The 72,089-nt window shown below is 40.8% G+C and overlaps 5 protein-coding genes across 5 annotated transcripts; 1 reads left to right on the plus strand and 4 right to left on the minus strand.

The window, feature by feature from the left end:
- Positions 1-3,453: 3,453 nt before the first annotated feature.
- On the minus strand, positions 3,454-16,349 carry LOC149298446 (terminal nucleotidyltransferase 4B-like). The gene is made up of 12 exons (XM_089487433.1): positions 16,216-16,349; positions 10,018-10,141; positions 9,460-9,506; positions 8,846-8,966; positions 8,046-8,153; positions 7,639-7,767; positions 7,324-7,537; positions 6,678-6,804; positions 5,907-6,010; positions 5,171-5,355; positions 4,687-4,851; positions 3,454-3,630 (listed from the first exon to the last, which is right to left on the minus strand). The coding sequence occupies exons 2-12, from the start codon at positions 10,105-10,107 to the stop codon at positions 3,454-3,456; spliced, it is 1,467 nt and encodes a 488-aa protein (XP_089343559.1). The 5' UTR covers positions 10,108-10,141; positions 16,216-16,349.
- A 2,754-nt stretch (positions 16,350-19,103) lies between these two features.
- Positions 19,104-27,090, minus strand: LOC149298447 (HEAT repeat-containing protein 3-like). Its single transcript, XM_089487432.1, has 15 exons — positions 26,962-27,090; positions 26,036-26,208; positions 25,871-25,958; positions 25,126-25,238; positions 24,627-24,736; positions 23,882-24,022; positions 23,337-23,617; positions 22,873-22,963; positions 22,401-22,558; positions 22,108-22,190; positions 21,514-21,650; positions 20,563-20,651; positions 20,269-20,412; positions 19,749-19,925; positions 19,104-19,220 (listed from the first exon to the last, which is right to left on the minus strand). Exons 1-15 carry the CDS (start codon positions 27,088-27,090, stop codon positions 19,104-19,106), a joined length of 2,031 nt encoding a protein of 676 aa, XP_089343558.1.
- Positions 27,091-38,875: 11,785 nt separating this feature from the next.
- LOC149298448 (THAP domain-containing protein 11-like) lies at positions 38,876-39,799 on the plus strand. Its single transcript, XM_089487282.1, has one exon. The coding sequence runs from the start codon at positions 38,876-38,878 to the stop codon at positions 39,797-39,799; it is 924 nt and encodes a 307-aa protein (XP_089343408.1).
- A 4,179-nt stretch (positions 39,800-43,978) lies between these two features.
- Positions 43,979-61,407, minus strand: LOC149298449 (enhancer of mRNA-decapping protein 4-like). The gene is made up of 29 exons (XM_089487426.1): positions 61,332-61,407; positions 58,582-58,735; positions 57,893-58,004; positions 57,473-57,572; positions 56,389-56,575; positions 55,939-56,086; positions 55,517-55,621; positions 54,866-54,975; positions 54,101-54,184; positions 53,631-53,726; positions 53,176-53,275; positions 52,529-52,709; positions 52,316-52,388; positions 51,746-51,834; positions 51,356-51,537; positions 51,102-51,193; positions 50,500-50,659; positions 49,891-50,351; positions 49,071-49,169; positions 48,623-48,775; positions 48,336-48,372; positions 47,598-47,778; positions 47,003-47,158; positions 46,729-46,844; positions 46,295-46,460; positions 45,936-46,122; positions 45,536-45,755; positions 44,716-44,879; positions 43,979-44,171 (listed from the first exon to the last, which is right to left on the minus strand). Exons 1-29 carry the CDS (start codon positions 61,405-61,407, stop codon positions 43,979-43,981), a joined length of 4,182 nt encoding a protein of 1,393 aa, XP_089343552.1.
- A 2,992-nt stretch (positions 61,408-64,399) lies between these two features.
- On the minus strand, positions 64,400-66,149 carry LOC149298450 (nuclear transport factor 2-like). The gene is made up of 4 exons (XM_089487434.1): positions 66,051-66,149; positions 65,323-65,394; positions 65,049-65,147; positions 64,400-64,513 (listed from the first exon to the last, which is right to left on the minus strand). The coding sequence occupies exons 1-4, from the start codon at positions 66,147-66,149 to the stop codon at positions 64,400-64,402; spliced, it is 384 nt and encodes a 127-aa protein (XP_089343560.1).
- Positions 66,150-72,089: the final 5,940 nt, after the last annotated feature.

A 72,089-nucleotide genomic window follows, 5' to 3' on the forward strand; every position in this document is an offset into this window, starting at 1 on the left:
TTAAAGAAATAAAATGTTACCACCTCTAAACGTATTTATAGATATATATATAGTATATAATGTATATATTTTTTTTCTCACCAGAGTTCACCTCCGTGATTTTATGTTATCCAGGAAAATCTATTTCTCCTGCTAAATTTATGAAAACCATAACATACGAGGCGATCTGGAGATCCCAATGGAATCAAGATAATCTCCCGACAAATACCACTGCCCAAACAGAAACAAGATGGTTGACTTTTTTTTTTTTCTGTGCAATAAAAACAATACAATTTAGTAGGAGGGGCAATCCAACAAAACTATATTTAGAATGCTATTTTTTTTTTAATTTTTTTTTTTTTTTTTATTTGGTGGTGTGTGGGGGGGGATAATAAATAAAAAAATATATATAAAGCAAAATTTTAACCTGGCCAGCTTGAACAGAAAAGGTTATATTGCAATATAAAAAGGTTACTCAAGGTAAAGTGGGACTATTATATATAATATCCTTTTCCCACAAAAAACCCCCCCCCAAAAAAAAAAAAACAGACATCGCAGCTAACACCGATTGATCTAAAAGCAGTAAATCTGCGCATACTGTTAAGATAAACAGAGCGTCTGTTACTAATCGACACCGAGATAAATCGTTTATTTCCCACTTAATGGCAACAGTTTTCCTTGCCTCAAAGCCCCGAGATTTTGTCTAAAATGTTAACCATTCCCCAGAATGCCTGAGGAGACAGAAAAGGTCATATCTGTATCTCGTGTTAGATGGGATCAGTAACATTTCCTTGCATATTAATGATTTCACAGATAATACATTTCATTTACCCCCAAGACTGGCCGTTAAGGAAATCCTAAAGCCAGGTATAATGGTGGTTTACACAGTACGGAGATTCCTTGCCGTTATTTTATTTTTTTGCCAGGATAATGTAAGTTATGCACGGAGATCAAATTTGGTGCGAAGTGGTAGGCAGAGAGTAAATCGGCAAGATGCCATCGGTTGCTATGGTGACTGCATCATTTGATCCACTTCGCATCAGATCTCTTTATACACAGTCCTAAAACGTGTACAATTTTCTGTATTTGAGGCCCCGTTAATAAAATAAGCTGTTGACACTACAAATTTACAGTGCCAATAAACGTGTTTGTGTACAACAGGCATAATGCTAGACACATTTTATTAACAAAATGTGATCGTATTTAAGCCTGCCTATGAACAATTGATTTGGGTTTTTAAGGGGAACCATTACAGCGTAATGTCCTGATGCTAAAAGGTTAACCTTGGTGATCCCAGTATGTAAAACATCACTTCCAAACCATTAAGAAATAGGCTCTGGTACCCCGTAAAGTACATCACATAGCCTTATCCACTTACTGGGTTTAGGCAATACATATCCCACTTGGATTAGTTCCTACCTATAACACAGTAGGCCACGAGTATCATTTTGGCTGTATGTCTATAAAAAAAAAAAAATTATAAAAGATACAAAAAGGCACGGAAAACCTACAAAGGATTTAATAGAGGTATACAAAAAGGCAGCCAATGCTCAGTGTTTAAAAAAATGAAATACAAATTGAGATGCCAGTGTCAGAGCAACATACTTGTAGGTCTTCGGATTGCGAAATAAATTAAAAAAATTAAACGTTCTTAAAAACAAGATAATGTACATATAGATGCTTTACAATCTGTTCCCGGGTTGGTTAAAAAAGAAAGATACCTGGTAGAGGCGTTTTATATCTTGCTCTTATACGACCAATAAGGATTGATTATAAGGGGTCCTAGATTAGAGTGTATAACACAGCAAAATAAACAAAACAGTTGCAATGACATATGTATACGCAGCAGAAAAAAAATTACAATTTCTGGCAAAAGGGAAACTACACCTTTAATACAAATCTACTGCTTTCTAGAAACTACATTTCCTGCTTAGTTACAAAAAATATAGTAAACCATGTTGTAAGTCTAGAAGCAAAACGTAAATCTGGAGTTGCTAAAGCAGATCGTAAAATATCTATATGTACACGGCCCCTAGAGAGTTCTACCGCCACTTTAAAAACAGATCGGTTCTTAGAGGACGCAAAAGAGGGAGGCAGCCAATTCTCGAACACGGAAAGCTAAAAGTTTCAAGTCATAAGTCAGACTTTTGGGGTGAAAAACCAAAAGCAAATAAAAATATTTACATGGAAGACCAGGGGTGTCCTATCCAGAGAGAGGTGAACGGTGAGTAAATTACTGCCCTGGTAACAGCAATAAAAGAGAAACAGCCAATGGTAACTACAAAATTACACGGGGGTATAAAACACCATACACGGGGGTGGGGGCAATTACTTGGCCACTGAATGGGGCACATCAGTGGCCTGTTGGTACTTAGATATGAGCTGGCTTAACGTGATGGAATTTGTAGAACCACACAGTTGTCACATGGTGGTCAATACTTTTTTTTTTTTTTTATAAAAATATTTTTTTTGCATTTTTGTAGTTTATATTTTCAGAGATACATCTTCACCGGCTATTTATCAAAGCTGTATGGCTGGAAGCGGATATTTCTGATGTGTCCTGCCTCTTAAATTGAACGTTGACATTGATAACAGGAGTGTGACCGTCCATAATATTACCCAAGATGTTAATCGGAAGAAAGCACTCCCTCTTTTGCTGCCCAACTATGGATTCCACGTGAATGTTTTTAAACACATGTGCAGCCGTGGTATTTCACACGTGTACACATTCATGTACCGTCCATAAATGCATGTTAACGCAAGCTGTTAGATCTTTAATATTCGTCACATTAAATGACAAATTTGTCATAAAAAAGTAGGTTTCTATTGCAACAGCTCGTATAGGACGTGGCAAACTCTTCCATTAGGGCCTACAACTAATTGCTTTAACAAGGAAGGGGTTAATACACAAACTCCAAAGTCCAATTACAATTTTTTTTTTTTACCGTTTGTAGATGTAAAAAGCAAATGCACTGTTAGAAAAGTGCAGTTTCATCTTTCGTTGAATGCACAATAAAATAGAATATTGAAACATTAAAAAAAAAAAAACACAAAAAAAAAATGCAGAAAAGTTTCCATGAAATCTTGGCGATTTTCTGCAAATTGCACCACCTTTCAATTTTTTTTCAATTTTTTTTTTTTCTGTTTTTGATTGAAAGTTCAACACATCAGCTTCCGGAAGCTGGTCAAGAAGTGCAAATATTTAACTTTCCTATATATGTTTTTTTTGTTTTTTTGTTTTTAATCAAAATGAGCAGCTTTTTTTTTTTATTTATTTAGATTTTTTTGTAAATTTTTTTTTTTTCTTGTGGTTGCAAATCTTCATGATCCATTCCATGGCCAGCTGGGAAAATGAAAAGAAAAAAAACCAGCAAGTTCCGATGCTTTTGGGAGAGTTAAAACCCTGCTTTTGGCTCTGGAAGTGTTCGGTTGCAAAACGCAACGCAGGGAGAGTCCCAGCGAGTCCCGGATCAGCTATCGGCACAAGTCCGTCTCCCGCTTGTGCTTCCGTTTCTTGCTGTGGTAGTGCTGGTGTTGTGCTTTGCCAGCCTGCGGATGCCTGCTCGGGACAGACGCGCCTTGACTCGTGTTGGGCTGACTCTGAAAGTTTTTGCTGGCGGAGGAGGAACGGAATAATCTGGGGGTACCGTACTGCAGGGAAGAACAGAAACACACATTGACGGCGATATTAATGTAGAAGACCACCCTTTATGACCTCGGCACACAATTCACTGGTAAACGTGCGTACAGATACGGTTATGTGGGTTGCCTACTTTACCTATATTAAAAATTAAGCAGACATTTACAAATCTCAAAATGCATGAAACAACCTCTCCATATGCTGGTGTCAAACTACAAAGTCAAATTACAAAAACAGTGCTGACTGAGTTTTTTTTTTTTATTAAAACATTTCAACATTCTGTCCTACAAATATCTCAAATAGTGTGCCATTGATGAGAAGGTCTTAGACATATATGTCAGGTTTTTTTTTCCCTTTTTTGTGCCCTGAAACCCCCAAGTGTTGTAATCACTTCAAAGCACTTATATCACATTACTTCTATTTTAACATAACATTTACCAAAAGCTAGGGTTCACATTTTTTAGCGTGTGGCATATGGAGACTTCACTTCTGATTGCTGTAAATTGGCTTTAACGAAAGGGTATGTATGTAGTGTCTCCTTTCTAATATCTTGCTCTACCTCGTGAATATTTGTAGCTTTGTAATTGTCACCTTCTAAAAAAAAAATGATAGCATTTATTAAAGGATAACTATTTTACAGCCTATTTACCAACCAGCACTCACAGAATAAAGATACTTCACAAATATGGCTGTTGCGTGGTAGATGGGCACATGCAGACCACTCACCTACAGACAAGCACTATTTGGCTAAATAGACTGATAGTGCCAATCTATGGCACGCAATGAGGGTCATTTGTTTTCACTGAACACTAATCATGCGATTACGTCACTGAAAACGGGGGCCAGGCAGGTGGGGGGGGCAGTATGTAGGTGAGAAAGAACTTACGAGCAGGCCATCCCACAGTCTTCAATAGTATAAAAAAAAAAAAAGATCTTACGCATGGATCCCTGCACAATGCTTTTTTTCTTTTTATTAGAACAAAGAAGCTTTGTGCCTAGGGAAGCCTGCAGTTAAAAAGCAGCCCTGGTGAGATGGTTTTGTTTCCAGAAGAGCAAAGTCTCCTTACCTGGGCTTTGTTGCCACTGTTTGAAGAACTGATGCTCTGGCCGACTTGCAGTTTGCCGCCGGGCTGCGACGAGTTGACGCAGGGCTCCTGAGAACACGTTCGGCTATCGCTGGTTTGCCTGAAGCTCGGCTGCTTCGGGGTCTTGACCGGAGTTCCGTCTGAGTCCTGAATGCACAGACGTTTAATGACTTTCTTCTACGGGGAGACACGTTCCATGCAAGATAAGCGGTCACCGCTGGCTGCACAGCGGCAGGCACACAATACACATACAAAAACCTACCGTGACATGCCTTTTAATTATCGTACAAATATAAAGTCACAGTTACTCAAAACGATAATTAAAAGGCATTGCGGATTACAGCTGATCTTAAGGTGCAAACAATATAAAACTTATGGTAATTGAAGTGGTAGTAGAGAAAGTGATGCCAACGTAATCAAAAAGGATCTATAGCATTTCTTAATAGCTGGATGGAAGTGGACTCACCGCGTCACTGGAGCTGGAAAGGGTGGAGGAGCAGGAGGAGAGCGGACCAGATGAATTGGAGTGTTTGCTGAGGGTTTCGGAGCTCTTATTTTTGGCTTGTCCTACAGAAGCGCTCTGTTGGGACACATTATTGTTACACTTGTCCAAATGGTGGTGAACATCCACGATAAACGTCACTTCGTTTCCTGGCAGGAGAGAATAAGCAAATCAAACTCTACAAATCCACCAAAGACCAAGCTTTAATAGAACAGAAATCAATCTTTGAGTGCTACCGTCTCCCTTTCCAGACTGCCTGTGAGAATCAGCCTTTAGAGAATGCTAATATAGGAATCTTAACAGAAGCTTTGGATCTGTTTAGAGGTTTGAATAGTTCTTTACAAGCAGGTGTAGGTCTTACACCTCCTAGTGGTCAAGGAGGAATGGTGGGGTCCAGCAATAAAAGGGACTTCTAAAAACAAGACTTAGAACAAAAACTGTACCACTTACAGCGCTAGGAAATAAGGTGTCGCTGAGCAGATGGGGCACTTCGCAGAGCATGGTGAAGCCTAGGGTTTCTAGCGCCCCCCAGGCATGCATTTGCTTGCCATCAAATAAGAAAACTGCATATGTCCGCACTGCTTTCTAAGATAACTGGCATCAAACCCACGAGTAGACTTGGCAACGTATATCGGCTTCCATAACCAGGGAAGCCAACAAGTGGTTTTCACAAACGTTTAGTGTGTAAGAGGATTCTTACCGTTATATGCTGGCTCAGACCGATTGTGTTGTCCCCACTGTTTGGATATCCAGTCTCTGTAAGCGACCACTTCCTGCGTCACTCGAATAATCCGTCCCAAGATGCTGTAAGAAACAAAATGAAGCATTCATTACCGTCACCATCTGAACAGACAATGGTTACAAGATGGGAAGCAGCCGTTCACAACTAAGAGTAAAATTAAGAAATCACAGCCGCGAGCACCGTACTGCGAAGACCCAATGAGTTACTATTTCAAAATAAGCCCAATACTAAAAATAACTCACTAAATTCACCTTTTTTAGTTTCATAATCTTTCTATATAGAATGTCAGCTCTCTTTAGGATACTGCATTGTCGGAGTTCACAGAATTCTATATTTTACCAGCAAAAGTAAACACGGAGCACAGTACCGCCCGGTATTACTATACTGATCACACAACCTGCAATTCTGCAAACCCTTAGAAAGCATTAGTTATGCACGCTGAGCACGCAGTTACCGGCACCCAGACAAGCAGTTACTGTAATATGGACACAGGAAAATGCTGCGTTCGCAGGCAGCTTACCATAGGACTGGCAATAACTTATTACCATTTCCACTGAACACACATATCAAATAAAAGAGCAAGTGGATTTTGTGAAATGTGCAGAACATAGGGACCCATTAAAGCCATGTGCTCAAGTGCCACGGCAGCGGCAATCGCAATGTACGGGACAGCTATCGGGCCATTAATATGTTAAAGGCTCCTTATCAAAGCGAAAAGAGTTTGCTTACCTTTCGGACTCGTTGTTGGGATAGTACTTGGCAATGGGTGAAACAGCATGGCTTAAAACAACATAAGCGTAGTCAAAGGCCTGCTTCACTTGCATGGCTCCATACGAGCTCCGGCCCACATCATTGCCTGAAAGACAAAACGGAAAAGCCATTTAGTTCCAGACTCCATGCATAATGCGATTAAACTATACGATTTGTACTATTGACACCTGCATCAGAACTAGAAAAAGCCGCGGTGGACGGTGAAACAATATTAAGACAGGTTTATTAACTGAAAAGGGAGCTTGCAGAAGAATTGTCACCGTCACTATACATTATGAAGGGCCACGGCTGGCAAGTGTATCCTGCAAGATGGGCTAAGCTGGTCCTGTATAATGCATGAGAACTACGAGCGAGGAGACTTGAAATTTAACTATGCATTATACAGGGCCAAGCAAGATTTTCCTGGAAACGAAGCTCACCGATTAGCTGGTTGATGTAATGCGGACGGTGAGAAGAAAGAAAAAAAACTCACTAGTGAGGATATCCTTGTCGTATGAATTATTTTGGTTTGAAAGCAAAACAAATCATGTGGTTTTGCAATAAAAAAAAGCCAAATAAATAGAACAAATAACAGAAAATGAATAACTTTCTTCACGCAACATACCAGGCTGCAGAGGATCTTCGATGTACAGCATGGACGGCCTGTAACCATCCAACATGCTCTTCTGAACTTCATCCTTGGCTACGTAAGATCCCCCGTCTTTTATTCGTATGCCAGTTTTCAGATAGTTAAAATGCCTTCCGTACAACTCAAAGAACTCTATGAGCAAGACTCCGTAGTTGGCATCAGGACTACAGGCATCCTCTCGTGGGTGCAACTGCAGAAGAGCAAGGCAAACGGGTTATTGCCATAAAAGCAACCAAAGCAACCAGCCCACCCTAAATTATTTGAAATAGCCGCAAGGAAAGCTCGTCTCACCTGTAGGAAGCTGACAGCCATTAAAAAGAGACTGTAAGAACCTATTCCACCAGTAAACACTTCATTGAGATCTCTCTGTAACAAGAACTGCTTTAAAACCAGTACCAAGTAAGGAAGGACCGGATATTTCTGCAACAAAGGCAAGAACAAACGTTTTAGTAGGAGTATTCTACAGGCGCAGATTCGGATAAGGCAAAGCCCCCTTACTATTTTACCACTTCACAATCGGAACCGACAGCCTCCACGAACAAGAAGCCAAACGGATTGCTTTAGTTCCATGATATAAACGATGGCAGCGACATCTCTCAAAATGATTCATGATGATAAACACATAATGTGAAAACATAAAACGCCATAATCCACGGACTATACTGCGTGATAAAGAAATTGGATTGGAGATTACCAACCTTGATAAAATCCCTGATGAGCTGAGCTGCTTTAACTCCATTCTGCACATTAAAACTGATGTCTACTTTAACTTCGGTGAAGGAATCCGTCAGCTTAATGATCGGCACCTAAAGCAAAAGACATTTTTAGGTTACATTTTTTTTTTTTTTACTTCAGATTGCGTAGCGCTATTACCGCCCGAAACGGGGTTAATCCTATCTAATCTCATTAATTTCCCCACATTAAGACATGCTGGTGCAGGAAGAGAAAAGGACCCTGGTCTAAAGGAAAATGCACCCCGTGATAGTAGATAGCGGCACACAATAGTGCCGAGAGCTCAGCCTGCGGGATGTATGCATGTACCTTGAGCCCTCTGGTGACTGCTCTGCGTAAACCATTGATATAATATACCAGCTCTCTTTTCTGTTCAGCATTGCGAGAGAGCATGCGACAGATACGTGCCAGAGAAGCTCTCACTGGTGGCACCTGGAGGCTGTTTGTGCCCCAAGGGCAGGGAGCACATCTGCATGCCCGTACATGAAACGATAGGACTTATTTGGATGAACAGCTGTTAATAACTGAATCCAACGCGAGAACCTATATGCTCAGGTACTTAATCTCTGCAATGGCATTAATGTGGATTCCGGGCTTTGCTTTGTAAGTTCTTAATGAAGTTTGGAAACCAGAATTTGGATTTTATGAAAAACAGTGTGGTTCCCAACACTGCACATTTCTAATAGCAACTGATCAAGAGCAAGATTTTACTAAATAAATCTAAATATCCAGAAGCGCTCAATAAACACACAATAATTAAACTCACGGTGGCTTTGTCAAGAACTTTAACTGTGTTCTCATCCGCTACTTTGTGCTTCCGAAGCGCTTCTTCCAGAGTCCAAAGGGGTAAATTTTCCCACTTCCCAAAAACCACAAGGTCGATATCACTACAAAAAAAAAAAAAAAATATATATAGGAAATCCATAACATGGAGAATAAAACTGCTTTGATAATAGAACTATTTTCGTTTTTTCCTTACAAGGTAAAGGAGCATAGAGCAAGTAGGAAAACGAGGGACTGGACTGACAGCTCTGAACAAAGTTCATACCAATAAATAAAGTGTGTGTGTATACACACACACACACACACACACACACACACACCTCTATGTATACATATACACACACCTTCTTGCTTATTGATGCTATCTAGGCAACTTTCAACACATGCTACCGCATTACACCCTTAATTAAAACCAGTCTGATTTGAGGAGTATGCTAACCTCCACATTTAATTTGGCCCAACATGCCTCGTGATGAAGAGGTTGGTTCTTCACCCGAGTGTCACTCACCGATACAAGCAGTAACTCAGCTGGGGGGGGGGGGGCACAATGTCATCCCAAAAGTACAGTAATACAGAGGAGATCCATTAAATCCTTACCTAGTAGGAAGATAAAGTCCTGTTTTGAAGCTTCCAAATATTTGCACCTACAAATAAATCAAGAAAGCTGTTAGAGTAATCCAAGGGCGCTCGTACCTATTTTCACGCCGTTTAGCGGATAAAGTTTTGTGCACTGGAAAGTTTATTTGTTGCTTGCAATCAATATACAGATAAGATTCTTCCACCGAGTGCCAACCAGGCATCCAAGTAGTGGCAGTAAAGCCAATTCACCCCAGCTCACCCTTTAAGCTCAGGGGTTACCTTTTTGGAAAGCCAAAATACAAAGTCTTCCAGAGACAGACAAGCAGTTTGGGTTGTTGCATTAAAGGCCAAATAAAATGGAAGTCATCCGACCTTTACTTTACACATTGGAGCTTCTACCCTGAAATAAATGCTCCCGGCTTGCTATGATGAACCGATATGACCCCTTAGAAATAACCCCCACAAACAGAGAGATACCCAACTTGAAGCCGACACACCATGGATGATGTATGAAAGTTATGACGTTACTGCAAGCAATACACACGTTACCCGGGGACGCGCCCAGACGATACCTACATCTGCATTAGGCCACAGCTCCTTGATGACACTTTCGATTCGATTCACAACCTCCATCCGCATCTTCTCTTCTTCCGGCCGAGGGGACATGTACTTGTAAAAATCGATGATCTCTTCATGAAGGCTAAAAAGACAGAACACACAAAGTAATCTTTGAGGTGGGAGGATCACGCGGTTTCATTAAGATATTCAGACACGCAGTTTTTGGGGTACGAGGCGTACACACCTCACGTGGACTGCCACGGATGTTCAGCTAATGCATTATGACCGCAATAATAAACAGACATACCTATGATCACCTTTACACTACTACTCCGCGCTCAATGCTATTTACATAGAACAATACGATCTGGACCATGGTTGACTATGTATTTACTACCGTACCCTCTTGCCACAAGCGGGCTCTACAAAGGGTAAAAATAACCCAATAAACTTGCGGTGACATAACGGAGCCGACAGCTGTTCCACGCAGAGGAATTCCCAAGCGTGCAGCAGACTATTTTTAAAACGGATCCTTCAGCAGAACGGCTGACCTGGTCCAAAGAATCGCAGCAGGTGGATAGGTGGGAGAGAGCATTTTCTCTCATGCATACACACACGCTTATAGATATCCACATGTATAAATGAAATCTGATTGCAAGCTTTGCCGGGGAGAAAGCGCTCTCTGCTCCGTCCAGACGCTGCGGGGGATCCTGCTCGTCCTAACGCGTGGAACGTACACTAGCGAGTCACCCAAATACCGACGGCGTGAGTCACGCGTGCCGTTTGAAGAATCACAGCAGTTTCCTTTTTGCAGGAATCGAAAGCTATTTTTTTTTTCCACGCCTGTGGACTTTGAGAGGGCAGCACTAGAGAGATTTACAAATATTTACAAGACCCGCCTCAAAAAGCAGCCTGGATTTGTAGGACATGAGAAGCTACAAGCAGGAAGAGTATATAAATAGGCAGCCACCAAATATATAACTGTAGTAAGGTTTCCATAGGTACCAAAGACAGCCTTCTTCCGCTGGCCAAGCTCTGCTGTAGGGGGATTTATTATAATAGACCTTAATGGGGGCACTCGAGACCTACCTCTTGTGTGGAGGGAAGATTTAAGTTGAGACAACTTGGGTGACAAGGTCTGCTTTCTGCTACTTTTGCCCTAGTAAGTTGACTAGGGGCGCCAGAACCCTATTGAAATATTTTCTAAAATTTTCATTCATGCGCTATTCCCTGCCTTTTAAAGAAATGCCCATAAATATATTTGGCTTTTAGATTGAGCTTCTTTCCACCGTTTGAGAACTACCGACACATCACATATTAAGTTACGCGATGAAACTTCTCGCCCAGTTGGTAGACCTCCAAGCTCTCAATAAGTTACATATCCACTGATCCGCGGTCCACCATCGAGCAGACCGAAGTTGTGTCTACCTAGGGATCAGGAGACGCAACAGAAAGAAATACACCTTTGAGGTTTAAGATATCAACACATACTACCGGCACACATTTTACAAACCAATTTAGGAATGTAAGACTAGAGACGTCGTGAGTAAAATCAGAACACACGCGTCTTCGAATGGCATGCACCTTCTTGCTGAACTTTGTTTTGGCAGGAGCCCAAGGGGTGGTGTGAAGACATGGAAGGAAAGCAGCATCCGCGTCTATAAATCCAACCCCATGCCAGACAGCTAGATTCATTCATGGTGATCTAGCCTGAAAGAAGACTGAACTGGAACTTTAATTGAACCGCTTTCCCAAAGCAAAGACAAATTGCTAACCTAACATTCTGTACAAGGGAGCGGGATGGGTTGGAAACATCACACAATCCCATTAAAGTTGTACCGCGTTACCCATAGAAAGCAAGTATGGTAAAGATTGGCTTTACCGGCTAACTGACGTATAACAGATTGCAACTTTCGAGACTATTTAGGTCTCTTCTTCATGCATATTAACCTCAATAATGCACCGATTCGGTAGCAGGACGCAAAGTGTCTCATGATCTTAATAAAGGTTTTGTTGGGGGGGCGGAAGCCAATACCTAGCAACATCCATGATGTAGACACGGTAAGTGGTCACGCTATGGAGTTTTACCTTAAAGCTGCTTTTGGAGGCAAGTCACTGACCACACATTTAATAAAAGCTAATTTAAGGGAGAAGCCCACAGCTCAAAGACCGCGTCTTGGCCCAACGTCAGCATATTAGCCTTCATCCCAAGACATAATAGAATAAGGTGCAGTCACATTCGTCATTTTCATGCCATTGTTCTTGCAGATTTGTTTCTTTGCCATCTCAGCTACAACGTCGCCAGTAATCACAACTTCTCAAAATGATTGTTCTCCGGTAGCCCAGAGGACCTGTAGGTTCGAGGCCGAGAGCAAATTCCAGAAGATATTTACGTACGAAACAATCCTTGACATATGGCCTAGACCATCGAGAAGAGTCACCCAGATTATACCGTTCTGCTATTTAGCATGTTAGAGGCTTTTTGGAACAATCAAGTTACCAAATATTTAAACAAACGGCTAAACTCTTCCTAAAGCAAACACTTATGATCAAACAGTACCCTAGTACAATGACATTGTGTTTAAAGGGACATGAGCGCCCATAAAGCAACGCATGTCAAAGTACTCTGTAGATACCTTTAGGAGACCCCTCTGTCTGTGGTCCCATCTTTTGCACCACTGAATTAACGCCAAAAATAAAAATTAACAGCAGATGCGTTCAACTGAACACAGCCTAGTATTTGGGGGGCACAAAGATATGGAGGGGGGTCTGCAGAAGCCATCTAAGATTTACAAGGAGGACATATGAACATTTAAGGGAGACACAGCTATATGCATTGCATAGGACTGCTTCACGGTCCCTTTGATTATAATACAGGGATGCCCCGGACATTAAAAAATACTGTATGTGTTACGGCCTCATCTAGATCAATAGGGATGGGGGGGCAGGCATGAAACATACAAGCCAGTTATCCATCTGTCTATTGTAACCTTGTCTGTTCAGCTGACACTACAGAATGCCGTGTGCCCAAACATGTGCACACGCTACAATAAGCCGCATCACACTGCATTGAACTTCAGTGAGGACTGCAATCCAACAGCCATAGATGCAGGACAAAATAAAAAAATAAAAAATAGTGATTTAGGAGTCTTAAACTAGACAAATTAAATATACTGTAAACGATGTCTCTCTCTCTCTCTCCAATGGCAGAGGTCACGAGCCCAGATGTCTCATTCAGAGGCTGAAGCCCGTCAAGGCTTTAATCCATCAGGATAAACTGCTAGGAAACTTTTTCTTCTCTTGCTTATAAAATAGATGCTTTGTAGGCAGCGAAATCACAGAATTGCCAGTCTATGGAGCAAATACCTTTCCATATAAAGAGCTTTTAATCACCACACTGCGGTTACGTGTGGATTTCTAGGCTTCACTCAAGTTGACGTTTGGCTGGATAAAGGAAAAATCTTTGCCACTATGTTGTTGTGGAGGTTGAAAAGTACTGTCGCGTAATTACTTAAAGGGAAAGTAATGCCTGAGAATCTTCTTATATACAAGTGGGACAGCGTGCAAATTTAAAAGGACCTCGCAGCTAACATAAGCATTAATCTGTATATAGTGACGGAGCTCCCCTTTAATATACAGACTTCTGATCAGAAATTGTCCCGGCGGATGTAGACCTCTTACAGCTGAATTAAATATTTGCCAAGTAATAAGAACGGCGAGTGACAGACGGCGGCCCCCGGCGTTCCTGATGCTGCAGAGTATGATGGAGGGTGAGTCAGTCTATCGTAAGCACCGATGCCAGCGAGCAACACATACGTGCCACGCGACGCGCTAGTTAAAGAGGAATTCCCACTTATGGAAGCAGAAAAACTTCCATTGGGTATCCAAATTTGGTTTGGATCTAGGAGCCAGCTTTTTTTTTACCCCATCCATGCCAACAAACGCTAACATGTTGACATTCTACGCTCACGTACACACATGCTAACACCATACACTAATAAACACTCATGCTAATGCCATACACATTAGCACCATGCTCGTACACAAGCACACACCGACTCTACTCTCCCCTCTCCAGCTCGTGGAAATCAGCTATGCCGTTGACCATCTTCTGCCATTGTGAATCCGGCACCCTTTCCTTCCCTGCCGGGGGGGGGCTGTGAGGCGAGAGCCATGAGGCATCCAGAAGGGTCACAACGCGACAGATTGATGGTGGCAGCACTGCGGAAATCCAGGCGCCATGAAGTGGCCCGGGCGGACTAGAAGTAGGCGCATTTTGCTACAATATGTGGCTTGCTTAAAGGCATTTGGCGCCGTTTATGGCCAATTTCTTTCATAACAAGGGTCAACATTTAAAATGATCACCATTGAGTGCCGCTTTCCAACCTACAAGAGGCCAACAGGTCAAAGGAGAGGATCCTGGGCAGGCGAGTACTTGATATATGCGATATATAGAAACCTATTAGAAAGTGACTATTTTGTGTGTGACTTTTTGCCACACAGTTATACTATTTCTTATAACTGCAGGACGATAGCAAAAAGAAACCAGTATGGCGGAGTTCAAGTGTCTCAACTCTTATTCGCAAAAAAAAAAGATTGGTCAATTTGTTTAAAGCATCTCAAGCCTCGTCATTCAAAACCTACTTTATAGATTTCTACACAAAGTCAGCGTCCTGTGCTTCCAAAAACTACGAGACCGAAGCACAAATGCCTCTTAATTTGCTCCCTAAAGCCCAAGGCGCCCAAATATACCACAACAAGCAACTTCACCATAGGCTCTGTTCTACTAAGACAACAATTGTGCTTTCTGACATGCCAACGGGGAGGAATAACCATGCAGATCCAGGGGAAAAGAAAGTAAAGACGGATAGCTTCCATGATATACGCACGCATACAACTTAATAGCTGAAAGAATAAGGATAGGCTTGGCTTAGAGTCCAGTGATACAGCCTGTCAGCGGCCTTCATGCGCAAGTTACTTACGAGCATATGAGGAAGTTCGTAACAGTTATTTCTCCCAGTTTTATGGGATTTCATAGTGTATAAAAAAAAGTAATCATTATTTTAATACCCGTTACCATATGTATAAGCTATATAAAATATTCATTTCTCATATAGAGCGGCCCACTACCTTCAGGGGACGCTCCACCTGATCTTTTCACGCAGCAATATTTTCAGGCCCGTTAACTCCTAGTTGTGACTCCTAAAACGTGAGCGGCCGGTACTGATAACGTTCCGTGTCTCAAGCAGCGACACATATGTCTATGATGAAAGCCAACGTTCTGCCGCCTGCGATGAGACTGCGCGCTGTTACAATAGAATACACACGGGCAACGTGCTGCCATTTCCAGACCCCCGGCGCGTCCGCTTACTATATATCAACGTTCACAGCAGCCATAGTTACATTACAACGGGCCATACGCTCTCACTTTTCCCCGACGTCTCCATGACGTGCCTAAGATGAAAACCATCTGTGTAAATAATGCGTGGGGGGGGGGGCACATTTGCAGTTGTACATCTCTCTCCAGAGACAGGAAGTTCAACAGGCAGGACTAAAATGTGCAAATATAAAATGCTTCCCCCACCATAAATATCATAGGCTTTTATATATCTTAAGCAGGGTCTATATATATATATATATATATATATACATACATACATACACACACACACACACACATATATATTTACGGGGTACAAGAGGTATGAATACATCTGGGAAAAAAAATGTACCTGCCCTATGGTTCTTACTGTGTAACCGTTACCTCCTTATACTGTAAAGTGCTAAGTAAATCTGTCAGCGCTTTACACATTCTTGAAAAGCTGGCTTTCCAAGCACTTAAAAGACCAACTCTCTACATTAACATATAATATATCTATATTCGCTACAGTAACATATATGTAGGTTGTCTCTGAATGTAACATTTTGTAGACATTTTGCGTTGTTGCCGTGATGAATCTGATCTGACGTTGACAGAAGGTCAGGTCACAGCTGTTTGATGAAGCGAAAGTTACTTTATTGGGAGAAAAACGGTTCCAACGAGTTCCTCGAAACCATAGCTTGTGCACCTGTCCTACCTGAAAAGCAACCGACACATGGAAGACACCGTAGGCGTTCGATAAGGATTGCATAACGTGGACAAGAACACAAAATGGTTAATATTACTTAAGCCCACCAAACGTGACCCTGATGAGGTCCGCTCGCGATGCTACTCACCCAACGACCTCGTCGCTGTAGTTCCTGGTCTTCCACGGGGTCCCGCTGTACAAGCCCCCGGCTACATTGTTGCCACCTGGACCTTGCAGGAGGCTGTAATTGAGTCCAAACGTGCTGGCCTTGTCCCGTTTCCTCTTATTCCGGTTGATGTGATCGTGTCCCTTCCGCCACCTCCCTGGGCTTTGGCTCAGCAACTGGTTATTGTTGTTGTTGGTGGTCTCCAAGGGTAGGAAGTCCCCCTGTTGTGCCAGCGACTGAGCGGTGTTGATGAAGGAGGCCTGAGCTGATGCACCGTCCCGGTACATGGTGGCCTCACACCCCAAAGAGCTATTGGAAGATCCGCTGTGCGCGGGGGAGGCCGGGCTGTTTTGGTTGCCTTGTGCGGTCTGCCAGATCTGCATCCACAGGCTGTTAGAGGGGCCGAGCTGCTCTGGCTGAAACCAGGCGATCCTTGGATCCATCAAACGGAGCCTGGGCTCCCTGTGCTAACCCCCCCTCCCCCGGGGCTGCCCACCGTGCAGCTAATACTCACTGGTTTTATTATACTAATTGCCCCCAACCCTAACCCAGTGGCAGTTACCCCACTCTGAACGTCTAATAACCCCTATGCCTGGCCTGCATAACACAGAAGACTTCAAACGGATTTAGCCCTTCTTCTGAGGCGGTGAGCACGTTAGCAAAGCCCTTGGCTGTTCCCTGCCGACTCTTACCCGCTGCCCTTGCAATAATCAAGCTCAACGACACCAGGTTAGCGCGTTATCTAACGTGAAGGCCCTCCCTTAAGCTCTACCTCCCAATTAAATATCCCTGCTAGACCTCCCACACCCCTCTTCCCCTTATCTTCCCTCACCCACTCTCATTCGCTAGGTGACCCGCCACCTTTTCTCGGCCGTCCGTGTTCACCCCTCCGATAGATTAAAAACGATTAGAAAGCGGTTACTCCCGCAGCTTCCAAGTCTCGCGACAGCACTCCTGGCACCGTAAGTTAAAGGCCGATCGTGTGTAGCGGTCCCATGCCCGCCCTCATCCCTGTCACACCGGCCAAAGTAAAGGCGGTTCCTCCCTCCTTCGCGCTGACTGCGCATGCTCTGCCGGCCCAGCTGAGCTCCACCCAAAAGGGGAGTTACCCGAACGGAGCCGTGTGAAGGACATGGACGTTTATGCGTGCGCCCAGCCAATAACAGAGCGAGCGAGCCGGAAAGCCAATGGCAGCGCGCGTTGCAGGGGCTCGCAATCTCAAAGGGCAAAGGTCGCCGCATCCCAGCACGTCGTAAAGCTGCCCGCATAGCACCTCCATGGAGACCATATAACGAAACGCTTGCAGACCGATCGCTGATAATCTATCTACCTCTCTATCTATATATACCTCTTCACACTATATATATATATATGCAGTAGATGTTGTGCATGGAGCTGGTGACAGATACTTCAGCCAATGCATCTGATACATAAGACAATGAACACGAAACAACAAAAGCCATCGGACAGTACGCGACATCCTCATCCAATCTGTTAATGTAACATACATGGCGATACCCCCTCTGCTAGCACATGTACAGGTAAATAGGATATTTAAATTTATTATTGATAGGGATGGTGGAAATGCTCCAGCATGCACGAGCTGGGGAGGCCAGGGCAAAAAGTAGTAATCTGTACGTTTTCATGTAGAGGTTTTTTTTCTCATGAAACGGATAGAATGAGGCAAAACCCTAAACTATTACCTTATTGGCTGCCGGCACCCACTTGGATATGAACAGTTTTAGACTCGTATCTGGTATCATTTGTGCTCTGATGGGATAATAAAGGCACCTGATGTGACGGATCTCACGTAGAAACGGGTTCATAATTCAGGATGCTTAGGATTTCCTTCTCGGTAGAGAGAGCCAAGTCCCTGCAGCTACATATGGAACCAGAGAGCATTTTCTAGTAGACTGTTAATGGCGACGCAGGATAATCGCACTCCTTCAGCAGCATATCCGCCTTTAATAAACGGACCAGAAAGCTCTATTGGTAATGAATTGACGCAATCCTTCTGCATAGAAACGCACTCACAACCTCTTACACTTTAACAAATATAACTAATAGGGGATGCTGCACGCCGAACCCCACATACTCTTAAACTCGGGTACATGCATGAAATATTCATATCGTAACACCCTGGGAAGGCTCTTACCCTGCAGGACACCATATATTCTCCCCTCTGTTGGAGGTTGACATTCAGCTGACCTATTCACTAACAGACGAATCATCAAACGGTAACCAGTTTCATATCCGGGTTTCTGGAAGCCGGGACTAATTTTGGGGTTTGTTTTTTTTTTTTTTTACAAACTTCGCCCTATCAGATAGCATCCCGACCTCAGACTCTTGTGTACCTGCGACAATTCAGACCCTCGTAACATCAAACTGCAAATAAAACGTTTATTTCATATTAGGTTTTCATGGTCTTTTTTTCTTATTATTCATATTGCAACAACCCTAATATTTCAGAAACACACCTGAAAAGGTCTGGCAAGTCAAATACATTCTTCCTGCTGAATATCAAGTTGCTTCTAGGTAACCCGCTGCTTGCTCCGTTGCCAGTACAGTGCAAGCAATTTCAAAGCACCGATTCCCCTATTCTGTCCTTTTCATTTTTGAATGATGGTTATAAGAGCATGATTTAAATTTGTGCTCATTGACCTGGGACACCCTTTAATAATTGGAAATGCAGATTTGTCCAAAGATTGATAGTGCAGTTCTCTTCAACGGATCAGTGGCTTCCTTCAAACAGATAGAGAGCTAAACTGGTTGCCATAACAAAATAGTGTTCTGGGGCCTCACAACTGAAATAAGTTGGAATACTGTGAAAAAATATATTAATAGGAAGAATTATCAGCCTACTTCAGGACTTATTTCTTTTTCTCCACGCTTTCCAAGTAAGATATAAAGCGCCTGAGATTTGTCCTCACGTTGTCCAGGACACACAGCTGGTCCGTGCTATATTTTTCTTTTCCTTCTTTTCGTATCTGTTGAAGAGAGAAGTAAGAACTAAAAAATAAGAAGTATGATCAAGGTGTAGGCAATGAGACTACGAGTTTACTGGTGAATCTGAAGACGGGTCATCGCTCTATGACAAACACCTAGAAACATCTTCTATATGAGTTATAACAATGATGGCTCCTCGAGAGGTGGGGAGGACCCACAATAAATAAACAGTATTCTTCTAGAATTATACTGCAACTCCTAGCATGCTCAACCTGGAGCTAGGCAGAGGTTGTTACTACCTGCAAGGCACACCACTAGGGAGTCTTCATATAAGCGTTTAAATCATCCGTGCAGATCGTTATTTTGTCGCTCATAAAAAAGCAAACGATACATAAAGCAGTTACAAGAGACAGCGAACGTCATGACAGAATCACAGCACGGACTGCTATTATAAGAGGAACGGGGCTGCTGATGAAGGTGTAATGGGAACTTCAATTAGAACGCTAGCGCAGGCAGAGGGGACAATCTCTAGCATAAGGATAGAATCCGTGTAGAAGTGGAGAGGGTACCTTTGTTTTAAAGGCTGGTTGTATTTTCTTCAGATGCTGTAGCAATTTGACTTCTAACGCAGCCTTCTCTGCTTCTTCACCATCAGCGAACACATCAAAAACAGCATCCAGCGCAGCACCGGACACAACCAGAGACGGGTCATTGGTGGCAACTCCGAGGAGGAAGGTTCCGATTAACTGAAGGAAACAGAAGCCTCTTTGTTTATGCAAATCTTTCAGAATGAAACGTTGATCTTGCTTTATAAGGAACATAAAAGCTCTTTAAAAATGAATGTACTATCAAACAATCTTTCAAAAGAATGTATAGAGTAATGGAGACTTATGTAATGCAGTAGCTTTTACGCGATTTGGTTCGTTGCTCCGTAATACAAACTGCAAACCAATATCTTTTTATCTATGAGATTAGTGCTGTTTATAAGAATATGTATTGCCAATATAAGCATTCAGGGTTTGCATTAGCAGAATATTCATACATGCCATCCAGTTTTGTGTCCAGCATTCAGAAGCAGCGTTGATTTACCTTCAGCGTGTCCGCGGTGTTCTCAGCCTTTGCCAGCACACTACCGGTGATACCAATAATACTGACAGCGTTCACCCTTGCGCTTATGTTACTACTTTGGGCACAAGCTTCACCAAGGCTCATTATCTGTTCTGGCGTCATACACTAGAGTTAATTAAGGAAAACAGCGTAATCAGTGCGTGCCTGGCCAGACACAGACAGACGTTCAGATTGTTACAGCAAAACTCAATCTATTGTTAGCCTCTTAGAGAGTGGACTTATTTAATATTAACCCCAAATGAAATTCACGTTTACCTGTGGTATTCCTTTGGATGCCATAGTCTGCAGGAACGCCCGAACAGCGCTGCTTGCTGCCTCTAAAAATTCATCCCTTTTTGGAACATCTAAAACAAACGGAAACAGACTTAAAAAGTATGCTAAATTCATACTCAAAGAATTAACTCCTCGAAGGCTAGGGTCATAGTTTATTATTATGCCTGAAGTTATAAGGGCGTTAGTCTCCTAAAGATTTAGAAAAAAAAATACATCAAGTATACACTATTATACTTGACCCATAAGCTATTTTATAGAGGAATTAACCTTAAGTGACGTGAAAAAGATACCATGGTTGTGTTTAAGTCTAATTCCTTTCATATGATTTAAATTATAAAAATCACTTTTTAATAACTATTATAACTGTGCTTATAACTGTGCTCTTACCGCTCACAACTGGATACATTGAAAGTTTGGGGGGGTTTTGACAGCAGAGCAACGAGCAATGGTTGGATCAGATCACTGGAACTCAGAAGTTTAAACCAATGTTCTATAACCTACTTTGTTATCCAGTTTTATTAAAGCCTAAAAGAGCTTGGCCAAAGCTTGAGATTTTGGGACACCTGAACAGCTGCTGAGCGTAACGCGACCTTGCGGTTTTTTTTTGCTGGTTTGTTTTTCTATGAATCGCTTAATGTTCCAGGCAGAAAGAAGAGACAGCCAGTGCGTATTTCTACGAGCACAGAATACGTCCAACACAGAACATATGATGCGATTAAAACTTTGATTCAGATTTGTATTTCTGAAATGTACCTAAATCGATAAAGTTCTACATTTTTCTATAATAAAAAAAAATAACCCGTAGAGAAGGAAAGAATAAATTATTAAAAATAATTATCGACACAAACTAAAGGACCTCGGGGTTGTGTTACCCAATTTAGGGACTAGTAATAGTAGTATTTACAGTCCCTGAAACCAAGAGAAGCCACTTACCTGTCTGCGGAAATACTATGTTGGAGAGGTGCTGGGCCAGCTCTTGCAATGCAGCGGTTCCTCCCAGGTCCTCGATGTCCAGCACAGACAGAATGTTGTGAAGGCAGGTTAGAGCTCGATACTGGACAGTGTACATCCTGAAAAACAATAATATATGCCTTTAGTTTTTAGTAAGAACTGCCTAAGCAGTGCCACCAGAATCTCCTATTCAGTCTACGCCATTCCGTTTATTCTCCTTGGAAGAAATAAAAAAAAATTATATATATATATATATATATATATATATATCAACTTACTATAACTTTATAATTAAAACAATATTGAATGCAAGTTGGAGCCGCAGCGCTTTGCGAAGCACCTAATTCATGATAGATTTAATAGAGATCAGTTTTAAATAATCATGATAAATGCATATTTAGCATAAGCTACCCAGTCCACAGCCTGATAAAACAGTAATACCAGCTCTATGACATATAAATTTGTCTTTTTTTTTTTTACATGTGTCTGGACAGCCATATATAAAACATACATAATGAAGATAAATGGAAATGAAGGTGTATTAAATAAAATGTTTTAAGTAAAATCAATTATTACTTTACTATTAATGTTTTCCACGCCAAAGCTTGTTTGCAGATCTCCAACACGGAACTACTGGGGAAGTTTGTCTTTTCAAAAACCTAGAACACAAAAATATATTTAATTTTACACATAAGTATATCTTATTGAACTGTGTGTTTATGATTTAGGCAAATCAGTCCACTTCAAACCCCCAAAACCTAAACAGCTCTGTTTTTCATTGTATAGTATGTGGCCGACAGGTAACCATAGCTTAGGGCTATATTTACTAACTGGCACAGAGGGCAGGATGTTTATCCCTGAGACAGTACCTTCTTCGGAATGAGATGGTTTTGAAGAGCAGTCTGAACTTCAGCAGACAGACATAATGGTGTTAGCAGCTGTCCTCCCCCGTTGCCCACTGACTTTTCTAAGCACATCTCACTCTCGTCACTGCTTGATAGTTCTTCCCATTCATCATCTGATGGATCTAAATGTAATACAACAACAAAATTCATGACTCCCTTAACAATATAGTCCCTCCTGTGCCTTTGATGCAATATTTAGTTTACAAACAGTACACAAACATCATTCTGTACTTCAGACGAGTGCATATTTAAGCACCGTGCGGAAGCTCTGTATGTTCTTTCCGACATATGAATTGTCTGCTTTAGACCCAAGTCAACAGTCCCAAAGATATTGCAATATGCTTCCCCCCCTCATCAAAAGTTGCCATTTTACTCATATTTACTGAATTATTGAATATCATCATCAAAAGGCAGTCTGGTTTAGCTTTATACACACCATCGCTACAGCATAGGTTGACAATGAGTTCCAAGGCAGTCTTCTGTGCCACCAGCAACGCAGCTGCCTGTCTCAACTCTTCATTAGAAGCCTTAAATAAATATAAATGAAAGAGGAGGAAGGGTGAGCGTTCCTAACACTAATTAACCACATTCAATGATGTGCAGGAGTCATCGCTCACATCAATGCCCATCTACGGCTATCGTATGCAGGATTGAAAGTATGATTTTCTGACAACAGATTTTGATACGCTGCATGCAGATGGCAAGACTATATTTGTAATAACATTTTTTATTTCATAATAAAAAAAATCAAACATTTGTTTTGTGAAACGCAGAAAAAGTAACTGAACAGTAAACATATAAATCGGTATGGATACAATGGGCTTGTGACTAAAAGGAAAGCATACATTTTTGGTTTCAAACAATATACAGTGCCTCACAAAAAGACCACCCCCTACTCACCGGAATAAAGTCGGAAATATCTTTAACTTTCTTTTCTTTGGGTACACCATCTACCATTCCATTTTCTTCATTTAGTGTAGCTTCTTCCAAGATCTCCACAGCTTCTTCTGTTTCGGCCTCAGATGCAGCTGCTTTTAAACGCTGGGTTTCTGCATCTTTCATTTGAGCTATGAATTGTCCCGCATCCACAGACAGAACCTCAGCAAGGATCCGTAAAATGGCATTTATTGTGTTAGCCTGACTGGAGGACGGAATCCTCTCCTTTAGGTTCCACAGGGCACCTAGTAAAACAAAATATGGTTACCAAGACCTACCCTCTTCCACTGTATGAAAGCAATATTCAACGAAGGCAAAAGAGGAACTAGCCTCGGAGTGCACTGATGTGAGCAAATAGCAGGGCTGCAAACAATGGCCCTAGTTTGCATTGGTGGTGTAATATCTGGCTGGTGGTTACTATCTGAACTTACAAGTGCTAGAAACAACAGCCATCATTGGAGCGATTAACTATAAACACACACATCGTACCAACAACTTTGGATGCTTACCTGCTACCAATGTCTGTAAGTGTCTGGTTTCCATGCTGGTAGCAGGGGCCATTATCACAGACTCCAGCGCCTGCAGACAAGAAGCGTCCAAAGAGGCCAGCAGATCTGGGTTATCCTCTGTGACTGTTTGCAGACAGTATGCTGTGGAATAAAACACAAAGTTAAAGTGATCAAAGAAAAAAGGCAGGCATCCCCGACAACCTCCATATAAACCAATCAATATATTTTTGGGTATGCAACATTCAATCGCAAGACATGATGGAAGGATAACAGTACAAAAATACTTTGTTGATTATTTATAATTTACATAGTTCTACTGGGTTTCACAGGTCTATACAGGAGAACATTGTTAAAAGCCTCTGATTAAGTTGAAGTGGGATGTAATTTGCATGTATGTGTATGTCAAGGTCTAACAGTGTATGTCAAGGTCTAACAGTTTATAGATACAATGCACAAACTAAATCACGGACCGGTGTATATACAGGAAATTCTGGGCACTAAATAGAGGATTGTGGCAAGCAGAGCCAACCCAGTAACCAATGTGCCATGTTTGATTCACGTTAGATGTTTATATTGTGTGGTGCTAGGAAAAGCGACGAAGATGCAGAGAAACACCATATATTTTACGATTTACCTATTCCTTCAATTTTTATGCACGCTTAGTCCCTCTTTTAACAATACATGTAACTATTTAACAAACGAGGTCACGTGGTTGTCTTTTTGTTCTGTTGCAATAATAGCTCACCTGCTGAAATGGCCAGTTCTATGTTTTTTGAAAACATGTTCAGGCACCGCAGAACGATGTCCACACAGCTTTCTTTGTTGAAGATCGACAATGCTTTACTACTGCTTTCACTACACAAAATCAAAACAGGGGTCCAATCAACACATGGCTAAAGAATATCACAAACACAAATTTGTGGTGTATAGCAGACAGCAGATGCTGCCTAAAGCAACACACTTTTATTTACTCTATGGGTAAGCATGCATGGATTTTCATAAGGTTTTTAGAACATGGAATGTCATATTCAATAAAATGCGACTAGGAGCACAAACAAGACTCCTAGGGTACATTGAACTATCTTTGGTTTTAAGCCGTTGCTAAGAACCTAAAACAAAAAAAAAATATTTTGATCTACTTACCCTTCCATAGATAATATTGTACAGCGGGTTTTAAACTAAGCTTGTTACTCTTTGTTAAAGGTCAGCACTCACTTTAATGGGGACAAACGGTTAACCCTTACCATACATTCCACAGCACATTAATGGCCTGGTTAGCAATATCTTCTACGCAATTCTTTGCCAATTTATTGTCCACCATTGACGGCTCCATATTTGCATCCAGCCCTGTGGTACACTGCAGTTAGGATGATAAAACATTATTAATCTTCTTTTGTGATCATTCACATGCACCCAACAAAATCAGTATGACAAGCGAAATATCATTTAACAAATGCCATATTCTTAAGCTAAACACACATCACTAATTTCATATTTCAATAAAAGCAAAGTGTATATTTAAAAGTATTTGCACTGCATCAGTATCGCCAATAAATTGGAAGAAATCCCTAGCATGTAGCAGTTAATGTGTCAAATGTTTTAGGTTTTGTTTTTTATTTTGTAATGCAATGGTTCCTTGGGTAAATTTAAGGGAAATCTATTACTTTGCCTCACCATTAATCCTAGATCGCTAATTGTTCCTTTTTTTTGTAAATTCATAAATGTTCAAATGACAGCTGAACTATACCATCAGCATAAACTCTATCATAATGAATTTTGGGATACTAAAGAACAAGGTCATTTAAAATTTCAGCTGAACAATATGGAGGGAGTTGCCTTCTTAAGTAAATAATTGGTTATGTGTACAATTGTTGTAAAATGGGCCAATATTAGATCTAAACATACTAAAGCACCCATGTGATTTGTTTTCTAAGAACTGAAGGAACTTGACATATAGGGTTAAAAACCCTGAACAAAAACATTACAAACCTCTCTTAATAAAGCCACCAACGGTGTCATGATATCTCTTGTTACCATGTCATCACACACTTCAAACCCTCCACAGGTGCTCAGGTTCCTGAAAAAGAAATGCAGATGCAGACTCCGTAAACTTGCAGGTTAACAGAGCAGACCTTCCCAAAGGGTAACATTTACCGTAAGGCACCGGCGGCTGTTTCACGGACAGACAGGCATTTATCAAGCAGCAGCGGTCCGAGGCAACGGACAGCATCTTTCTGCAGGAAGGATGGGATAACCTGTTTCTGCTGGACGAGCGTAGAGATGCTGGCACAGGCAAATTCCCTTACTTCCGGGCATGGACTTTGGAGCTGAGCAAAAAGAACAAGTCCGACAGATATCATTGAGCATGGTCAACATCTATTTTTTTTGCTTATTTGCGTAACATTTTACCACAGGATAACTTTTGACAGGCGACTTGGTTATCTGACCTGCGGCACTTGAGCAGACTGCAGCTTATTACATTTATTTATATAGCACCAGCAGGTACCAGAGCACTGTTACAACAGCGGACGGGGGGGGGGGGGGGATTAACAAAGACAATCCAAAGTTATAACATTAACACACGTTAAACATACGGGTATAGAAAAATGCATCACATTAAGCAGGAGACAATCTGAATCACAACAGAGTACTGTATTCCAGGGATGCGGTGCAGCATGGGTTAAGTGGGAAGCAGTAATAATGGTAGACGAGAGATACATGTCAGAGATTAGTTAGATATTAAAGTAGATATGGGGGGGGGTGTCTTGGAGTTTTGTTTGTTTGGTTTTTGTTTTTTTTTACCGAAGGCCACCTCAGACACATGGCTTCTCCCTTACACAGTCCGTTTCATAGAGTCTACTCTCGTTCTATACTTACACAAAACATATATATATGCGCTTCTTTAAGCTATTCCTATAATATAGAATGGACATCATATAATGTGCAGCTTCTTTACAGACACCTGTGTTTCCAGTGTCAGTAAGTGTCACCCAGACAGACACACAGCATTTCCTTGTAGCCACGCTCTCCACGCCGGCTCCATTTTCCCCCCACGCGCTCGGACTCCCCTTCACACATACTTTTTGTAACAGGTCCTCGGTCTGTAATTTCTCCCCGTTCTCCTGAGCTTCGGGTTCTGTTGGCTGTTTAACCAACGGCGCTGGAGAGAAACCGGGAGGCTTGAACTTACGAGCACGGCTCTTCCCCATGACTTCTCACAGGAAGTTGGAGGATAGAAAAAAAAAAAAAAAAAACTTTATTGACACGCGACAACCAGACACCGCAGCGCTTTTTTCCCCTCAAGAAACTTTATTAACAAACACACAAGTTTTGAACAAAAGTCATTAGTAAGCAGCTGCGGTTAAATGTGGTTGACCCTCCACACCTGAGCATAATCGAGATACATCGCCACCACTAATGGGCTTGCAAATGTTCCTGTGCCCGGGCTGGTCTTGGTGCCAGGTGACCCAAGGGGGGGGGGGGGCACTGGCTGTCTCCCTAAAAATTGTCCCCAACGTGGGAAATTAGGTCTGGAACTTGCCATGTGCAACATAAGTCTCTGCAACAAGGGCAGGTCCTGAGCCTGACCTCAGAAGGGGCACTTACACCCACATCCAGACACTCAATCTAACACAACCACACACACGAACATACCCAGAGGCAAAGACATGCCAACATATGCATACTCCCGAAGAACGCCCCCCCCCCCCCCATATGAGATGTGGCATAAGAAACCATAACCACTTTTGCTGATTGCTCTGCACGTGCAGAAAATGCCCCAGATCTGCTTAAAAGGGAAGCAACACATCTTGATTTTGGGATAGGCATGATTATTCAATATTCATGTAAAAATTCAAAAGACCCAAGGGAATGTTTTACTGTCACACATTATTTCTTCAATATGTGAGCGGCACTCGTCATAAGCATTGTATTCAATAACTATAAGATAGCATTAGTAGAAAACATTTTTTTTTTTTTTATTATTTCTTGAATCATATATAAGTCACAAAACAGTTGTCTGTTTCACCAATGCCATACTTGACCAAAATGAAGCAAACCCAAAACGACCGACTATCGCAGTCTATAAAGTGCTTACACTTAAATTGTTAAATAAGCTTAATGATGCCAGACAATGGCGCCCATAGCCTAAAAGGCAACAATTTACATAGGAAAGCTTTGCCCATATTTGGAGCTTTTCACTTTGCTAGCAAAATGTACAGATGAAACCTAATGCTTTTTAAGATGTCGATACAAAGAGGCTTATCTATCCATCCCTCCTTGGAAGCTAAACATCAGAGGAACATAAGTTACATTTACATTTGCTTCCACGGCATGTAGACATAAGAATGTTCATCTTACACAAAAGCAGACCAGGTTACACCCACAGTGTCAATCCCCTTTTGCGAAAGCTTGTGGCCCCCAGAAGGGAATGTAGCTTTTTTTAAAAATCCTACATATAGGATATCACTTTTTCAGCAAGGGTCTCAGACATTCACACTGAAAATGTGATGCCACAGCCGTAGGTGTCATTCATAAAGGCATCTAATGTTGAGCACTTTGTTAGTTAAATGTCCCGTGTGAAGACGGCAAAAGCCAAAAATAAGCTTGAAAATTGAGATACAAGTTAAAGGGTGGTCTGCTACAAGGGTAGAGAGCCAGGCATAATATTATTTTAAGTATCGCTTGATAGATCTACAAAGCCCATGGTCCTGTATAACGTTTCCATCACTATTTGTAAAAGGAAGTTCGTCCAATAGAATCTCTCTCTCTGTTCTTTCCCCTTTGAGAATTTGCATGTAGCCATTTCTTTTCTTTAACAATACAAATTTTAAAACCCTTTTTGATGTATAAGCTAGACAGTTCTTACAAGTGCTTTCACAATAGAGGTGTGAAAAATATACATACGTGAACTACACATAACAAAGGACCTTACAAAGTAGGGAACACTTTATTTCCACTTGTTGCACAAGGAATAAGGAGCTTTCTATATTCTAACGGTAAATGTTTCTCGATGAGGACATTGAGAGGAATCGTGTCTGTTACCAGGCCGTGTCTATAAATGAGAAGAAAAAAAATAAATAAATCTCAAAATAACAAATGAAATCCATTTTTTACCCCCCCCCCCCATCAGTCAGTCATAGATTTGGACACACTTGCATTAAATGTAAGGGACAATTTTTTGCTCAATGACAAAACTGGGACAAAACTGCCTGTCCCTGTAACTGTACCGACCTGTAAGCCGTAGTATTTATATAGGATGCATTTATACATTTATTTTTATTACATTAATCGCAAACCAAAATGTTTCAAATGCTGCTATAAATTATTAGTGTTTGTAATACGATTTTCCAAGACAACATAAGTTACAGACATTTTTCTGGCGGGTGCCATGCTGTTAGTTCACAAGTTAGCAATATGGTTGATTAGCCCTGTGATCCCCAGACACTGGAAGCCGCTCATTTCTGGGGCATAGTCACAGATGGCACAGATCAAGGGTACGGCGAAATGTTCAATCTTGCTCTTTGACAACTGGATGGATCATGGGTGCATTCTGGTGAAGGGGCAAGCAACTATTTCTTCCACAGCACTAATCAGTTGCCGTTCTCCTGGCAACTTCTGGATACCAAAGGCGAAGTATAGTTCCGACCCATTATGGTTACGATGAATCTCATTACAGAAGGAGCTACACAAATCATCATCATCAGGGAATACCGCTAAAGTCTAACGATTTCGATCAGGCTTTATGAGGCTTTCAAAGCGAAAGCCGTATTTGATCCTATTTGAGCTGGATCAACGTTGCAGTTTTTTTTTGTTTTTTTTTATTTCACTCCAATGAGGGGTAAGAAATTTAATAACTGTACTATTTCATTGTACAATTAAATGTACCTTCTCATCAGGAGCTCAATGTCAGCGCGGGTTATGGTCTTCCTGTTGGCATGAGCAGTATATGCCGCCAGGTCATTACTCAGCTGTCCAAAGTAGATTTCCACACTGCAAAAAGAACACATTGCATGAAAAAGTAAAATATGATAAAGATGTCACATCCCCTCTTTTCTCCAGAAAGGTCTTACAATGGACCAAGGTGATGGCGCAACAATGGTTTCCCCATATTCCAAAGAAGTAGCGGGCCACTACTAAAAATTTACAAAAAATACACATTTGCTTTAAGAATAATGAAAACATCCAAAAATATTAAGTATATCATACATCTAAATCCATTATAGTGCATTAAGCGTACAGTACTGCATACATTTTATTTACACATTAATTGGGACATAATCAAACGTAGGTGCTTTCCTGCCTGTTATTTTACATCCAATCACGCATTCAAATTTACAATCCATATTTAGATGTTTTTGTATGTAGTCCTCTTGTGGTCTGAGAACCACGTTCAGTATACATTCCAACAAAAGATTTGAGGCTTACCACTTGGCCACTTCCTTATAGGATTCCTTTGATACCCGTAATTTAGCATAATGGCTAAACATCTGCTTTATAAAACTGTTAGGCAACACGTGCTCTTTTGCTGTGTTTCTTGTGGTTTTCTTCTTTTGTATCGGTTTATCCGCCGGAGGTTTTTTGATGACCCTTAAAAAACAAAAACAAAAAAAAACCATTAACAATAGCCTCTTCATGTACTCTTCTAATCTCAAAATCTCAGAAAACGGCAGACAGTAGCTCTACATTGGGCTATAGAAGAATTATGTAGAAAGTAAAGCCTAAATAAAAACATACATACTTCATTCGAGCATTCCTTATGAAATCTGGTGTGTTCGGCAGTGGAGAGAGCTTGGCTGGCTTGTTTGAATTCTTTAGGTCATACACCACAGACTTCTCTATATACAAAAAAATATATATATAAATATAAATATATATATATACACACACACACACATATAATATGTATCTTTTTTTTATTGTTTACAACATACACTACATTTTGTTTCATTAAGCTGAATGCAGCAGACCTTTACACTAGGGCTGCAACTAACGATTATTTTAATAATCGATTTGTTGGCAGATTATTTCTTCGATTAATTGGATAAAAAAAATGCAATTTTTTTTTTTTTTATTTAAAATAATGTAATAAAAAAAAAAAAAAACTTACAATTTACACTTTCATCTCTTTATTGCAATGGCCTCTCTCTATTCACCTTCTTATTTTACTGACATAATAAAAGCTACAAGAACCCAAACTGTTTCTCAAACTAGGTTTTAATACAAAGTTATTAGTAAATATTAATTCATATGTTAACCATTTTTCATATTTAATAAAAACTGAGAAAAAAGCCTTGTTTATATTTTCTTATTTAACAAACTGCCCCCAGTTATGCACATCTGACCCCCAGCTTGCCACTCTTCCCCCATATATGCCTTATACCTCTTATATGCCAGAGATTCCACTGTGCCCCCGATATGCCTTATACTCCTTATATGCCAGTGATATGCAACTGAGCCCCCGATATACCTTTTACCCCCAGAAATCTCTTATGCCCCCTGATATGCCTAATATCGATATGCCTTATACCCCCTATACGCCTTATAACTTCCAATATGCCACTCGCCCCCATTTATACCTCCCTATATGCCACTGTGCACCCCGATATGCCACTCCACTCCCCATAAATGCCCTGCACCACCCTGAAATTCATTATACTCCCTGATTCACCACTCTGCCTCCCCCAGACATGCCACTCTGAAATTCATTATACCCCATACACCACTCTACCTCCCCCAGATATGCCACTGCCTCCCTGAAATGCATTATACCCCCCATACACCACTATAAAACTCACCCATGGGAGGGGGAGGAGGCAGAGTGATGTATGGGAGGGTGGCTCCCATACACCCCTCGGCCTCTCTACCTGACTCCCTGGTGTTTTGCGAACCTCCGTTGCTGACAGGCACTTTCAATGCAGAAGACAGAAGCCTCAGCGTAAGTGAAGGGGAGTAACGGAGGCTGTCTGTGCACATAGCGCAGACACCCACCAGCTGACAAAGAGGATGATCCTCTGCAGGAGACCTGGATTCTGTGTCAGCCGGTGGGGGTTTGCACGATGCGCACAGACAGCCTCCGTTACTCCCCTGCACTTCCGCTGGGGCTTCTACATCATGTGATGCTGGCGCTGCACCGTAGAAGCCCCGGTGGAAGTGGAGGGGAGAGACGGGAGACGGAAGTTGTCTGGGCGCGTCGCACGGACACCCATCGGCTGAGCGTTGCGGGGGATCTGGATTCTAGTGTTATTATCCAATCTCTGTTTGAGGTCGGATTACATAAGAAGTTTTTCAGAGCATTTGCTCTGAAAAAAACCTTTATAAAATCGATAAAAACCTATTGGACTAATCGATAATGATTTAGCCCTACTTGATACACCAATATATTTAGCACTCCAGCAGAGCTACTCACATCACCAGCACCCACCATCATTAAAAGACTCCTCTCCGCTTGAGTCCTGTGAAATCAGCTCTTCGCCATCACTGTGATCTGGGTCTTCCAGCTCCTCTGTGTTTTCCCTTCCTGCGTCTTTCCCAGGCTGAACATTCAGTTCCGTTAATTTAGCTGAATGACTGAGGGGACTCTTTCCCTTGGGAGTTAGGGACACGGAAGAAGCTGTTCAATAAATAAAATTTATTATTTGAGTTTACTTATCGGGAAATAAATATTATGCAGGTGTTTCCGTGAGTTTGTATCACACTTTCCGCCTTACATTCAGAGTATCTTTAGTTGTGCTTTACTACTCCAGCACATACTTTGTGTTTTAAATGCAAAAATGTAATTATCTAAAGGAGTTATTGTGCTAATTAAGTAACGATCAACTTCACCAGCTAGCGATACAGCAGACTATAATAGACTATACATAACAACATATTTGGTATCTTACGAGTTACTCATGTCACCGGTACCCACCATCATTAAAAGATTGCTCTCCACTTTGCTCCTGGTGAATCAGCTCATTGCCATCACTGTGATCCGGGGCTACCAGGTCGTGGGTGGCTTCGTGTAGGGTTTCATTTACAGTCAAAACATTCACTTTCTGTAACTTTGCCGAATATCTGAGGGGCTTTTCACCTTTGGGAGTTGAGGTGGGAGTGAAAGGCTCAGAAGAAACTGTTCAGAAAGACCCAAAGGAAAAAAAAAAAAAAAAAAAAAAAAAAAAAGTATTGTTTGAATTAACTTAATGTCGAGGAAGAATTGTCATGCATGGGTTTCCATGACTATGTATTTACAAAACTAAAACATTTATAACGGAGAATCCTGCGCACCAAATTTGACAAACAAGAAGATTTTTTGCAACTTTTCCAAGCTTATGAAACCTGTCACATTTCCAATTCCAATATACTGCATGTTCTCGTATTGTATTGTATGGAAAAGCTGCAAAGTCTTGTAGCTGCTCATCTAAGATAACAGTCTGGACTATATGCACAACACAATATGCTCTGCTTCATACAATGGGACGTAATGGATTTGCTGTAATTAAAAATGTACCACTGACCTAAGTCTGACATAACATGGCCCTTGATGGAAGGTTCAGAGAGCCTTTGTAAACACTGTAGATATTGTAATTACTTACCACTGTCAACAACACTTGTTAGAGGATTCTTTTCCAGAGAGAGATTCTTTGTAGGCTCATAATGAGCTCCCTGTCCTTTTGAGGTTGATGAAGACCGTTGGCTTTTCAAGATGTCATTTAAAGAGGACCGATTTCCCGTCTTAAGCACTGGTGTTTGTAAATCTAGAGCGTCACTCATGTCTGCCCCTTCACCAAGATCATTGTTAGACATCTGTGGTGGGCTTGCTGTACAAGCCGGTTGGGCGGTATTATCAGTCACATTACTATAAGTCTCTCGAAGTTCATGGCTGGAAACCTGGTCTCCTATCGTACGTGATTCAACATGTCTTGTTATGCCTCGATGATCTGTGGCGATGTTTTGATGCTCTTTGTGTTCAGGAACAAATGAAACTTGTAGTTGTGATACACCAACCTTAGATACACCACCCGCATTGTCTTCTTCTTTCTCCCCATCCTCATTTTCCATAGGAACTTCTTCTAGTGGGTGCAACCTGCTAATGCTTTTGTTATTCTGAATAGGATGTGCGTACAATTCTGTGTTGTTCCTAGCCATGTCGTTAGACGAAGTATCCGATTCTTCTTCTGTTGATTCTACAAAGCAGTCTTGGGAACCTGTTTAAAGCACAGCATAAATAACGATGGATTAAACAAATAATGGATCAAACAACTTTTTCTACGGATTGATCAATATACCATGGGAGCATCATTTGAACATTTAACCCCTGCAATCCCAGGGGTTTTTGCTACCTCAAAGCCCGGAGCAATTTTTGCGCTGTCGGTTCAGCGATGATTGTCTTTTCCTGTGAATAGTGTACCCATATAAACTATATATTGTTTTTTCAAGGAGAGATAGAGCTTTCTTTTGATACCATAGTTGGATGATTAGCTGAAAATTTAGAATTAGAAATTTTGTAAAAACTAGCAAAAATTTGAAAAAAACATCTAAGTTTTTTTTACATTTTCCCTCTGAATCCTCACAAAATTAGGTAAAGAGACAAAAAATTCCATCCAGATTTATCAATTCAGGTGTCCAGATTTCAGAAATACCTAATTTATATAGAGTTTCCATATTTTCCCAGCACATATAGGCAACAAACGACAGCCTGGTCTCCCAGGGCTAGACGTACCGGTACGTCCATAGGGGTTTCTTAGTGGGCGTTTTTTTGACGTCCCGGTACGTCTATAGGGGATTGAAGGGGTTAAACACTAGGGATCTGGAATCGATTTGTTTTTGTTGGAATGCCAGTACACCATTTAAAACTGCGATAGAGGTGATGAAATTCCCTCTTACATATAAACACTACATTTTATATGTTATATGTATACTAAGATTCTACTGCAGGTAATATATTTGGACCAGGTAATAACCTTTTAATTGCTGGTAGTTGTTTTCCACTCCTTGCTCAAAGTCTTCTAAGGAAACCAAGTGGAATTTTTTCGGCCTACGCACCAAACCTCCTTTCTGTACGGGTCCTGTTGTGTTGGGAGTACCCTTATTAGTTCGAAGAGACCTGAAATAAAGACCAAAATGCTTTGCAATTGTCACGGAAATTGTGCTGGAAACAGAGTGATGAGATCATGTTAACTAACTATATCACATATATTATATATAGCTTTAAATCTAACAAACTGTATATAAGCAACAGATATAAGCTGTGAGGCTTCTTTATTTATGCCTGTTTATCCTGGTCAGTTGGACAACACCAGAGAAAGAGGGTTATCTTTCTTTTTTTTTTCTCCTGATATTTATTGTGTTTTGATTTACTATATTTTATATCGTATAAAATTTTGAGGTGTTTTTTTTTTTTTTACAATATATGAAACTCCTTCAAATATTTATATTGGTGCTTATGCACTAACAATATCATAATAGCTTAGTGATCTTGATTTATTTTAATATATATATATATATCATATATATTGAATAAAAAATGTCATTGTGTTATTTTAGAGCTGTCTTTTGTATAACATATATAAGACATTTTGCTTACAGGCGTGGACATTAGAGTACAGATTCCTATTTTACAATCCATGAGGGTGACGCGGAAAGTTAACAAGTAATTCCAGAAAATGTATTAATTACCTTGGTATCCCAGACAGCTGTACCAATGCAGATAGATCTCCAATACTTTCTTCCACTTTGCTTTTTTCTGCAACATGACAAGTATGGTTTTGTTTTGTATGGCAATAGCTTACATGTAATACTAAGTCTCCAATGTAATTACTGGACATCTCCATATAATCGTGGTCAAATACTATGTGAACGGGAGCATGTTCTCTGTCACTCTCCATGTATACAAACACACACTCATCTGAATAATATCAGCAACAATGACCTTCTCTAATAAGCACCCAGAATTGGTGTCATTATAGAGACTTATAGGAAAAGTGAGCAAGTCTAAGAGACCGTACCTTGAGTGGGGGGCAGTCTTTCCTCTACTGCTTTTTCAAACTGCGTGACGCTCACCCGTTTTTTCTTACGTGCATTTCCAAACACCGTTGTATAGTCATCGCCATGTGGTTCCGGCAGACTCATGTCTATTTTGCTTATACTGCAAAATGTTAAATAACGGCAAAAAGAAATGTTAGGACAACTAGAATTTGGAAACAGGAAACATCTCAATTCCCCAAATCAAACAGAACATCAAGTAATAAAAAGTCATTCAACACATTTGAACATTACATTTAGTGCATACATATTCATGCCTTTAAAATAAAATTAACACATTTTATACTATATACCAACAACTAAAATGCTCCGGTACAACCATGGAGGTTTATTCGCTAAGCTCAAGCAACATAAGCTTCGTGATACTGATGCAGTCTCATCTTTCATTCCACTGAAGGAATTAAAAATCTGCATCAGATGCACAGGATCTGAGGATGTGGATTTATTTTTATATATATACACACACACACACACACACACACACACACACACACACACACACACACACACCATTATTCTACAGTGTATCCTTATATTAGAAGCTACTAACCTACTAGTAGAGGTTTGTGAAGGGGCATCATGTTCCATGTTTTCAGACACTATATTATCAGTCCTCTGTGACACAATCATGGAGACTTCAGGCTCTGTTATAGAAAAGCATTACAATGTGTTTGTATTTTATTTATTTTTTTAACACAGCACAAACTGATAAGCACCACTCAAGGAGTGCAGACACTGCTTATTGTCCTCCTTTTAGAGCGCTGCGGAATATGATGGTGCTACATAAGGAAAATATTAAATGACTACAATTGTGGCAATAAAGACTTACCATTCTGAATGATCTTTCTTAAAAGGGTTCTTGGGGTCACATTGTCAAAGTCTTCCACGTTGGAATGTCTTCTTTTTTTAATATTTTGCTTGATCTTTGTACTGCTCTGTGAATTTCTTTTCCTAGTTGAACCCGATGAAACCTGAAATGTATGTAGTCATTTTTGCAGCATCAGCATTATAATATGTAGCCATTTATCACAATTTAGAAGACTGTCACATTTCATATATCTCTGTATTTACAGTCTACTTGCCCTGTTTGCTACTTAAAAAATATTAAAATATATATAACACCTCCAGCAGAAAGGACCATCATGTATGTCAGACGCAAATGAAATTAGACAATTCCTTTACAGCTAAAAATACTTACATACTCTATATTAAATTGTAATAAAAGAAAATCAACAGTAACATACCATGGTGCCAACAGAATTTCTTACTCGTGCCTTCATTTTGCTGCGTAAATTCATTGATGGTGTTGAAAGGTCATTATTTTTAATTCTGTATGGAGAAGCGCCAGGAGACAGGCCCCTACCAGATCTTAAAACCCTAAAATATGAATAAAGCAATGAGTAATTATACAAAATGACCAATTAAAAGAGTGATTAACATCTACACATTTTCTTTTTTTTCCCTCCCCAAAACACACTGTTAAGGCTACACAGAAGTCTAAGGTGTGCTGGCATTTCCTAATCAAGTTTAGGTTTTAAATAAGATCCGAAACAGGCACTATGGGTATAAGCGAGGCATTCTAAAAAGGTAGGATTGTTTGAGAAATATTTTAAATACTACATATTAAAAACCTGAGTATTAGCGAGAATTAAAACGTTCTGAATTATTTGGATTTTCAGCAGGGAAACTGTACCTTTTGATCTATTCACTGAAGTTGTAGGTGTAGGCAAAGCTAGACTTCAGGATGCATTACAAAAGGTATGCATCTCCAGCAATGAGTTGTATGTTGAATGTTGTATTTTAATTATAATTTTATTTTAATTCATAGTGAAATCACTTGGACCATTCATTATGCAGAGCCAGATCAGCTCTGGAGGAGACGCAGTTCATAATGAAGGGCGAAGCTGTGAGCTATAAAGGCAAGTATTTTTCTGGTACGTACAATTACTCCTGTCTGAACTCCATACCTTGGCTCAGGGTGGTGCTTTACAGCCGATCGGGCAGCTTCACTTGCCAGGATCCCCTTTAGCAAGGAACGTGTAGTTAGGTTGTCTTCAAAAGGATCATCCATTTTATCTGATCTGTAAAGATTCAAACGGTAAGATCTATTTAGAATTTGTAGATGTGTATATATCGCACATGGTTTAAAACTACAGTATATTCCAGCAATATTAATCATGCAATAATATTTTATTCATTTAATCCCCAAAATTTAACAAACTAAAAACTTTTAAAGGAGGGAACACAATTAAGATTAGTTTCTTTCTGTAGTGACCACCTCCCCAGCTTCAACGATCAGGATGACGGACAGTACGACCTCCAGCTAGATCGGCTAACTTACCATCAAACAACACGGGGAGGGCGGAGGCTTCAATAATCTGTTGAGGGCATAAATACATAAAACAACGTTCTTTTGAGGAGAGGCTTTTCGGAAACTTTAGTTCCCACCATTAGTTAAAAACGTTAACAGAACCTATTAAAGAGTTAATACTTGTCTCAATGTCAGCTCATTTGTAAAGCTTCCAACTAGGCGGATATGTTGTACAGCACTGCAGACTATGGTGGTGCTATATAATAACAATAGACAAGACTTTACAGTATATCGAGAGAAAGTGTAATTAAACTGGAATGTATAACTGCGTACATTGCTACTGTTATTTTTGTGCCAGATATGTCGTATATTGTCTCCAAAATGTACTCACCCCTCAAAGGCAGTTCTGAACCATAACACTCCAAGCCCTTCAAACCAATCCCGCTCAACGACGGAGGCCAAGTCTCGCGAGAACACCCTGAGAGGAAAAGGAGACTGTCGGGAAACACAGTCCTTTTTTTTTTTCTTTCTTTCATCGGATACGCCCTATTCTCCTGACGGAAGTCAGCTGCATTATGGGACATGTAGTTTCCGCTGCCCGCTTTCCGCGGCTAGCATCTCGCATCTTAGAGGTCCGATAGCTTTATTTTGCGCGTGTAATCATGCCCGGCTTCACCTGCTGCGTCCCGGGGTGTTACAGTAACTCACACCGAGACAAAGGCTTGCACTTTTACACGTTCCCGAAGGATCCGGAACTTCGACGCTTGTGGCTGAAGAATGTGTCCAGGGCCGGTGTCACGGGCTGCTTCAACACTTTCCAGCCCACGAACGGGCATCGGGTTTGCAGCCTTCACTTTCATGGAGGGCGCAAGTCCTACAGCATCAAGGTGCCCACCATTTTCCCGCTGAGAGGGGTGAACGAGAGGAAGGTGCGCAGAAGCAATGCAGGGGACAGGGGCAAGAAGAGGCAGCAGCCCCATTATTCGTCGTCTGCCACCACCGTGCTTGTGACGGGACTGCCCGGGCAGGACGAGCAGGAGGTGCTGGAGTTGACAGCTGGAAGTGCTGAGATGGTTTTGCTTGGGGCAACAGCTGGCATGGGGGCAACCATGTCTGGGGTTGGGGCATCAGCTGTGATGGGGGATGCCATGGATGCCATGGGGGCAGCTCAAGGAGGTGGAGGAACGGTGGCAGCCGAACCAAATCCAGTTAACCTCACGGTCAAGTTAGATGCTGGAGAAGGACTAGGTACCCACTTCTCTTCCCCAAACCCCCAGGATTCCCACCAGCAGATCCAGGTGGTGGTGGTTGGAGAGGAGACCTACCCTATCCCAGATTGTTGCCCTTCTCCCTTCTTCACAGACCATTCCTACTCTATGTCTTCCGGAACCACCACAGAGGAGCTTCTGAGAAAGCTCAACGAGCAGAGGGACATCATAGCGCTAATGGAGGTCAAGATGAAGGAGATGAAGTCCAACATCAGGCATCTGCGCATCACCGAGGTCAAGCTAAGGGAGGAGATACGCCAGAAAGACAAAGTCCTGTCTATGGCGGCGGCCAAGAAAAAAACCGAGGGACATTTATAGGATTGGAGTTAGATAGTTCATGAAAGAATTCAAGAGTTCAGTCTTTGCCGATTGACTTTTTTTGTCTCCATTGAACGGACTTTAATACGTATGCACAAACACGAGGCAAAGAAAAAAAGAAACTTTATATTTTATAAACCTGTTTTTTTTTTCTGTTCCCCCAAAAGGTGGGGGCGTGGGGGGGGGGGTTGCAAGAACATGACTTTCTACAATTGTAGCCAATCAAAAAATGTTATTTGGGTCAAGTCTGTGGTCAAGAATTGCGTTGTGTGTTGGTAACCAAAATAACCAAATTAATAGCCGATGGAGACTACATATTGGAAGTCATTTTGGTTTTGCCATTGTTTAGTGTTTAGATTGTTTTTTTGGTTTTTTTTTTAATCCATTACGATATAACTTTTTACACTCATCTGGCTAAAAGTGGAACTGGACTTAAAACAGTGAGAGGTCGCTAGAATAAACGACATACATTATACTGGATCTTGACGCGGTATATACATTTTGTGTAAGGGTTCGGTGACTGATTAGCCGGTATGCCGTTGTTCTTAAACATATGATTTTATCCGAGGTTGACTATTGGGAAAGTTAATGAAACTGTCCTGTCGGAAAGACCGATGCTCACCACTTAGTAGACTAAGCTCCCCATCAATAGTATTGGTAAACCTTCATTTTCTATCGTTCACTAATCTACATGGGAATCGTTAGCCCCAGCTGAATGGTAAATTAACATTCTTATTAATACAGCCCCATCAGATTCGCCAGGGCTTTCTAACAGACATCGGGTATTACTTTTCTGCCCACCTGTATATATCAGATCATATAGAACAATTATAGTGAAAAGCTTGTATAGGCTCCATAACCAATATCGAGTATAAAATAGGTTGCCTCCCTACCCTTAGTTTTGTTATGCCCTATTGCAGGGGTGTCCAACCTGCGGCCCTCCAGCTGCTGCAGAACTACACCTCCCATACTCCTCAGCTAGCCCCTTAGCTGAAAGAGCATTGTGGGAGATGTAGTCCTGCAGCAGCTGGAGGGCCGCAGGTTGGACACCCCTGCCGTAATGCATTTTCTACATAATCTGTGGTCCCGGTAGCCATAGATGTATTTAAGGGGCATATTGAGAAGAAGACAACGACCACATGTACGCATCACCAGATTCCTTGAGCGACCAACCTTCTTTAGAAAATAAAAATTGTCATTTGAAGCTCCTGGTACTGCTTTTGGTGTTAAACACATCCATTTGTACAAATCTGTTTTACATAAGGATTTCTCATAAGCCTAACCACTTTCTATTCTCATGTATTTAAGAATAAAGAGTTATTGTGTAAAACTTAAAAAAAAAACAAAAACAGCCAGTTTAAAATGCAGGTTACCACCAGAATATTTTTACTGGATGAATTGTAGAGTTTGCATTATGAACCGTGTTTACTGCATTTTGCATTCTGATTGATCTAATAAAATACCTGGAATAATAAGGGTCACAAAGATATACAGAAATATTACTTTATTCTTGCCCTTTGATAATATATTAAATTCTTTGCGGTATTTCCCAGTAGAAGAAAGCCGTTCGGATCTCGCTAGGGCATGATGATACATCTCTAAGCCCGCACGTGATAAACTAAGTCTTACTGGAAAATTAATGCAACATAAACTTATTTTATCGGGAGCGTCAATGAAGAAGGAAAATAGGAATGGACTCTGGCTTTTCTGGTGGCATGAAAAGGAGTTATGTGGTGAGTAAGAAGAAAAAAGCGTCGCAGAACAAGATATTGAAGAACTCTTGTATTGCAGAATCTTGAAAGACGCTTTGAGATGACTTCATCATTGTTGCAGTTCAAACATCAACATTGATCTTCGGAAGGTGTGGACTTTTACGTTAACTAATTTTTAAAGATTAGGTAATGGAGCTTTCTAGAAACTTTACGGATAGACCTTCCTTCAAACCGATTCAAGAGGAGATTGATATTCTCAACAAAGAGAAATGAAAAGCAGATCTTAAACCTATAAAATGCAGATGGGGTCTGCATCCTGAATGTCGTTGGGCGCATCAAACCCAACTAGATTTGGAGATCTAGAATTTTTGGGAGGTCGGCATTAGAAAGCAACCAAGGATCAACATTATTATTGGCCAGAAATGACCTTACAGAAGTAAGGAGATCTTGAAAAAAAGTTATGTGCGTTCTGCTACTCAGTATGGTTTCAGTTGAATTTGTTAGATAAGCATTTTGCACGAGTCGCTTAACATCCAGGCCACTAGTTCTAACAGTATGGTGCAGGAAGGATCTCTATGTGAGAAGCTTTCTTCTGTCCAGAGGTATCACAAGAAGCCCGACTGAACAAGTCCATGTAACAAACCCTTCTTGGCTGAACTGCTGTAAATAAGATGTCCAGAACCTTCTTTTCTAGATACTCTTGAAATGATTAGGTTCAGATTGAAAACACAGAGGAAGCCAAAGCTCCATTCGTGTGGAAAACGAATCTATAGAAACCATTTTTCAATGAACAGGGTTCAGAGTCTCTCAAAACTGTCGATTATACTCCACTATGCTGGCAGAATAGAAAGTCAACCAAGTAAACCAGCTTGGAAGCTGCTGGAGGATGATACATCCACCTGGATGTCCAGCATAACAAGGACTACTTCTATACTCTTCTACGCAAGCATATGTCAAGTAGGACTTCACTGGTGGCTTGGTTGGACCTGTCCCTTTTGGCTGAATGTTGCCAAATCCTTCATTGCTGAATCACACACACACACACACACACACAGAACGTCCTGAAAATGCAAGCTCACTACATCCAGACCCCCCCCCCCTGCAGAAACGCATCTTATCACATACACGCGCAGCATTTCACACCAGGGCATTGTGACGACACAACGTTAGTTTATCACGCTAAACGTTTATCGTTTGCTTTCCTACTAGAGCTTGCAGTACTGTGGATTGGTTGTGTGCTTTTTCACCCTTTAAAAAATAAAAAAACAGTTAACTTTTGAGTCTACCATTAACTAAGATAACACATAATATACGAGGATGCCAAGATGATCTATCAGTAGACCGTATCAATTAATAGAAGTTAAAGCGCAAAGGGATAAACGTGCTGAAATTTGCTCCGGAATTGCTCTTTAAGAGGATTGAAACCCCTGAGTCTTTGGCCATGACATTCAGCTTGCTGATGTCTCCTAAAACAAACGTATAACTTATCTGAAGTTTTAGTTTGTAATCACATATTTGCTCCTTTCACTTTTATTTTTATTATTATAAACATTTATCTAAAATCATCACTTCTTGTGGGTCTTCTTCTACGAAAAAAACCCCACAACAAGATATGGTTCTAGATAAGCGTTTATTTTCTATAATATTATTTTCATAGGAATAAAAAAAAAAAATGGTAATTATGAAACTTTAATTTTTTTTTTTTCCTAAAGACGAGACAAAATTACATATAAAAGAAAAATAGTCAAGGATTTTAGGTAAGTACTTATGGTGTCATAAGACAGCTTTCAGAAATTCCCAATGACTTTCTTATCCAACTTCACAAATCTGATAATGTGTTATTACATAAAAAATGGAAAAAAAAAATCCACATTTATTGCTTTTTCTTTTTTGCCGCGGGGGAATAAATCTCAGCCCCAACTCCATAAAAAAAAAACCCTGACAAAAAGATATACAAAAGTTATATAATCCTTGAAACCCTTTTTTATTTTATGTTGAACCCCTTTCTTTTTTTTCTTCCTCTTTAACGGACCAGCAGGAAATCCCAATGTTGGATAAAGGGATCGGCAAGTGGATAATTGCCATTTACTGGGGTATTTATCTGGCTGGATAAGGCAACACAGGCACAAAAGAAAGGATATATATATATATATATATATATATATATATATATATAGATATAGATATATATAGATAGATATATATATGAATAAATAAAACCCCATGCAAACGCGAAAAAATGCATTATATGTATATGTTGAATGTCAAAAAACAAGCAGTTTTAAGGTCAGAGAAAAAAAAATATTTTAGCTTCTCAGTACAAAAGAAAAACAGCTTGTAGTATACATTACAGGTACAACAGCAATGGTGTTAATTAGCTTTGCAGCCCAATGAAACGGAAAGCAGTGTGCTCGGTCTAAGGTCACACGGAAAGAAAAAAAATAAAAAATTATTTTACACGGGGCATTTAGCTCATAGTGGGGGTCACCAGCCCCTTCAGCATTATCACGAGGCGTCGGGCGAGCCTGTTTAAAGGGTTGTGAGGTTCTGCTTGTAAAAACTGGAAAAGCTTCTGCTGTACTTGATTCATGACCGTTCCCATGTGGTCTCTGGTTACAGGGTCGCTGTGGTCCAGATGCATCACTGCTTCTTCTAAGTAACTGACAAAACAAAAATATATATACGCACATATGTATTCATTTTGGAGTCCTGATTCAAAAATATATTTTAAATGATTTTTTAAAGGTCTTTAAAAGAAGACACAGTGACAGCTTAACTATTTGAACTACAGGGACCTTATGGAAACCATCACTGGCTGATAACAACTAAGCAAACTATTATAGTAAAGACAGTTAACAAGTATCTTTACATTTTTTAATAGTTTAAAGTGTGTGTGATATTTATCATAAGAGGACAATGTATTTACTTTTAACAAACTGTCTTTAATTTTGTTTTTTTATTTAAATATTTTATGAGTTAACATTTTTTTTTGAATCCTGCACAGCGACTCCATTTATCTCAGTTTTTTGCCCCCGGATTGAAAGAAGAAATGTATGTTTTATATAGAGTCGCGTTTCCCCCGATCAAATAGAATAATTTATGGGCTCATATGGGGATTACAGATACTTCATCTTGTTTCATACGACTTTGGAAAATCTGTTCACTTTGTAATGAACATCCCCTGCAGCGGGAAAGGTAACTTACTTTAGTTTGAGATCGGTACGGGTACCAAGATCAAATGAAAGCTGTTGGATGAGAGAAAGCAGAACAGGTTGGGTGAGTGGGCAGGGGTGCTGTCCAAACACTTGCTGGGGATCCACCGTATCACACGCGTAGATAATAAGATTCAGGTCCGAAGCAGTCAACGCCTGCAAAAAAAAAAAAAAAAAAAAAAAAAAAAAAAAATTAAAAACACACACATACATACATATATATATTATATATATAATATATATAATATATATACACACACACACACACACACACACAGATAGACTAGGTTTTCACTGTAAAAGCATTCAGGGGCAGTTTCATCTTTAAAACGGTCTGCCCGGGGGTTCTATGAAATAATTAAATAATTCCACATAAAACGTTATTCTTCATTAATATTATAATAACTTTTTATTAGTCTTTCCCTATTCCAAAGCCAAGGGAAACGGCTGCTGCAAAGTGAAAACGCCGATTTACAACAATATCTACATCCACACTTCATGCAGAACATTGAACCATAAATTTCAGATTGACAAATAATGATTTCCATTGAATCAGCCATAGACTAACTGCTTAGGTGAATTTATTTCTGCAGAAAGTCCACATTAGCACGCTAAATAAAAAGGTTTGTGTGATTCGACCAGGTCTAGCTATATCTGTACGTACGTTCATTTATTTATTTTTGTAACATTACTAAATCAGTGGTTCCCAACCCAATCCGCGGGGCATTTACAAATCTCCCCCTACTAGAATAGAATAGTAGTTATGAAGACTGGGTTGGGAACCACAGCACCAGCTGGCTGAAGAATTGTACCTGCTGGAAAGCCTGGTTGATGTGACCTTGCTGCATCAGCTGAAGGATATGGGCCTGCTGTGTCTGGAAGTCCAGGTGAGAAGAGGGAATAGGCGTCCCTGCAGCAGACCTCATAGCTTGCATGATGCTGGAAGTAACGGCCGCTTGTTGCTCTTTCATGGCATGGCTAACCTCCTCCTTTATGATCCGTTGTACCTGAGTCAGGATGGAGTCCTGCATGCTGCACATACAAGAGAGTGGGAGAGAAGAGCCAAGACAACGTGTGACTGCTTAATATCTCACTTCAATAGGCCCACTAATTCCCAAGGGTTATTAAATGAATCCAGCTTGGCATGTTGGGTTATCTTGCAGTGGGCAAATTATCAACCAACGAACCCCGTAGAGGGTTAAGGAGACATACTTGCCAACCGCTACGTGTAGCTGATGCTGGACCTCAGACCGCACGCTGCTGGTCAGGTTGGTCGACAGCTGCTCTGTAGTGGTTTGGAGACAATCGATTAACTGCTGAAGCTGCATCACAAGAGGATCATGAGTCTCGTGTTCCTGCGTCATTTTGTTTTTCAGATGGTTCTCCATTTGTTGCAAGTCTGAAAAGTGTTGAGGAATAAAAAAAAAAAAAAATTAACAATCATACATAAGAATAATTTATTTTTGACAGGTATCTGGGAGACGCCCGACTTAACTCGAGGAAGCATCACACCAGGAATGACTTTTTATCCATCTGTAGCAGAGGAGTACATAAAATATCCGTCTACTTACATTCTTGGGTTCCTTGCTTGAAGCTGCCGTTAATCTGTTGGAACATGGACTGACAGCCTTTCTCAAAGGCGGGCAGCACGGTACCTTGAAAAGCTTCTTTATACGTGGACTGGATCTGTACTTGGAGGGCATCAGCGGCAGCTCTGCCAATAGCATCACTGATATTCTAAAGAAACATGAGTTGGATAAGGCCGAGAACAGAAACCGCTTATAAGTGTATGATGCCAGCAAAGGAGAGCGTTTAGGAGGCTGGGTGCTTCTACATTTTAATAAAATAAGATAAAATGTCCTTAAAAAGGCACAATATTCGACATTTGGTGGTAGATCAGAAAACATATTGGGATACCCGAGTCAGCAGCCTAATTTCCCCGCTCTGCGACTCTAACAAAAAATAAAAAGGTATCGTCTCTTTAGTGGTGAGGCTCAATATTTACCTTTGACTTCACCATCTTTGTGACATTCTCCTTCAAGGTCCCCTCTACAGCGGTCATTTTTGCTGCTATTGTACTGCTCAGCTGCCCGGTCACCGGTTCCAAGCTCTTCGAGATACCTTTTAGGTCAGACGGGAAGAGAAATTAAATTAATTAGTCCAAAAGCACACCCCTCCTTAACAGCCAGGGCAATTTGTTTCCATTGCGTCGACATGCAATATCGTTTTGATTTCAGATATGACAACTACCTACAAAGTCAAGATCTCTTTCCACTTACACTGAGGAACGGTCTTTTTGATTTCTTCCCTTACGGTTTTGTCCAGTCGATTACAAAGAGCCCCGGAGAGAGAGTGAGAGAGCTGCTGAGAAAGATATTCTTGCATTTGGCCGTTTCTCTGCTGGCCGTCGCTTAAGATCCTATCCAACCTTCGTTCTGAGAAAGCATACGAGTTAAGGATTCTTCCGAACACGGGTTGGTTTTTATTTACATCACAAATATCATATGAAAAGAGAAAAACATAAATGTTGCAAGAAAATAGAACAGGCAAAGACATATTATTCATGATATAGGCAGTGAAACATCAAGCTAGTATTTGATGTCATGAACTGGAGATGCGGTTCAATATTATATAATAAGTTATTGTATATTATATTTATCAGTAAAACGGTGTTTTTAATATTTTGTACTGGGAATAACAAAATTAATTTAAAGAATAAAAAGACACTAGAAACCCAATATTAATTTCAACCACCTTTTCTGGGAAATTCTGCTACAGCACACGTTAACCATACCAGCGATTCACCTTCTTACGCTTAACGGACCAGTTTAATAGTAAAGATGAACAATATGGAGACAGGGTTTAAAAGGATACGCTCTTGTTCTTGCTGGGTATCAATCACACGTTCCACGTGGCCCATGATGGAGCTCTGCGCAGCGTCCATATGGTCCGTCAGCCTCTGTATAAGCTCCAGCTGGTTCTGGCGTAGCTCCGCCAGTTCCCTTTGCTGGCCGCGCAGAAGCATAATCAATTCCCCCTGCTGCTCCGAACTCACCTAGAAAATTAACATGATTACCAGAAAAAGTAAAGGGATAGTCCATTCCGCTTTGTAGATGGTGACGTCCACACGCCATGCAGCATGATGTTTTATGGGATCTGTTTCTGTATTCTGGTGACCCCCTAGGTCTGGCTCAACAGGCTTATGATGCTTAGCGATTTATTTTTTTTGTATGTTACTAGTAGCGTGCCCAGCCTATCCCGTCTTTTAAGCTTCAGGGGACCTGTGTGATTATTCCTGCTGTTTGTAGGACGGTGATAGGGTTGGCTTTTTTAAAAAAAGAGGGGATAAAGCAGAGTGAAGTTAGCCCAGAACACGGAAGTGACTAGTTACTCAGATCTGAAGGGCAGACTAGATGGGCCAAATGACTGAGCTGCTGTCGATTCTGTTTTGATACATACAATTAGGATGCAAGTGACGATCTACTGAACATTGAGATTTCGCATTTTTATTGCATCTCCGTTTGGAGTTGTTGTAAGCAGAGTGTGGAGAATTTTGAAATTTTAACCCAAACAAGCCAACTTCAAGAGTATCATCTTCTACAAGCCACTCACCTGACCGTCAGATATTCTTGGGGACAGGGACAAGTCTCTGTAATGATAAACACAAGTAGCTTCATAGCACATAGGAGAAGTAACTAATGTGAACATGCACATAAAACAAGCCGATATGTGGCCATTCTTTGGGGTTCTGAACTCGCTCAACTTTTTAATTCAAATAAATCCATCCCCCTCGCTTTGCTAAAAGCCTTAATTGTTTAAATGCACAGCCCTAACTCCCCATTATAAAAGGGAAGCAGGTATTGGGGACCCAAAAGAGCAAGAATTAACATTTAACTTACGGATCATCTTTTTTGGCTTTCCTGCGTAGCTTTGGAGAGGAACGAGGAGACGCTTTGGTTTTCCAATCCTTGACAGGGAGCCGTTGCCCTGCTCCTTTCATGCCAAAATTAACCGAAGTAGGTGCCAAACTGGCCACTTCGTCGTCGTGATCGCTGAAAAACAGCAACAGCATATTTTAGACAAAGATGACAAAGATGATGATAGTATAACAACTGACTTTTCAAAATCTCTTCCCAGGGATTTCATATTTGATCTTGGACTATGGCTAGGAAATGTACAAAACGCAATCGTAACTAAATATAACACTACTTGTCATGCGAAATATGCCCTGGATAGGTTGCTCTCATACAAAAACTTCTAAAATGTTGGGTATATGTGGTACTTTAATTCATATCTTGTCTAAGTGGAACAGCAGCTTGACAGCAGCCATCGGAGACACCAACTCACCTTTGCTCTGCACTGGCGTCTTGACTGTCGTGTTGCTGCATTAAGTGATAGCTGTGTCTATGAAACGAAGAGTTTGCTCGGTCTTGGTCATCACGAGTGCTAATCAGTAGAGAAGAGTTCATTAAAACGGTAATAAATTGCATTAAAAAGCATCCGCTGAACACTTGTTTTATTTTTCAAAGCAGGGAAGTTACTGTATGTGCAATATTTATGATTGATTTGTCTTGCAATTGAGAAAATGCTCTTTGCAGTTTCGTTATTTTTATTTTCGGTTTTGAACAATGTATTTTTTGTGCTTTATTCCTCAAATAAAAAGGAGATATATAGCAGCTGCCTGTATCTCCCATCCTAGGTACGCTTTCTTTTACCCCTGCCAACATTCCTAGCTTTTATTCCTATCCCCTGCATCCTAATCCCCATGACATGCTCATTGCGTCATCCTCCTCCCTACGCTCCCTTTTTATATTCCTGCCCTGCATCCTACTTTCCCTCTCTCTTGGTTCCATCCTACTTTCCTTCTCTCTTGGTTCCATCCTTTTCCAACCTCACCAACTTTTTTTTTCTAAGATTTTCTAATCTGCCCTGTCCCACAATCCACTGGGATACATATACCCTCTTGGGAGGTGTTTTGTTTGCCCTGGGATTCCCGTTCCTTCTAGTAGCGGATCGACAGTATTACACAATCAATGCATATTCATGTTCTCCAAGGACCACACCACTGTCACCATCAGAGTTCATTCACTTCCACGTGAAGGTGATTTAGTGGCATGGCTACATACACTGATTTATGTGGCTCTAAAACCTCAAGACCTTCACGTACTTATCTGCCAAGCTATTTCTGGTCTCCCTGGTGATATCTGGAGCCGCGGGCCATGGTTGAGACACAGGACCATCCACAATATCTTGAGTTGCTGCCTTCTCCATTAGCGTTGGCACGGTCATGCGCTCATTTTCAGCGCCAAAAGACCTGATATCCAGAGGCCGGAGGATATGTTCTGACGTAGGACAGTTACGGGGCGAGAGCAGGTGCAGGGCAGAAGCAGCAGAGCTCATGCTGTCTGGGTTATTGGCCGCTACAGATCCCTCAGGGACAAGACCCGAGGACAACTGAGTAGGGTAGCTTCGCTGCAATGTTTCTGAGGCAATTTCAGGCATACCCTGGGAAATTGCAGTGGAAGCACTAGAGATTACATCAGGGGAACGCTCACGTGTGGGAGAAGCTTGAGGAACACCCATGGTTTCCAAATTCTGCAGCTCCAATGGAAGACTGGATGGAGTAACCTGACAAATACAAGCGAACGGCCACATTGTCATATCTTGCACAGGATTCTCAAAATCTGTTTTAATAGGTATTTGTTCATCTCTATACTATAGCAGTCACGTCTACGCATTGCAAAACTGGCCGATTCATTGACGGTGGAAGCTTTACCTGGACCCCCGCTTTGGGTGTGAGTTTCTCTGAAAGTCCTGGGATGAGCACAGCAGAGTTTCGTGAACTGGTTTGAATGCTTGTGCTGCTGGAAGGACTACTTAGAGTAATGCTGCTGTCTAGCTGAAGTTTCGGGCTTAAAGTCAAATCTTCTGAAGGTCTGAATAAAAAGGAGAACGATGTCCACATTCGTTAATAAGTAAGGTCTTTAAATGATCGCTAAGGACTTAATCGGCTGGAGATTTATCTAGCACATATTCTTAGTTCAGATCTGACCATTCATCACTGTAGGATGCTTTACATTTTTAAGCAGACCAGATAATGAATGGTAGATGGTGGATGTACATTACCATACTAGTCTAAAGAAAGGTCTGCAATACCTTCCAGAAGACCAGTGCTCGTTGGCCAAGACATGGAGTCTCATAAGCTTTCGGAGTCCCAGAGGTTCTTTCTTTAGATGCAAGGCTTACTTAACTCTAGTTTTTGCTGTATGAAAGTTGGCCCACTAAAAGCTCTTAAAGTACTTAATAAAACATTCTTTTTTTTATTACTGATGATAAAAAAAATAAAGTGGATTTTTCACTTAAAATTTAAAAAATTACCTGGAAGCGCCCATGTCGCTGATAGAGGCGCTGCTAATAGGTGTAACAACCGTGAAGGTGGTGGTGCTGCTACCACTAGGAGAAGATGCAGCCTGCCAAAAACATAACATTACACGCCAACGGTAAGCTATTAATAACGAAAAAACTAGAATGCAGATGTTAAGTGGTGACAAATAGGCTATTTGTAACTACAATCCACATAACTCGCCATGTGCTCACTGCACCATTATATATCACCCCCAGACAGGTATTACCTGCTGAAACGATGTACTAGGTGTCATGAAGGCATCAGGGGTCATAAGCACTGGCTTAGAGTCTGCGGAAAGCATCAGGAAATCCGCAGTCATCCTATGAAGATCTGGCTGAGAGTCTTGACGAGCGCTCTGAGAAATGCCCGTTGTTTCTGGGTCCGTGTCTGCCCCATGATCATTAACAGCTGCAAAGAAATCATTCTGAATCGGTGCTTGGCAGAATTAAATATTAGAGAATCTAAAACCAACAGACTGAGCAATACGAGAGTGTTTTACCCCCTCCTAAACAATACCTGCCTCCTAAAGGGGGGGGGGGGGGGAGTCATCAATTAATAAAAAAAAACCAATTACTCTGATTACATGTTTTTTTAAGCCCAGGTTCAAGCCACCTACCAAAATCTTCATTTAAGCGCTGGGAAGCTAGTGCGCCAGATTCCAAGTTCTGCAGCGGCTGAAACCAGATCTGTACATCCTGCAGGGCCCTGTTTCCACACAGAATAATTTCCAATATGAGTACAAAACAGCAGAGAATATTTTCCATGGACACATACAAAATATCAAGCTTCCATAGACAAAAATGTTTGTTATCCCAGATACTTCTAAAGGAAAAAAGGTATGGATTTCTGCATTATTTCTTTTAAATGAAATTGTACGATCTGGTATTACCATATGGATATATACCATATGGATTCAAGCAAGACGCAGATGAGAAAAGTATTTAGCCTAAAAGCCGATTTAGGAATGTCCAACATCACAGAACTTAACATTCAGTCCATCTAGTCTGCCCGTTTTCCCTGATGTAAAGACTCAAACCTGAAATCAGTCCTTGGTCACAGGTTCAGGATAGCTTGATGTCCATCCTATGCATGTTTTGAATCACTCACTGTATTACCATCTATCACTTCTATCGGGAGGCTGTTCCCCTTACCTACTGCCCTTAGGTAAAACTTCCTTAGCACTTACTTTGTGTGAACACAGAAGAGTTTGATAAGCACGCCGTTTGCAGATTCCAAGTTTTCAGGCTCCATCGATTCTTCTGCAAAACAGGAAAAGGTGATCAAAAATGATGTTTTTAATTCTACCTTATCACATGTATGCATATAAAACATATAACTAATAGATTGTAAGTTCCCAAGAACAGGACGCTCTTTTAGTAAACTCGGCAACTTCACTGACCTGTATTGTTGTTGCCAGTTTCTTCTTCCGAAGGGAGAACCTCTGTGTGCCGCAGTCGGCAGCGACTAACATCCTGGATGCCGAAACTTAGCACAGGGTGTGTGAGCAGGAACTCAGAAATGGAGGTGAAGGAAGCTTTCCCGTCATCTTGATTCTGTAACAGCTCCATCACATACAGCACCTAAAATGAAAGGTGCCAACGGCAACAATATCATTACGATGCTTCCAGGATATAATTTCATTTTTTTTTTTAAATCTTTTTCCATCCCTCTGCAGCTTTTAAATTCACCAAAAGTTTGAATTATTGCACGATGCATTGGATCAGTTCTATATGCTGCATATTCTTTCCCTGATCGAAAGGTCACTTACTGTATATCCATTTCCTACTGATCTATTTAATTGTTCCCCGCGTTCTATTCCAGCACAAGGGAATACTTAATATTTGTATTTCTCCCTTAAATCAATGTCTTCATTAAGGCCATAAGAGGTGCCCTTGTGCATGCGTTCCTATATATATATATATATATATATATATATATATATATATATATATATATATATATATATATATATATATATATATATATATATATATATATATTCCCACTCTATTGCGTTTATGTGAGGGCGAACACTTGCCCACTTACTTTTCGTTGAACGTCTGTGAGTATTAGAAATTCAGAGGAGAGATCCAAAGAAACCTTCAACTCTGGCAAGACACTGGAACTAAATGGGTCTGGAGAAAATCTGGAGATCGTAGATGGAACAAGTTAAAATGAAAAAGAAAAACGTGGTATAAATACAAGAGATTTTATTGTGAAAAAGGGCAAAACAAAAAGCCATGATAATTAACACTACATGTTTAATACCAAAAGAGTAAAACTTATCTTATGCAAATAAATTGCGTTAAAAGCCTTGTTTACAAACGTAATCGTGCATTTACACAGGTATAATTTCCACTATGTCTTAAAAGTGCAAAAGTTAGAACGATCAGTGTATTTATCCAGATCAGACCCAGAAACGTACCCAATGTTGTTTTAAGCAATGGATCCCACCTCATATAACATATATACATATTTTTTTGTTCTAAACAAGGTCCCACCGAATTGTCTGAAGGCATGTCCAGGAGACGGTACACCACATCTTAAGTTCTCTGTTCTGATCTGCTCCGGTAATAAGGAATCTCCAAAAGGGAACTCTGCAAAAGAGTCAAATCACATCACTACACTGCTACAGACAAGGATTGTTTCCATCTACCCGATCCGTAGATCATTCCATCTACCCGATCCGTAGATCATTCCATCTACCCGATCCGTAGATCATTCCATCTACCCGATCCGTTGCCATTGACCTTCCCTTTAACTGCCTGTATGTGTACATCTAGTCCAAAAATCTATACTGACATTACCATATTGGTTAGTTCAAAGAGGTTTGTGATCATTTTAGGAGATCGACATCCATGCAAGATGGCGTGTAAAAAAAAAATAAAAAAATGGAGACTTCCGAGGCCCCTTTGTGAGATTTGCCAATGTCATATGTTAAACTTTGACATGCGATACATAGACGGCTTACTCTGGGTCTTGTTTCTTGTGATTGTCACAGAAGAGTAAACATGACAGGGGTCTTCCATTGTGTGGCTTCCACTCATGAAGACATCTAAAGAGAAAGAAATCACAAATAAATAATTTCTTCTATTTTTCTATTTCTCTCAGGAATAAAAAAAAGATGATAATCGCCAACAAATAGACTTATATTCGTAATATTTGAACATTACATCAGGTGTCTATATTATTCTGCCATCTATTTACCGTATGGAACCATTAAAGCCATCAGCACAGGTACAGGGCGTATCATGACTATTGTCTTGTGTTAAAGAGAGATAAGCATCATTTTAGGTTTTAAGCCCTTACTAAAAGGTTCGATGTTTGTATAGCTATATCCTAAAACATATGAATCATAATAACCAAATACACTTTTCCCCGGGCATTCAAGTTTATTTTCAATGGCGCAGATGTCATCTGACATAACCGTCTCCACGCATCTTCATAGACAAACAAAGAGACATTTGGATTTATGCCCAGAATGCAGTGCATAATGCTGCTGAAAATTAACAGTTTAATAAACGAGGTGTGATCGCGTTTCACATTGCTGGCTTTTTCTTCAGCCGTTTATAAAAGTACATAGAGTAACCTGGTGCCATTTCCCCTTTGGGACGGGGTCTCTGAATATAAAAGATTATACCAGGATTATAAAAAGGCCAGTTCTTGGATTTTGAATAGACAAAAAAAAAAAACCCACGAACACACAAAAGTCGACAGATTCCGTTTGGCTGCATACCTCGGCTGATCCTGTCCTTCAATGTAAATCTGCCAAAATTTCACATAGCCGTCATGGCTAGCAGTGGCCAAAACAGTTCCATCTGGCGAGAGAGCCCCTTCACTCATACGCTGAAACAAAAAGAAGGTTGCACGTATAGAACGATAATTAAGAGCATCATCTTATTACACGTGTCTCATAATCGAGTTTGCTTTTGCTGCTCGAAGCATGTCAAGGGCCTTCATTTTAACCATGCCAAGCGGACAGCATCTTTGGAGCCCCGCAGCAGAGATCTCCACTGTTGAGAGTCTAACATCTTTAAAACGAAGAAAGTTGGGTTAGTGAGCTCAATACAGATCTGTAAGATAGAATAGAAATAGAATCCACAGTCGTAACGTGTCCACCTTGTCTTACTGCAGCTTTCACAGCGATAATTAAAGAGGAAATGTCGTTCTGATAATACTAGGTCGGTCGTTACACTTTCTCAAGCTTAATAGAAACTGGACTGCTATTATAAACCTGCATGCAAATCAATACCATCTTCGGTGTGTCTGAAGATGAACGTACGTGCGCATTAACCACGCATACACATACAATATTCAAACGGGGTCAACTATTAGGCAAAATGGGAAAACAAGGTGAACTACACAGGTATAACGCACGAGAACATACCCCAGAATGCCCTTTCACAATTATAAATCCTTCTTTGATGTCAGTCACTTCCACTGGCCATGAACTGTGGTTTGCTCTCACGATCTCCAGATCCCACACCTCAGCCTAAAAATGATAAGGGGGGGGGGGGGATAATCATTAAGCAACAAATGCAGCAATAAAAAGTGGTTAAATTGGTGTAACAATCTGTGTTCTGTGTGTAGGTCTGGGTTCAGGAATACACCTCCATCTAGATTATTTACACGTTTCCTTGCCAATTCACACTTACGGCAAATAACACATTTCAATAAAATAGTTTTTCAAGCACATTCATTTAGATCGATTTTCTTTTTTTTTCATTTGGAAAGGAGAATTGAATTATCCAATCAATTGCGTAACTTGAATGTAGCACAAAAGTACACAACGTGCAATCAAAATCTTACCCGGTCTTCATGCAGCAAAGCAACCGTTTGGCTCGCATCATCGGAGTTGTCCTCGTTTTCTTCGGGGATGTACGGACACCAAATTATTCTGCGCAGGTTATTTAGTGAAGTGTTGTCTGGTCTCCGTATGTGCACTACAATCTCATCTCTTAATTTAAAGTCAAGGAGAGCACACGAGCACAACGTTTCAAGCCCAAAGAAGGTCCACCAAACTTTTGGAAATGACGGGCTTCATTATGCATTACAAAAAAACAACTCTAGCTAGTTTCGCCTACAAAGGACAGAGTTGGCCCTGCATAATTCATAATGAGCACAGCCCTTTATGTGGGAGATCGCAGACGTCTCATACGTAAACTCATGGATTCATAAACGTACACGGGTTAACTTAAAAGTAAAAGCCTCACTTTTTGCAGGAACACTCCAGACCTAGTATCAAGTAGGAAAGGATACTGTATCTTCCCGTTCTCCATTGTAAGTCGCCAAACAAAGAGGCTTCCGGCTTCATCCAAACAAGCAAGCTGGTTAGAGTTCAGATGAGCGAATGCCAAGTCTGCAACGCCTCCTGTTATGCCTTTCAACAAGATCCTTTCTGCTGTTGTGACGCTTAAAACGCGGACCATTGCCGATCCGTGGGCCCCTAGTAAGAGCGAAATAGACCGTTAGCGTTGACCCAAGTTAATTGGTTTTAATGAATTGTTTAAAATAGAAAGCATCACTTTCCAATATATATATATATATATATATATATATATATATATATATATATATATATATATATATATATATATATATATATATATATATATATATATATATATATATATATATATATATATATATACACATATATATATATATACACATATATATATATATACACATATATATATATATACACATATATATACACACACACACACTACATATGCATAGTAAAATCAGCTACTCAATCACTTTTATGTGCCTCTATATACAAATCATATTGCCTAAATTCGTGTTGTAGCTGTCAGTATCAGCAAACGAGTAAGGTACATTTTTTGATGGATATTAGGTGTTTATTCCACATTAAAATAGTTGTGATAATTTAACAGCAGTAGATGAAGTTTTTTCTGGGGGCCTTAACGGGTTTCAGCTACAAAGATGGGTGAGAATGTTGGATTGGTTTTCAGTTGATCCCAACTGAATGAATCTAAACTGGATGGAAAGAGCAAACACACCACATTACTCAACTCGGCACAGACAATCACTTATGCTATTGTTTGTTTAGTTGGTAACGATCCAAATACATTGCGGCGTATACAGAGACTGATTCAGCAGCAAGCGAATAAGACACCGATGTGATATTTGCAAGATACAAAAAGACAGAGCTAAGTCATCTCAAGGGAAAGGCCAGCCTACATAGTCAACGTGGGAAGATTTCTTGATTAACTATGTTTTACGTGGGACCAACTTGAAAGAACGACGAACGCATGCGGTAAACCTCTTTGAAACAAAAGAATATTTAATGCTTCAGAAAAACCATACAACGTCGTACCTCTTGTAGCATAAGCAAGATAGGCGTTAGAAACTGCTATTAAGTTCCCATAGTAATATTTTTGTTCCCAGTCATATTTAGCTACCGGCTGTATTTTGACCTGCAGAAGAAAAAAAAATAAGTTGTAAGTGTTAAAATGTTTAAGGCCAAAAGATCTAATCTCTTCGATTTGCCCCAAATGTATCTTATTTTAGCATTCACCTAAAGTAACCACAAATAATGTTATGTGGCTATATATATATATATATATATATATATATATATATATATATTACACATATACACACACAGGTGAAATACCAAAGAGGTATTTGCATCTGTGAGCTAAACATCAAGAAGAGTTGATAGTTGCGATCAAGTCCAAGTGATTATCGGCTATTAGCGGCATTACCTGAACGTACAAGAAACCCGAAACTTTACCTTGTTGCTGCCTCTAGCTTTGCTGCAAATATTAGAGTCGTTGCTGGCTACAATTTCCACATCTTTTCCTTTGATCTCGATGGAGGAAGAGCTGTCGTCTCCAGACAAGCAGCTATGAAAGAACAGAGATATACATAGATAAGATAAGACTTATGCCTAATAGTTCAACTCAAAATCCTACATATAGGATAGGCAATAGTATCCTTAATGCCCAGTATACACACACCTATGATTCAAGTCTGCTGCGTTGTCATGTGTCACCGTGGCTTATACCAGCGCAACATATAGATTTCTTGCATGCGCAAGAAGAGGACCCAAATATACGCACTAATATACCAACACGCTCAAGACGTTTTCCTAAGTTTAAACTTGTCATTGGTTCAGTACCTGTCCCAAATTCTTTTATAACGGATTACTACCCTTTAAGTCTGTGTTGCTTTCTATGTGATAAACTCTTTCAAGAGAAGATTGTACAAGCTCAATGAATGTTAAAAGTGGAACAGCACCTTTAAAACACCATTGAGTTGTTTTTATACCCTTAAACTAAATTACAAATCAATTCTCCTAAGTGAAAACCTATTTCATTCTACAATCACAACTTGGTTAATTGCTTGAAGGACTCAAGTCCATCTCGTAAATTAGAATTTCACATTTTTCAGATAAAAAAAAAAAAAAAAAGGCCAACTCACACGACTTGTTTGTCTGCTACGTTCACCATGGCAGCATTTTGGAGAGGGGGTTCCGGCAATGAGGCGTTCTCCGTTTCGAGGGGGTCTGGAACAAGAAGACCATTTAGATCACCGTTGAAGGAGCTCGACTTCCTCTTGGTTTCAGTCACTGAATCTGAATACACAGAATTTTGACAATAGTAACATAAGGCGGATGATGATTCTGGTTTTACCCGCTCAACATAACGTCTACAAAGCAAATCTAACATTCCGCTGTCAAGTAATCAAATATAAAGTATATATTTATATCAATATAATATCAAAAATGTGTTATTTGTCTTTTAAATGCAGTCCAAAGCTTTATCCATTTTTAGTGGATAACTTCTTTCCTTTTTTCTGTCCCTGTGGGTTCTCTCCATTTAAAAGTTATTAAAACTTTCATGATAAAGGGCCTTGGGAGTAAACAGCATTTTTTTAACAGTATTGATCTATATTAAATATACGTGCAATTATATGTTTTGCGATAAGCTTATTATTATCATTTTTGTTTAATGTCTGTAGATTTTTTGTTTTCCCCATTTTGCTGCTGGCCAGTAGTAGAAAAACTCCGAATTACATCAGTATTAATTAAACAGCGATGACTACGCAGAGCAGCGAACCTTGGCAGCAAAGTCACCAAAAGTTAAAGGTAACCTCAGTAAAATGAAGGATATTTTAGGGTAACTGACATGGAAACCACAAAACATTACATTTGATGGCAGATCAGACCCACTCGGCTCTTTTATTTGGCCCATTTCTCCTGATGTAATCAGGACTCGGTCTCGTCTGGGATTCAGGAGCCGCACGTGCCTGCCCCATGCATGTTTAAATCCCCTCACTATATTAGTCTAGACAGAACTCGATTCAAGCAGCATATAGAAATGTGTAAAATATATCATTTGTGACAAATCCATTTTAATGAAGTTTGGCATCGGATAGTACTGCTTTCTTGCAAAGAGAATGACATCATTGTTAGAAGCGCGTTATGCTTTGATGTCATCGTTAGAATGACACCTTGGAGAAACTACAGCATATATAAAGTAAATCAAACACCTGTTACTCAAATGGTATTCATTCATCTCTATTAATTACTCTTGTATTGTTATTTTAATGGACAAGGCATTATTATATATTGCTATATAGCGTCATCATACTGCGTAGCGCTGTACATCATGGCGACGTATAAACAAGCTGTTGATATATTCTATAGACTTAAAAGTGATTTTTATTATATATATATATATATATATATATATATTGTTTTTACTACTCAATCAGGGTACACAGTGATGCCCTTGTTATGGTCCCTTAAACACACAAAAAAAATTGAATCCAAAAAAGTTTGTAAACTTACATAAAAATATAACTTCTTGATCAAAATTTTTTTACATTTTTTTTTATGTTTTTAACACACCGCCACCTTTGTGGGTTTTAAAGTCACTCCAACTGACGTTCTAATGCCTTAAATGAATGCACATTAGATACTGCTCTGTGCCTTTTGGTTTCCATGTTGCTGCCCCCCCATTTAAAATGCCAAATGAAATGGACCGAAACCTAATTTAAAAGCCACAACTACATTGTTTCCAGTTAACAAAATCATAAAAAATCTGTGGTTTCTGAATGTGTATTATAGTAAGAGATGTTTTGATTTAACTAGATACAAAGTGTTGCTTGTTACGTGTTATACAAAGTAACGTTGTGTTGTGGCAACAACATACCGAAAATTCTAACCAACATGATGACGACATTTTGAAAACCCATAGTCTTTTATGTCATCTAATGTGTTTAATAAAATGATGTCATATCAGTTCAGGACTGATGTCAGTTTGCGTTTCGGGGGTAAAAGTAAAGTATAAATATAAATGGTTGTGTTAGATTAATCAAATTTAACCCATTTGTGACATCCTCTGGATGGTCAGCTTGTGAGCAGGACCCCCTTTACCTAAGGGGGTCTATTCTAGTTTTCTTTGACACTTTGAACGTATGTACTGCGCTGTGTAAGCTGTCGGTGCTATATAAATGAAATATAATAAACTAATCTAACTGTGTGTGCAGAAATTCACGAAAGGAACAAGGAAAAAAATAGCTCTTACTGTTACCTAAAGTGAAGATTATCCTACATAATAAAAGGGCCTTTCTGCCCCTCTCGGAAAGAAGGGCAGCGTTGCTTGTGCGATGACATCTGTCAGAAGGGCACTTTCACCTTTAAGTACCCCCAACAGGGGCATCTGTCACTCTGGATTCAGTAGACATGGCTTTACACTGGCCAGAAGGAGGAATAGAATGCAAGCTCTGTGGGCCAGGGACCTCCTTTCCTGATTTATGCATACTGTTTTTGTACACGATGTTACTTATTATATGAATCTAAGAGCTCTATTCATAAACATACATCCCAAAACCAGTCAATGTGTATCACTTAAATGTGACCCCCCCCATCATGTACATCACACAGTAGCTGTGGGGGGCCCACGCCTCTGATCACGCACTTCTCGTGCCCGGTTTCCACTCCCACGAGCTAAACTTAACCTCATTTACCGATCGCATTTTCTCCTTATCATTAGAAGTGTGTTTCGGAGCTATACGGTTCGCTTTGCGTCGTTGGCTATGCTGTGGTCTCCAGTTATATGTCTAAGGCCCGTGTTTCTTGTACCCCCTTGTTCTCCTCCTCCGGCCCCTAACCGCATGACCGCTCCTGGTTACCGACTCTCCCGCATGTCCCCTCTGGCTCTTACCCCCGGGTCTGTCCAGTTTTAAGATGTCCCGTAGATGCTGCGTCGCGTTTAAATCAATACTGGAAGCCGAAGCCATTTCCTGATATCGCCAGCCACTCCCGCCCTGGTAACTCCGTCCACCGGTAATCGCAGAGCACTGAATCCGTACTTCCGCTCCCTCAGAACTATCGCTTTCCTGTTCCCACCTGGAAACAAAAGACAGCGTACTAGCGTTCCTAAGGGCGTCTGGGTCCCACAGGAGGCGGAAGTCGGAGCAGGCCTCCAAACACCATGGTTACTCGGACAGCCCCGTCCGAGAGAACGGCCCATCGCACCCAATTGTCCCTGTTTAAAAGCTCTGGATATTTGGTCGATATGAATGTATAGAGTTTATCAATGTTTTTACAGAAAAATACTCTATTCTTTTTCTAAATGTCACCCCAATAGCTATCCAACAGGTCAGAAAGTTACTGAAGGAGTCACTATAAAGCACAACTTCCCTTCCTAGGCCATCTGTGACCCCCATAGCTGTGGTGGTGCCACCAGTGCCATTGGAACTGCCCAGGGCACCACCACCAGCTGCCATCATGTTGAGTGCCGGGATATGACGCCATAACCTGCTATGTGGCTCCGCCTTTCATGGATGCATGGCGCCAGGAGAAAATGAACCATGGAGGCTGGTCATGGGCGAGTGGTGAAGGTCACTGAGCTCCTTTCTATCCCACAGAGCCATTGCCTTACAGGATGCCTTCTCACCCAAGAAGGCAGTTGGCTCAGTGTTGTGCGGCTGAAGGGCTGCCACCCCTAGCCCAGACTACAACACTGGGTGCCACACACCCCAACTATTCAGGACACCTGTGCTAGAGGGGAACAGCAGGAGATGTGCCGGAAATGGGCAGAGACAGCCCTGGAAGGGAGTCTGGATATGCCTGCCTTTCAGGAGGGGCCACCATATCGTGCCATTTCAGACCGTCGCAAGTATGCCCATGTGGGAGCTGCAATGGAAGTCTGTGTTCTACCTGTACTGACCTCCATGGATTTCACTCCCCCACTGGGCCAGACAAGGGACCTCAACTAGCCCATGATCTCCACTCCATGGAAAATAGCGGCGGCTACCAGAGAAAGTGCCTGAGAAGCAGGACTGTTGGGAGTTATGGTACAGCAGGCGAGGGTATCCTTCCAGTAACCAACCAACTTTTTCATACCTTAAAGCCAATGAAATAATGGCCACCTGGCAACCATAAGCAGCAGTATAACAGCTTGAGGGCCGTGTCTCTATAATGTAACGCAAGCTGTGTAATTGATATCGCTCAGAAGCTGAATGGTTATTTAGTCACTTTCTAAACATACTTTATTGTTTCTATACACTTTACTGTGACACCTGGGGACATAGAAAACATACACCAACCTCCCCACCAGCGTGAGTTGTTGATTAAGTATGGTAAAGTGTAAAAATTACTTATAAAGCCTGCTTCGCCGGTGAAACGCATGCATCAGTGTTACGGCTGCATGCTTGGCAACCAGGACCAACTCTCCAGAAGCAGCTCTGCACATGTGCAACGCGAGTGTGACATCAAAACGCAGAACAATCTGCCACTGGGACAATACATTGAGACACTGGTCCAGTCAAAGGTCTGTCTTGGCCAATCCACATGTAGCAGGAATCAAGGATTTTGGCAAGCTAGCGTAAATCACACAGTGAAGGCATGAGGGTAGCCCATGAGTGCCATTCTCTGCCAAAACAATCCAGGTGCTCGTAGTCAGGAAAGTCAGTCTTCAGTAAGTCATGCCACCGCGTACCCCGAAGAAGCTGATTTCAAGGGGCTAAGCTAGATGTATAATAAATGCAGCAGAATAGGACATTTTGGTTTTATAATTCAAAGCACTATAATGCGGGGTTTGACTCAGGCAGGTGTGTGGGACCTCTGCACCTACTCATGCACCCTCTCCATCATGCCCCCCTCAAACAGGGCTCGGTGGAGAATGTACCCAACAGCAACACTAAAGAAGAATGCATATTAAACACTTACCTGAGGTATACGCTGCAGCAGTCCTCAGTAGCAGGGGAAAAAAAGCCTTCCGCCGTTAAGGGTCCTTACAGTATCCCACCCAAAGCATTGCATGAGCCAGCGCTGGAGCGGACTAGCGGTCCATATACAGGCAAACATCTCAATGAAAATAAATTGCCAGTTCTGCGGCATCCCCCCGTTCGCAAGGGGGCTGCACAACTATCACGTACGTTAACGGGCACATGATGGCTGGGGGGGGTTATGCCATGGCTTTCCACAAATGTGACTATAGGATGTCTAATGGACATGCACAAGAGATCAACAAGTATACATTGATTTACAAACATTAAAAGCAACATATGCTAGTGGTATAAGTGGTTACTAATATCGTGCGGTGGTTTTTTCCCGTCTGCAACCATTGTAATTGCTGAAAGTACAACACTCGATTGTACTTATTCATTAAATGAAAAAGAAATAAATGCAAGGTTCCAAAAATACTTTTTCAACAAGAATAAAACAGCGTGGACCATTGGCTCTTACTCGGTTTCCGTCTTTCAGCGGGACGCAGGCGCTCTCGTAGCGGGGGCACAGAAATTGAACACAAAGAAAAACGCACACCAAGAGGATTGAGAACAAATCGTACGTTTACCAAGTGTATTTTAGAAATAAAATCAGCATAACCTTCACTCATATATATGGAGTAAACAGAACCTCTAAAGCCTATTATAATGCTTTTTTTTTTTTATTACTCGTTTTCTTTGGATTACTAGAGTAATTGTTTACATAAAAAAGCAATCCTTTTAATTTTGTCCAAAGGCATGCTTGTACATTGTGTTAAATGCAAAACATTTCCAAAAATCATACACATCTGAAACGCTAACCAGTCGATAGTCGAATTGTAAACTGCTAAAACACACGCCATAGCAGCAGGCTTAAAACTCACCTAAGTGTAAATGGCTTCTTCGGACTATATAAACAGTGTATGAGGTTTGTAATGTTCTGGGGATAGGAAACTGCCTTACAAACACAAAAATAAAGAATAACAGAGGAACAGTTTATTGGCTCTTCGCTGGGAAGAAATCAACCAAAGTTATGCAGTGCTAGCCGGAACATGTCATTTGTACAGACCCAGGCATCTTGAATGTTCTTTAGTAGAAATACTTGGTGAAATCCTATTACTTGGTCATCGTCTGCCTGTAACACAACAGAAAAAAGTGGTACAATACACAACCGTGGATCTGTATTCTTCGGCTCAGGAAAAACACTACCCATACATGGATGGTACAAGTCAGTTTATTCCTGTCTGGTAAAAGTTTAAATCGGGTTAGAGATAGACAGACAGCGTTGGCATTTGGCTTCAATGCTGGCAGCATCATAGAACTGTATAGAGTGAGTAATGCAGAACCAGTAATCCCGTTGGTGGTATTCTCTTTTCAAATGTTCCCCTAGAACCGCGTTTTACATATAAAAGTGCAGCAGGGCGTTACAAGCTCAGAACTTAGAAGCTGAAGCTTGCACTGTCCAACAGAGGTCCCACTTTAATATCCACATACCAATAGCACAGAAAAAAACGTTAAAAACAAAACGTTAAACAAAACGTTAAAAAACAAAAAAAAAAAACCACACACACTCCTAAGGTTTATGCATATTGGCCATCTTGGTAAAAAGATAAAATAACAAATAAATAAATTTAAAATATAAAAAAATGGGGGGGGGGGGGGGTTTGTACCTTTAGCTGACCAACAACCATACTGACTATGCAGCTGTCTGGCGTAGGTTGATGATCTTGAGAGGTGATGCTATGTTGGATTTTCGTAAACGGGAGCGACTGCAAAACAAGAATAAAAATACAACCACATCTCTTCCATCAAGTCTCCCTTTAGTGAATAGACCCCCAAAGACATGCAGTAATCCTAGTTATTTACTATACCATCAAGAATGCTTGTAGTGCAATTTTAGTTGACAAAGAGGTGCACTTTCACTAAAGCAGATTTAATACTTACGGAAATTTTCTCAACAATCGCAGCTTTGCCATGATACTGCTGTCCTTCCCAGGTAAGGCATGAAGCGTCGATCTAGACATGTAATAATATGTTAACATTAGCGCCATTTTAATACATATTTTGGAGAAAATGCTAGCGATTACAGGATTGACTCGGGAGACTGAAGATTTTAGTAGCCAGGAAAAGGTGTATAAATAGATGCAAACGTAGAGTCCGGAACCAGGAGCCTCTAGGAGTCATGGCAACCAGGTTATTGAGATTTTACAAAACAAAAAAAATCTGCAAAACATAAAACATGCTATCAGAATTTGCTCCTTCCATATATGAGTGATTATTCCTTTTTCATTAAATCATGCTGGCGTTAGGGCAACATTCAGGACACAGAACGTGACACAATGCAGACTTAACACTTGCGTTACTAAGATCGCCTAATTATAAGGAAATTACAGGTAAAGCTGGAAGGGGCATCTTCTGTAGCCTGGCCCATGGCTCCCGCGGGGTTTTTATGTTTCTGAGAGAGGGGTTAGGGCACAGCACACACATTTATACTCCTATAATGGCTGTAGATCTGTTACATTACTGTTTGTTGTACCCCGGGATTACATACCAAGAGTCACAAAATATTGTGTTTCAAAACAGAAACAGATTAGTAAAACAAGTAAAAAGAGCAACATTCATACAAGTTCTTAGAAAATCAAATTAATAAATAAAAAGGAGAGACTGCTCACATATATTGCAGCTAACTGGCACCTGTCGGTGTCAAACAATTGATAGTAATGTTGCACAAAACTCGATCCAATCTGCTCCCAAATCGGCTTTTCACCCATTCTGAACTTTCAGCTGGAATCTAAGAGAGAAACACATTAGGTAAAGTGTGAAAACGAGCAAATACCGTGCAGAGAATAGACTTGAATTCCGCGAAAGAAGAAGAAGAAATTTCCCAGCGATCAGCGGCAGGACAGCGCTGCCCTACAGCTCAACGGGGTCTTACTAGCCCTCCCAGCCTGCAAACTCCGCCAAGCAAGCGCTGGAGCACATCACACCGGCCGAGTGTATCTCCCTGGGGGGGGGGCAGAATACGGGCAAATGCAAGGGGGTCCACACAAAAAAAATGGACGGGCCACTTATCTATAATGGCTGGAGTGTCACTTTCTCGCGCATGCAAGCTGTCTGGGCAGTAGTACGGTTTAATGCAGAATTGTGTCCCTGGATCCCAGATATCGATGAGAAAATGATAGAAGACAGCAGATCATTCTTCCAATGATACACGGGCACGAGGCGAATGCATCATGGCGGCAAATGCAGTTTAGTGGGCAGATTTTGCTCTAAAAGCAATGATTTAAATTGAAATACTGTTTGTATTCATTTGGTCACGAATTGAGGGACGCGGTGTAATAAATTCAGAGCACATGTACCCAAAAGCCGTCAGTCAGAGCTTTTGCATGTGTTTGCCTTTTGCCTTTGCTGTTTGTGTCACACGCTTTGTCTGACAAATCTTTCTGAATCTCTCTTTTGTGTCAGTGGTTTTCTACAGGGCACGAAGCCAACCTGTAGAGCGCGGCGCTGGGACCATCACGCTACACGCTCCAACCAGATACCGAAGCGAGAAAACTACAAAGACCGACAAAAAGGAACACGCTGGTTAAGAGGTCCATTAGTTGAATAATCTTCAAAAGGCCTCCGTACTGCAGGTAAACAGTCACATCCCTGAAGGTCCCTTATCCACCTTCCAGGTGCCATCAAGCAGGACCAAGTCCACCTGGGCCGGTGCACCGGAAGGTGGAGAGTGCTGGGACGGCTCAGATTGAATTAGAAGCTGTGTGTGCGATTACACTGCATTCAACCTGACAATTATTGGAAATGGAGCGATACCGAGGCTCTAGACGCACGAACCCTTCCAGGGAGAATGGATTTGTAACAATACATTCCACATACGGATGCTTAGCAACTTTCCTTCTCTCCCACAAGCCTGAATGGCAAACTTAACCGATTCGTCATTTCCCGCTCGGTTATTGCATACAATAACTTGCAAAGTCTCCACAATTGTATAAGTTACGCGTCATAATGAACTTCTGAGGTCCTATCAGAGGAAGACTTTACAGAAGGGGCTCTGTTACCGCTATAGAGACAAGTTACACACTAGGACCTCATTCCATACAGCGTGTTAATATAGCCGGTGTCTAAGCGGCATCCCGTTACAAGTGATTACCATTCCCTGCTGACCTTTTCCAGGGATGCCCCAAGTGTTTAGCTGCTTACTTTTTAATAACTTTCTGGACCCAGAACACCAAGCTTCCTTCAAAAATTCTTGAAACTAGGCAAAAAAAGAAAGGTGAATTTTTAAGTACAGTATCATTCCCTCAATCACAGTAAAGATCTACGTATAGAAAGAAAAGGCAAAGCGTACCTTGAGGCACTAAAACACCTTAAATATTATGCCTTATTACACTTATTTACTTCCAAGTAGACCATGAGAACTACAGGTCTCTTAAAAGGCCCCATCTCCTTCTCTCTGAAACATACATCCTGCCGACGTGGGGCCCGCAGCTCTCAATACGTTTTTTGTTTTGCAAGCCTGAAATACCCTATTCATTACATCACCTCCCACCCCCCATCACTGGACCATACAATCCAGTGATTCAGGTCCCCGCTACCTGAACCACGGGAAACAAACACACCCAGCTTCTGTCAAACGTAGAAGCGCAGAATTTGACGGCAGAACCATTCTACACTGAATCCTTAATCAGTACTTGATCACGTCAGATTCAGTAAAACCGTATCCCAAGCATGTTTAAGATCTCTAATTACATCTACCACTTCTGAGGGGCGACTGTGCCGCTTATCTACCACGCTCTTAGTAAAGTAAACCTTCCTTAAATCACAGCAAACCTCTGACCCTCTAGTTGTAGATTATGACGTCCTGTACTAATATTTATCCTCCTTTAAAACATTTACATTTCCTTCCTTCCCGTCTCCTCCTCCCGGCTATTTTGCATGCGGAAGATGCATTGCCGCATGTACGCTGTAGGCAGGGTCTACCAAAACCCCAACGTGCATCCTTCATCCCATTGATTTCAATAAGAGCATCTTCCTGCTGCTGACTGGCTGCTTCAAGCAGCCAATCAGTGGCAAGGATCACTAGTCCAGGAGGGCAGCTGCAGGGCTGCAGTTAGAATGCATACTGCACAGTACTCACACTGGGTTAGGGATACTCACAGAGGACTTTCATACCCTATTCGTCTTTACGGGGGGGGGGTATCAGGGGCAGTTAATTGTCTCTCTAACAGCACAAGAGTTAATTGATCAAAAGCAATGGAGGAGAGAAGTTCACAGACTTCGCAGCCACGTGGTACAGAAGCCGAGAAGGCAGTTCTATAAATACCGTCCCTCTGCGCCTATTCATCGCATGGCCGGTGGGTGCGGCATCTGCCCAATAAGGAAAACTCGTATGTAAAGCACGAGACAATAAAGAGGAAAAGCTCGAGTTCTAACAGCGAATAGAATTCTAATTAAAAACACCGAAACCCGGCCTCAGCCCCCCCGCGAATACTAACGATCGCAGCGCTATGTATGCACCGCTATGACAGGTTGCGCGGCATGCTATTCATTACAATCCCGCTGTAATCAGACTTCGCGCGATATCTCTAACGTTATTCTCGAATGAATAAAGCCCTATATGGTTAAAAGAAGAGCGCGAGGGCGCCAGGCCTGGAGGAATGTAATGCAAAGTAACAGGACAGCAATGCCGGGGTCACTCCACAAAGAGGCCTGCAGCGGCACCTCAGAGAGTGCAAAGCGTGAGGGAGCAGAGGTACCGGGCCGCTACCGGCTCTCGCAGGAACTGCTAGCTCGCCATAGGACTGTGTTTTAATAGGCAGCTTCCTGGGTCTCCTAAATAACCGAACTTACCCAGCACCAGGTCGTGCTTCAGCGCGGCCCCACCGCTCGGAATCGGAACGACTCCCGCCACCGCCCTCGCGCGTCCAAACCACCTCCCTTCAGTGGGCGGACCGAATCGCTGCAATGGCTTACGGGAGTTGTAGTTTCTCTTGGGTACAAGAGTCCAATGCGGGCCTACTAGAGAAAAAGAAACTTGTGTAACATTTTAAGTGTACATGTGATTAATAAAGAACTCTCTAACACTGTAATGATCTGTGTGGCCTAGTATGTAAAGGGCAAAATACATTTTAAGTATATATAGTGTAATGTAATGCACTTACATCTTACGTACTGTTTATCCATTGTATAACCGTGTGCAATACCATACATCCCAACAGCCCTGTTTTTTATGGTAAAGTCCCATTGTCCTGGGTAGCTGGCCCACTCACCCCCTTTTGCATGCATCTAGAAGCACAGGCAGCAGAGATCTGGACACCTGAAATGCCGGAGTTGTGGGTTACAAAATACAGAAGCGCTATATATATATATATATATATATATATATATATATATATATATATATATATATATATATATATATATATATATATATATATATATATATATATATATATATATATATATATATATATATATATAGGAAACAAAATGGAATTGCGGCCGCAGGACAGAGTTAGAGCTCGGTAGGACAGTGGAATAGAGTGGCTAACTCGGGACTGTCCCACACAAAGTGGGACAGTTGGGAAGCATGCATGCACACGTATGGCCTAATAAAGACAAGAAACAGATAAAATACACCCCTTAAAAAAGATTGTTAACTTTAAGATTTTGTAGGGTTTTCACACACAAAAAAAGAGATTTTGGGCTTCCACAGCTGTCATACATGCATCCCGTCAAGGGACACACGACTCTGAAAATAGAATCCCTCAAACATTTGCAAAGGGAAGACCATTTAAAGAATCAGCTATCACGTGCATTAAAGTTCATAACAGAGGGGAGATGTATAAATGTGATAAATTGGTAAACTTTTGGCATAATATGTGCCTGGATAATAGCATTAGCGACAGGAAGATGATTGAATGTTTATTACAAATTTCTGTTGCAGATTTTTTCTACAAATAATGTAAACAGATATTTGATTTATTCACTAGTTGGTATTATCTGTGTGTACTAAAAAGTGCAATATAACAATATAAAAGGTTACATTGTCAAAAGTCTCATCAGTCGCTGTTTTCCTAACATATTGAAGCCATTCACGTCTTTATAAACAACAGGCAAGAGAATGCATTAAGAACATATTAATAAATCACCCCCTTTTTATATTGTTTATACTTTTATTTATAGGCAGACCTGCAGCTGCTCGTGATGGACCCAAACTGCACAGGAAGATAAGGGAGACATTACTCTGTCTCTTTATTTTTTTAAGGCACTAAGTGGGACCTCGAGGCGGAGAGAAACTGGTTGTGACATCATACCGAACCAATTGGTCAATTAGGTTTTGCTTTTTCTTAGCCTCTTAGTGTTCAGAGGGAAGGAAAATCCTTCATGCTATAGTTCCACAGGAGATTCCACCAGATGGTGTTTTTCCTCTCCTGAGCGATGGAGGCTGACCATTCTTGAGTCAAAATATAGTTTTATATCCCTATAATAAAAATGATGCATTCTGTTTAACCAAAGGAATAGACAAGAGCCACACGAGAGTGCACACTAAAGAGCTGCAAGACTGACTTCATTGGGCCCCTTTGCCAGGCTTTTCATGATATTTTACGCCAGAGTTCTGAAAATGCCTCAATATACGCTATAGCTTTATAGACAATCTCTAAAAGAAGAAATACTTAACATTCTAGACTTTCATAATGCATAGGTAAATACACAAGATAAAATATTTCATGTCAACTCATTGCATAGAAGGTAAACCCATTTCTCTTTATTCCATTTATTTAAGAAGAAAAGCAAGGATAACATTCCTAGCCATTTACAGAAGAGCAACATTATTCACATTTATAGAAAAAAACTGCAACATTTCGGTCTATTGAACAGAATATTAATCCAATCACACTGCATTCTTTTTGGTTCTTATGGTTGCAATGAAACAGGAAACATGTTTAGTTTTATCACTTTAGGACCTGTATGAAATGAAGATAGAACATTAACCAGCATGGCAAGATAAGAGTGCAGTTATATAAACTTAGTTTTTATTAAAGGGGGAGGACCGTGGTCTGATGGGGAAAAAAATAATGATAAAAACAAAAGTCTTACTCCCATAGTTGTATAAAAAAAAAATTTCTATGCAAAACTCCTTACACCAGGGAAACGTCTGGTGGGCCGCCGCACACTCTTCCAATGCAGACGTCTGCATATGCCTGGCCGGACACTATATGAGTATAAAAAGTAATGTGTCACCAAGCATATACAGGTTTCAGCTGCACAAAGGTCATCAGGGGACCGCTGGCCTTAAAGTAATAGGGACGACTTGTCATAGCCAGTTTCCGTGTGTGTGTGTGTGTGTGTGGGCAGATTACATTAAATTAGATTAAATTTATTCACAATAGTAGTTTTTCTGATCACTTGGCTCAGAATGAAGCCTACCCATGTTTGACTCCAACCTCTAATAACCCAGAGATACCAAACACAAAGAATAACTATGCTGTGGCACATCAGTCTGATTCTTCTAGATCAGGTTCATGCACCATTACTTAGAACAAGGGGTTGTACAATGATTAGGATACTCTCAGCTGTGTAATAATACCGCTTTGTAATAATACTGGTTCAAGTATATATTAGGACAATTACCTTATCTAAATTTAACCTTAAATTGCAGATTTAAAAAAAATAAAAAATTCAAAAACCTCCCTCCATATGTAACT

Source organism: Sceloporus occidentalis, unplaced genomic scaffold (assembly GCF_023333645.1).
Source record: "Sceloporus occidentalis isolate IW3139 unplaced genomic scaffold, rSceOcc1.0.p SCAF_32, whole genome shotgun sequence".
Taxonomy (NCBI): Eukaryota; Metazoa; Chordata; class Lepidosauria; order Squamata; family Phrynosomatidae; genus Sceloporus; species Sceloporus occidentalis.

Bases quoted from the DNA above. Each gene is read 5' to 3' on its own strand.
- LOC149298446 (XM_089487433.1), bottom strand. From the start codon at position 10,107: ATGTCCCCTCGGCCGGAAGAAGAGAAGATGCGGATGGAGGTTGTGAAT. The intron at 9,507-10,017 runs GTAGGTATCGTC...ATTTATTTGTAG, and splicing joins AGCTGTGGCCTAATGCAGAT to GTGCAAATATTTGGAAGCTT. The intron at 8,967-9,459 runs GTAAGGATTTAA...TTTTTTTTGTAG, and splicing joins GGACTTTATCTTCCTACTAG to TGATATCGACCTTGTGGTTT.
- LOC149298447 (XM_089487432.1), bottom strand. From the start codon at position 27,090: ATGGGGAAGAGCCGTGCTCGTAAGTTCAAGCCTCCCGGTTTCTCTCCA. The intron at 26,209-26,961 runs GTATGTGTGAAG...CTTTTTGCTCAG, and splicing joins CCGAGGACCTGTTACAAAAA to CTCCAAAGTCCATGCCCGGA. The intron at 20,652-21,513 runs GTAAGTGGCTTC...CGTTTGTTTTAG, and splicing joins CATAGTATTTCCGCAGACAG to ATGTTCCAAAAAGGGATGAA.
- LOC149298448 (XM_089487282.1), top strand. From the start codon at position 38,876: ATGCCCGGCTTCACCTGCTGCGTCCCGGGGTGTTACAGTAACTCACAC.
- LOC149298449 (XM_089487426.1), bottom strand. From the start codon at position 61,407: ATGGCTTCGGCTTCCAGTATTGATTTAAACGCGACGCAGCATCTACGG. The intron at 52,710-53,175 runs GTAAGTGGGCAA...CTTTCATTTTAG, and splicing joins TCACAGACGTTCAACGAAAA to GTGCTGTATGTGATGGAGCT. The intron at 51,538-51,745 runs GTAGGTGGCTTG...ATTTCTTTGCAG, and splicing joins GCGCTTAAATGAAGATTTTG to CTGTTAATGATCATGGGGCA.
- LOC149298450 (XM_089487434.1), bottom strand. From the start codon at position 66,149: ATGGGTGAAAAGCCGATTTGGGAGCAGATTGGATCGAGTTTTGTGCAA. The intron at 65,395-66,050 runs GTGAGCAGTCTC...TTACATGTCTAG, and splicing joins GCCAGTTAGCTGCAATATAT to ATCGACGCTTCATGCCTTAC. The intron at 65,148-65,322 runs GTAAGTATTAAA...CTTGTTTTGCAG, and splicing joins CGATTGTTGAGAAAATTTCC to TCGCTCCCGTTTACGAAAAT.